At 42.6% G+C, this 72089-nt stretch overlaps 3 protein-coding genes across 5 annotated transcripts in view; 2 read left to right on the top strand and 1 right to left on the bottom strand.

Moving 5' to 3' along the window:
* The window catches only part of TACC3 (transforming acidic coiled-coil containing protein 3), a 25821-nt gene extending 5072 nt beyond the window's left edge, over window positions 1–20749 (bottom strand). The window contains exons 1-13 of one of the 2 annotated variants that reach the window (XM_075194160.1): window positions 20630–20749; window positions 14381–14540; window positions 14065–14210; window positions 10723–12093; window positions 10167–10236; window positions 8820–9009; window positions 7498–7553; window positions 7204–7328; window positions 7014–7122; window positions 6505–6651; window positions 3849–3925; window positions 3116–3159; window positions 532–692 (exon numbers count right to left, since the gene is read on the bottom strand). In XM_075194160.1, the coding sequence (XP_075050261.1) occupies window positions 532–692; window positions 3116–3159; window positions 3849–3925; window positions 6505–6651; window positions 7014–7122; window positions 7204–7328; window positions 7498–7553; window positions 8820–9009; window positions 10167–10236; window positions 10723–12093; window positions 14065–14210; window positions 14381–14539 (2655 nt within the window). In that variant the 5' untranslated portion in view covers window position 14540; window positions 20630–20749. The other variant, XM_075194161.1, reaches the window with a different exon arrangement.
* A 6461-nt stretch (window positions 20750–27210) lies between these two features.
* TMEM129 (transmembrane protein 129, E3 ubiquitin ligase) lies at window positions 27211–34528 on the top strand. The gene is made up of 4 exons (XM_075194159.1): window positions 27211–27482; window positions 28888–29362; window positions 31403–31562; window positions 33325–34528. Exons 1-4 carry the CDS (start codon window positions 27218–27220, stop codon window positions 33571–33573), a joined length of 1149 nt encoding a protein of 382 aa, XP_075050260.1. The 5' UTR covers window positions 27211–27217; the 3' UTR covers window positions 33574–34528.
* A 10854-nt stretch (window positions 34529–45382) lies between these two features.
* On the top strand, window positions 45383–57816 carry SLBP (stem-loop histone mRNA binding protein). 2 transcript variants are annotated; one of them, XM_075194158.1, is made up of 9 exons: window positions 45383–45483; window positions 46716–46862; window positions 47221–47361; window positions 47681–47788; window positions 48656–48718; window positions 48927–49055; window positions 50125–50274; window positions 51396–51450; window positions 56554–57816. In XM_075194158.1, exons 1-9 carry the CDS (start codon window positions 45446–45448, stop codon window positions 56653–56655), a joined length of 933 nt encoding a protein of 310 aa, XP_075050259.1. In that variant the 5' UTR covers window positions 45383–45445; the 3' UTR covers window positions 56656–57816. The 2 variants fall into 2 exon arrangements, with proteins under 2 accessions (XP_075050259.1, XP_075050258.1); XM_075194157.1 differs by having other exon boundaries at window positions 47651–47788.
* The last annotated feature ends 14273 nt before the right edge of the window (window positions 57817–72089 follow it).

The raw sequence follows: 72089 nt of genomic DNA, 5'->3' as shown, positions 1-72089 counted from the left end.
TTAAGCCCAACAGGTAGAATGTACACCCTTTCTGAAATGGAAATACTAAAAACCAATGAAGCCTTCAGCCATTTCCAGCCCATCAAGTAGCACCATCCATCCAAAAGGTTTACAATGAGACCTTGCCCAAGTCTGGCTCAATCAGTTGAGCTACAATTGCAGTTTAAAAAAAAACAAAAACCACCAACATTTAAGTTGCACTTTTTTTTAAAGAAATATTTGCTTTTAAAGGCGTAGAACTTTAAACCCACTGTAGATATCAGCCTAAGATTTAGGGGTTTTCTTTACACCCATGGCAGTATTATACCACATTACATTACAATCTGAAACAGTCAGCTTGAAAGCCTGTGTTGATTTGATGTGTAATTACCCCATAACTAATCAGTCTACTGCTCTTATGCAGCATCTTCAGTCACAATTCTACAGTGCAACCCCATCACCTTATACACCACTACTGAATAATCTGCTTTGTGATCGGCCATACCATATGTTCACCACATAAACTGTTACCACTCGCACACACGTCTTTACCTTGCGATATCCCTCCAGCACATCTTTCTGCTTCTCAAACCTCTTGAAGAGCTCGGAGAAGGAGTTCTCCATGGAGTTTAGGTCCACCTGCACCTGCTGCTTCTCCTGTAAGACTTTCTGAATTTCTAGTTTGGTCGTTTCTTTGTGTCTTTGTGAGTCCTCTGAAAAGAGAGAACATTCAGGTGCAAAGAAACTGTAGAGTGTGTTACCACCACTATGGAAACAGGATATCATTATAGACAATTCATGTCAACGAAAAAGATTAGCCGAGGATCATGAGTTACACTGTAAACACCGTACTGTCACTTATCGTCACTCAGGGGGAGGCAGTTTATTTTTAGTGCAAACACCTGTATCTTGCATAAGAGACCATGATTTTTGGATCTGTAAACTAGCAGTGGCCCCAGGGAAACCTCCCCACCACCCAGCAGTCCTATGAGGCTCAGCATGTTAGTAAATACAGACTGTCAGTGTGGACTGTCCACAATCTTCATTTACTTAGTGTGTTTACACTAACGCTCCAGGATGAGCATCCTCATAGGACTAGAGCACCAATCAAGGGTCATTCTCTCCCCAAACAGGGGTGCGGGCACGCTTCTGGCTTACCATTATAATGGGAAAAAATGTTGTGTGTATGTTCCTTGCAGGATAACCCCACCCTTTCAAGCACCTGTTATGGCCTATAAATTGATTTGAGCAGCTTCCACTTTTGTATTTGTCTGAGAGGCATGTTGGTGTCAGTAGCTGAGAGGGGGTACTGGCACTGAATTGCTGTTTGGAGGCTTCTGGGGTACCTCTTTGGTAAGTTGGCTCTCAATTTAAAAACACATATGTATGGCCCAAATATATGGGACTCTCATTGTTTAGAGTAGGACCATCCTATTAGCCTTGGCGTAGCAGGATGGCTTAAACATACATTTGCAAATGTGTGCAACAAAGACTTTTGCATTTTTATCTACAGTAGAAATGGCAGATTTTCAAGCACCTCTTATGGCCTATAAATTGATTTAAACAGCTTCCACTTCTGTATTTACCATTATAATGTAAAGCTACCCTCATGTATGTGGTCTTTTGATTTGAATGAATCATAAATGTCCCTTAGGATGTCACCACACAACCCTTTATTTACAATGTATTAGCATAGTTTATTTTTTATTTTATAATTTAAACATTGGACAATTAATCCCCAGACATGTGGACAGAGTGGACAGATGTTAGGGGAACTTGTAAAATGTAATGTGGTGTCATCACTTAATCTATAACTTTTGTGATGCATTCTTCTATTATACAACACCTGGAAGTCTTCTTACTGTGCAATAAGACTTCTGTACTATTTTACATTTAATGAATAGATGAGAACATTTGTGGGTAGCCTAAATCTTATTTTGCACTTATATTGTGCAAACACCTACGTCTTCTACCTCCCATGAAGTGTTGCTGTTTGTGGCACTGTGAACGCCAAAACACCATGGTGCCAAGCCTCCATGTTCATAAATGTAACAAGAAATGTATCCTGCACATTGTGTCTATCCACATTACAGAACTTTACTCCTACATACGAGATGTTTGACCATTTGGTAACTCCAAGCAAAACACTTCTCATAAGTCTGTATCACATTTTACTTTATTGGTATTAATTGTGGACTCATTCTGAAAAGTTAGAGAACACGGATGGAGCATACAAGCCAAACACGTGATTAGCTTGCAGAAACCACACTATAGACCAGTGGTTCCCAAACTTTTGCAGTTCGCGGCACCCTTAGAGTCTCCATAATTTTTTTAAGGCACCCCTCCAAAATAATTACCGAGCAGTCCTGTTTCAATAGTTGGGTCAAAAAATTATAATAAGTATTTAGGTCAGGACAGAAATGCTTATTTAGTTGTATGCAAAAATGCCCCCTCTGCATCCAGACACTCTGCCCTCTCTCACGCTGTCCCCCCTCTGCCCTCTCTCACGCTGTTCCCCCTCCTCTGCCCTCTCTCACACTGGTCCAGCTCCTGTGCCCTCTGTCAAGCTGTTCCAGCTCATCTGCCCTCTCTCCCCCTCCTCTGCCCTCTGTCACGCTGTCCCAGCTCCTCTGCCCTCTCCCCCTCCTCTGCCCTCTGTCACGCTGTCACTCTCCGCTGTCCCCCTCCTGTCACTCCCCGCTGTCCCCCTCCTGTCACTCCCCGCTGTCCCCCTCCTGTCACTCCCCGCTGTCCCCCTCCTGTCACTCCCCGCTGTCCCCCTCCTGTCACTCCCCGCTGTCCCCCTCCTGTCACTCCCCGCTGTCCCCCTCCTGTCACGCTGTCACTCTCCTCTGCCCTCTCTGCCACGCGCCAGCCATAAAACAAATAAGCAAACAGAAACATATGACAGATATGACAGCTGCATGAGAGAGGAGGATGCTGGGTCCCGGCGCCCGGAAGATTGGCAAGTGTTTGTTTGGTTTTTTTATGGCTGGCCCGCGGTACCCCCGAGACAGTGCCGCGGCACCCCTGGGAGCCGCGGCGCACAGTTTGGGAACCACCGCTATAGACAGTTTTTCTTCCTATGAAAGGCCCTGCTAGGGTACATGGAAAAGAAACATAGAAAAATATTTACCCAGCAGTTGTGTGATCGTGCTTTCAAATTCAGCAATAATTTTCCTATATAAAGAGAGACAACCAATAATTTGCAGAAGGAAAAAAATCTGGTTAGAAACCATACAAAACAAACATGGAGTTATTGTGTAAATATTCTTCTAGCTAGCAGAAGATACAAGATTAGGACTGCTGTCCCCCTCCTTTCCTTGTAGGTTTGGTCTATAAATGTGCGGCATAATAAAGTTTGTATGGTCAAATGCTATAAAATAGGTTTGAATGTCACTGAGAACAAAGGCCTATGTTTGAGCATGTTCTCCTAAGCACTAACACTAGTAGTGCTGTGATTACAAGACCCAGCATCTCATATGTGATCATAGGGGGTTTGTCTGCAAAATGGAGAGAGAGTTTTATAAGGACAGTCTATGGCCTTTCACACAGCCCCCAGAAGAACCTCCTGCACTCAGGACTCTGCAATCTCATCCCTTGGTCTTCACCTTCAGAAGTGGTGAGGTGTGGGAGACAAACTCTCCTTATATGTAAGCTCTGTTGCTCCCTGACATCACCACCAATCACTGACTGGGATTAAAAGTGAAGGTGGAGGAACCCACTGTGTACATTCTACGGACCACGGATTTCAGTGTCTGGAATCCTCAAACTACCAGATAGCTTGAAAATAAGTGCGTTTCTGGGTAGATAACATACATGAACACGATCAACCCAGAAAACTTTCAACGAGGAGTATTTTAACTCACCCCATTTCAGCATATTCTAGATAAAGCTTTTCATGTTTTTTTCGCCATTCCAAAACTTCCAATTCTTTTCCTTGAACCTAAGGAGAGAAAAACAAACTATAAACATAAACCTAAAAACCAGTCCATTAGATCAATTCACCGGAGCATGAGGGAGGGGATAAATGTATGGGGTAGTTTGCATATCAGAGCAGCAATTGAGAATTTAATATTAGTTTACATTTCAATTTTTACCAAGGGCTGCTTCAACTTCATTTTCATACATCACATTATTAAAACACCCACCCATTTGTCAAGGTGTGCAAAGAACATGGCCTGGCAGATTTCCTTTCTGAAATCACCCACAAATCGTGAAGTTCCTTGCATCTAAAGTTGTGGCAAATTAAACAGTTTACCGACTGCTAGATCATACATTTAGACAATAAATTCTGAACTTCTTATAACATCCATCACGGCTCAACAAGACCTGGTCACTGTGGTGCCCAAGTTACGGAGAGCGGTGCCCTACATGAATTGGTACAACTGTACTATCCACCACCATTTGTGTATTCAGAGAACTGTAGTAAGATTAGTTCCACTCTGAACAAGTGGGGTGGTGAATGAGGGGGAGGAGTCAGTGATACAGGAGCTAAGGACTGGGTTCATTATAACAGCGATGAAGGTGAGATTATTGAGGCAGTGCAACGAGGGGGACCGGGTAGTCATAGTAATGCAAGGGATATGCTGATAGGGAGAATAAGCAAGTAAAAGGGGAATTGAGTCAGCAATTCGTATACAAAGGACGGGAGTTGAACGGATTTGAGGAGTGAAAAGAGAAGGATAGAGGTGGAGATAGAAGGGGAATGATGTGGATTGAAGGGGTGTAATGGTCAAAGCAGGGAAAGCTGTGTGTACAGAGGGTGAGGGCTTTGAGTATGGTCCACTAATTAGCAGCAGATACCATATAAAATTGCGGTAAACTTGCACCTTGATTGTTCCCCACTGCAAGCCCAAGAGGTCTGTGTGCTTCGGCTCTATCCGTTATTTGTTTTCTCTCATTGAGGCCGTCTTTGGTCAGGCTCTGTTTAACATGTGCAGTATAACAGGGAAGAGACCTCCTGCCTCCACCTGTCTCTCCATTGAGAGGGTAACAAAGCAGATGGCCGAGGGCTGTGTACTGGACCAGATGAGCAGCCTTGTTTCCCTCTAACACACAGAGAAGACCTCATGCTCCTGCACTTTGACAACTGCAGTGTGAGTGACCAGACATATTAAAACTTGGTGGGCAGCTTGTCATACATTACTCTACATAAGGCCTGGACAACCTGTGGCTCCCCATGTTTTTAACTACAAGTCCCAGAATGCTTTGCCAGCAGATAGCTGGAGGGAAAGATGGGAATTGTAGTCTCAACACCTGGAGAGCCACAGGATGTCCAGGCCTGGTCTATAACTTCACCCCTAGGCTTCCACCTCTGTACCTTACATAACATTGCTATGTGTTCCACCCTGAAACACAAAGTAGGGGGCGACACTTATAGTACCAATAACTGACAATTGGTAAAGTTTGTTGCATTTGGTAATATATATAGTATTATATTTCTTCACCAACATATAAAACACAGTACCTTTATGGTTCCTACACTTTATTAAATATTGCACAGCTCCAAATATTTTAGTAGACAATAATTGGTATTATATTATCCAATATCTATGGCTGAAAAATTTGCTATATTTTATTACACAACCCTAAGTATTGTAGCAATTGGCAGGTAACACTATATTCTCCGATATCATCTATACCCTTATGTTAAAACCAAAACTTTCGTCAAGGAATTATATATTCTTAATGCATCAATTGAGGGATTAATTTTAAATCTGGATATATTATATGCTTTCCAACAAAAAAAGCTTGGCCATGTATGGCTACTAGATCTACCTACAGGGTCCCGTATTCACAAGGTGTTCTTGTTTTTAAATGATATATATATATATAACTTTCCTGACAAAAGTTTTATCTTTAATATAAGCGTATAGATGACATGTTGAAATGTATAAAGGATATCAGAGAACATAGTGTTATCGTGAAATATTTTTACACAACGTGACTGAAGTTCTTAAACCCTTATATGCTGATCCAAGGAAAATGAGAAGTGTTCATGTAGCATATGTAAGAGCACCTATATACTGGGTGCGACCTATATGCCTGCAGTATGTTCCACTTTTAGAGCAGTTAGAGATCAGTGATCACTAGAGCAGGGTAAACATATCAGCACATAGCGCTGTAATAGTAAGGCAATGCATTCTATTTATGGTCTGTGAAACTTGTCCGTGTCTACGGATGGTGCAACTTCTGTATTTACTACATAACTATGAATAATCCCAATTTTAACAGCTGTTCACGTCCTGGTGAATGCAGCTCAGGAATGTACACATATATCTTAATAGCCCATGTTTGCCTATCTGTACAATTATAGGTTGGACAACATAACAAGTAAACGATATATTGAGACATTGAGATGTCCTGTCCCAGAAAAACCACATATCCATGAAAGCCTCACTTACAGATTCATAGACATAATATGTATATTCCATTACAATGACTGGAGGATTAATACCATAATAAGCATCACATTGTAGCACCATTGACATAACAGATAAAATGAATCATGAAATCACTTACCTCTAGTCTGACGTTCTCTATAGCAGCATCCATATCCTTTTGGCTGTACTTAAGAACTTCCACAATGGCCCCCACATCAGACGGCAGGCGGAAAGGATCAGCAGTCTGTGCACTGGTGGTGATGTCCGGGATTAAGGGAGCATTGTCCTAAAGAATAAGGAAGTGGCTCTTTAGACAAGTCTGGTGTGTTAGTAACTGAACACTACTTTAGAGTACCTGCTGCTTAAACACACAGCTGCTATGGTAACAAAGACAGGCAACTACAGCCAGGCGCAAAAGAAAGTGTGACAGCAACTACCAGGAGGAAGGATAGGTCAGTGGAAGTTTGACCATTGGAATCTCTCCATACTGACTTACAAAAGCAGAAAAAAAAAAAAAAAAAGGGTTAAGAGACAATCAACAAGGAAACAAGGTGCTTGCAGTCTATTGTAAAACAGCAGCAACCCCGATGACAATAGACCGTGGCACCCCTGAGGGCAATGAGTTTTGTGAAAAGGTCACACACTTACAGAGACAGTAAACGTCCCCAGGAGATCAAGGCCATCAGGTTTCTCTTCATTTTCAAGACATTGACTCACAGGGAGAGTCGATTCACTTAAGGATCCGAAGAGCTCCGAACTGAAAAGGTAGTAAAAAGTAAAATTAATTGAGCGTCGTCTCACGTTTCAGGTAAGAAGCAGAGTACGACACGACACCTACCAGCTCCGCATCGGTACATTGTTCAGCAAGTCAGTGATGGCAGCGGCCGTCTTCTTCGGAGACTCTCTCAGCAGAGGATCGAATTTCAGATACAGGGACTGCTTCCTGAGCGCAGACTCTTTGAACTGAGACAAAAGAAGGAGCTGTATAAATTCCAAGGTCCAGATGGCACAGCAGACAGACATTACATGGGGCAGGATTTAAATAATAAGAATAATGCAAGGATGAAAATAACGGCGACAGAAGAATCAAATTACAATGAAAGCCAAAAGGCAAGAAAGATATATTACTTACTAAAGAAGTACCAAAATTCTCAAGATAGTCAATTTCTATTGGCTGGCCAAATCCAACTAAAAAGGAAGAACAAATAAAATCAGTAACTGTAAACATTAGTATAATTTGTGCTGCACAACAGTGATCTCAAAGAAATAGGCTTTCCCCTTCAGCAGTCTGTCTGCAAACCACTAGAGGGCATGTGTCCTACAATATCATCATCATCTGGGAAAATACATGGCAGGGGTATTTAATACACAGATTGTACTACAGCAATACCAGTTTATTTGCTCTTTGTGACACTGCTATGCTGTGATTTATTTGCTTTAGTAAAGTCACAGGTCATGTGACAAACAAAAGCTAAAAGGCAACAGTAGGACAGATAACATCTACCTGTATACAATTGTAAGCAGCTCTCCAGACAGATTAATGATTAACAAAAAAATGCTTTAGTAGATTTAAAGATTCACCTGTATTACTGAACTTAACCTCCATGAACCCATCGAAGAACTTTCCAGATTAAGGAATACAGATCAAGCTATAGCAGTGTGCTTATTAGTGAACTAGGCATGTTTAATACTGAACATGGAGGGTGGAGTTTCCTGATCTAAGAATAGTTTTCTCTAATAAATAGATTCTATACAGAACACTGGATAAAAACAGAGTAGCTATGACCAGCGATGTTACAGCAAGTCTGTAGGGACATGCAATATACGGATATATTACAGCTTGTAAGCCATGATTAAACGGCTGCAAAAATAGGTCAAGGGGCAGATGGAGGGCATTAAAGGGTTATCCTAGACAGCGCTCTATTGAGTTCCATGACACACAATTGTACTTTGTTAACCTGTTCATAAGATTTTCCCAAATATAGTTATATACGCACACTGAACTTTCCCAAAACACTTACAAATGATATACCAGTAAAAAAAAAAATAAAAAAAAAAAATTCACAATTCCCACACACTAAAATATTATATTTATTTAGACCCTCTAGTATTAAAGTTTTTCATAAAGTGCCCCAGTCATCATGGAGCCTGAACGAGAGACTGCAACCCAAAATGTTTAATATGGTGCCAACATATTCCACAGCACTCTAAGATCAAATGTTTACTGGGGTACATTAGTCTCTCCCCTAAACGTCATCTATCACAGGCACACAGACATTTGCCAGGGGCAATGAACCTGTAGACTTCTTTATCAGAGAAGGAAACCAGATCACCCACAAAAAGAAAACCCACAAATTTAAAATGTATACTAGATCCTATAGGCCAATGACAAGGACCACATTAGGTAAAGATATATATGGTATTTGTGTGGCTTATTTAGATAAACATCCTTACATTCTGTAGCCGGCTTGAACTCGCTCTCCTCTGCCGGTATGAACCCATTGAATTCCACATCCATATCCAATGCACCAAACTCATTACTGGACACACTTTTAGATGATGGGAATTCCAAATTATTTTCTAAGGATTTGTCACGGATTGTCAAAGTCATCTCCTCTGTGGAGTTTACAGCAACATCCTCAACCTGAGGACAGAACGTCACAACATTAAGGGACATGCGTGAAGACATTCTAGATACTATCAAGGAACACTTCGTACACCAATAGACATTTACCCCAGAACAGTGGCGGATCAAACTGATCCCAGTTTGAATGGACTGTAGAGATTAATTAACGCTCTAACACAGGAAGCACATGACCAGCAGACACGTCTGTTAAGCACTGGACGGACCTGTAGTAAGTTTGATCTGAACTGTTTAAGCTGTGATCGGCGTAAGGTAAATGAAGCGAAGTGTCGGTACAGTACAATGCGGCTGCCTGGACTAACCACAATGTAGACATGGGATGTTTTTACGGGTATAACATTTTGATCTAGCAACTTCCATGATTTTCCCTGGTTGTGCTCCTTTCCAAGTGCCAGCAGCCAGTGTTACTTGATCGCAGCTGCTAACAGGAGGAGTAGCTGAACCCAGATTAGACAGGAGCCGGGGGTACCCAATGCAGCGCATCAGTCACTACACTTTAAGTCTTTGCAGACAATTGCCAAGATGGGATAAATCTGCAATCAAAGCTCCCTGTACCTCCTTCTACATCAGTCTACTGCCATCAGTTCACAGACACGTATGTCAAGCTTGGCGTCTGCTGTTCACTGCCAGGCGATTGGCATAAAGACATATAGTAAATATTCTGCACCATCACCAGCATATAGCTAATCCAGCAATCAGATTAATGTCTGTTATTTCAATAGTGCTTCGCAAGAGCAACCTCTTTAAAGACATACAGTAATCTCTGCACTATATGCCGGCTTCTGCCCAAAACCCAAGGCTTTTTCTCTCCCCATCTAGTATAACAAATCACAATGTATTATAGTGATAATATAGTGTATTGTAGGGTTATATTTTCTAGCGTAAAACTGTACTCAGTGGTTACTATGTCGGCTACTTACTGCTATAGTCTGCATTTCATTACACTTTAGCCAGTGAAGACAAAGGTACAGATTAAATAAGGGGTCAAAGGCGATTTAGTGGTCCCGATTTATAGCATAGTTTGTTAGAATTAGAACTGCCCTATATTAAACCTCCTTTAATAAAAGGGACATTTATGATCAGATATTGCTGGCTATACATGACAAGGACTATCTCTCTACGTGTTACGTAGAGAGGAGGAGACGACAGATCCTCACCTTGTGGTCCTGTGCACCAGCCAACACACCCACACACTCCTCCTCAGCTGCACTGGCCTCTCGGACATTCCTATAACATGAAAGCACAAGATGTAGTCAGAACGCAAATGTATCACTAGCACAGCTTACAAGACCCTAAAATCAGTGTGAATTTCTGGGGGGGGGGGGGGAGAAATGAAATATAGCTTATTTATAAAAAGGTGCAGAGTACACAACTGTGCTGCAATAGGGATTGTTGTAGCTTAATCTCTCGCACGAACACACTACTGTGACACAAATTCGCGCGTCTCCGAACACTGCGATTGCATAAAATGTGACGTTTTATAGAACGTGATTTAAGGACAAGTCAAAACATTAAGGTGCTGCAAGAACGTGAGCCACGAATCATCCTGAAACACGCATGCATGATCGTCCAGCACTTGGCTCTGATCCACCACTGCCACTTGGAAACAGATTCAGTTTGCTGACAGTTCCTTCCATCTGGAATGCAGAGTTATCAAAATAGCCAACTAAATGAGCCTTAAAGTTGTGATACACAAGTGTAGATTGTACTTACTTGTCATTGAGTTCAGACAACGTTGGGTTATCGCCTTCTGTCTTGTCACCTACAGACAAGTATGTGGATGTGCCATCTAGTTTCGGAGGACTGTCCTCCTTTGTCACGCTTGGTGCATCATTGGCTGGCTCTGAGACTGTAGTAGAGCCAGCGATTTTTGATGTCCCACTCCCAAAGGGATTAAAGTTGGGATCGTCAAATTTATCCCAGTCAAAGCTGTAAGAAGCTTTAGGAACAATAATTTCATCTTCTGGAGGCTTCTGAGTGTCTTGGTCCTTCTCAAGTGTCTCCTGGGTCACAGCCTTTTTTTTTGGTGCTGTTTTGACACCAAGTTTCTTGCCCAGTTTTTTAGGTGGTGGCTTTCGAACAAGACCATCACCTCCACCAAAATCAAATTCCAATTTCACCGGTTCAGCATTAACCACATTTTTGTCTTCTGTAACAGGTTTTATGGGAGAGTTTTGCAGCTTGGACCCTCCAGTAGTGAATGGATCAACCGCATCAATTGGACCAAGATCGGTTTGTGACTTTACTGGTTCAGTTTCAACCACACTGTCAATTTCTGGAACAGGTTTCATTGGAGAATTTTGTAGCTTTGACCCTCCACTAGTAAATGGGTCGATCATATCAAGTTGGTCAGGATCAAATTCCAGATTCACTGGTTCAGCTTTGACAATATTCTCATCATCAGACACAGGTTTCTTTGGAGAGTTTTGTAGCTTTGATCCTCCGGTATTAAATGGATCAATCATATCAATTTGATCAAGATCAAACTTGTAAGACCCTTTCTGAATTGGGGGAGAAGCCGGAGCTTCTGATGGTAACACATCAGTCTCCCCAGAGGTAGGGTTCAGTACCACATCGCTCACATTGTCGTCTGTGGTACAAGCTTCCGTCTCAGCTGGAAGACTACTCTGCTCTAGGTCAATGCTTGCTGGCAAATTTGTTGCGCTCTCTTGTACAGTAACGGATTCCACTGTCAGAGGAATGGTGTCATCTAAAGCAGATTTATTAGAAATATTTGACGTATCGTTTCCTGGGCAAAGCTGTACAGTAACTGGAGAACCTAGAGTGGAAGGATTAGCCTTCAAAGCTGCCACATCCAGGACAGAAAGGGTAGCATCAACAGGCTCCTCAGACAAGCCTTTCACCTCCAAATCAGACAGGGACTCCGGGAGGATTGTTGGAAGAGACTCCCGTTTTACAGGTGAATTCTGCATTTTTGTAGCGCTTGTAAATGGATTAATCTCATTCATCTTGTCAAAGTCAAAAGTATATGCACCCATGCTCTGTACTGGGATATGATCATCAGGGAGGGCTGTGGGTTCTCTTGTAACACTGCTTAGGCTTTCTGGTTCTTCTGTGTTTAGACTGTTCAATAAAAGGAGAGAAAGAGGAGAATGTTTTGAACAGGTTACCTATTAATTGAATGAACAGTAAGAGACATTAATTTATATTTAATAGAAAAGATGAAACACATAGTACTGAATGACTGTACATCAAGCCACCAAAACTCTGCTCTTCACTTATGTACAAGGATCTGGCTACTACTGCTACCCAACCCCTTGTAATGGGGTCACATACACCCAGTGTCAATTGGTTACAAGAGTTTCAAATCACTTTTTACAAAACAGCGACTGATACAATATATAATGTTTCAGTCATTGAACACACAGTGATGTTCCTATAAGTTTACAGATGTGTACAATGCACATACATCTCCCACTTCCAGATAGAATGTTACTTTATTACTAAATTAGTACATTTTCAACTACCATTTACAATGCTAAATATACCATCAAAGCATTGTTGTATTATGCATTTCCTAAATATTTAAAGCTTGGAAAGTGTTGAATTCTTTCCCAAACAGAATGAATAAAACGACCAGGAATTGCATCTCCCACACTCTGATGCATGACACATGCTAAGGAAAAGTTTAAATGCTACACCCCAAGCTGTCACACAGACATACACAGACATGAGCACATGAAGTGACGGTTTGAGAGGAATATTCTTAACAGTGACATTTCAATTAGCAGCTCATGAGCTAAACAAAGGCAAATCTTGTTTTAATGAATTTTTCCATCTCTAGAACCAATAGATCAACTACTGGTTAAAAAAAAAAAAAAAAACCCACACGAAAATTAAATACACACTTGGGGCCAGATTTACTAAGCTGTGGGTTTGAAAAAGTGGGGATGTTGCCTATAGCAACCAATCAGATTCCAGCTATCATTTTGTAGAATGTACTAAATAAATGAAAGCTAGAATCTGATTGGTTGCTATAGGCAACATCCCCACATCTTAGTAAATCTAGCCCTTGGTGTCTTTAGGAAAAGGAGAATTAGGCAACATTTCAGGATGATGTCCTGGGATGGTTATGAACATTTAACCATAGTGAGGTACATAGAAGCTTATTTATCTACAGAGAATAATTTGCTTGGGTATAAAACAAATCACACACCAGGAGAAAATTACCAGATGCCAAAGTAGCAGAGAATCTCAGAACTGGTCATACAGGTCTAAACCTCCAGGGGGAATTTTCAGTTTGTGCAGGAAATATGGCTTCCTGGCCCATCCTTTTCCTATAAGGCTAGTCTAATATACAATCCTACATGACATTAAGGCATCATAGCAGAGGATTTCAGTAGCATATTTCATCAATAAAAGCATGCAGACTGATATGGGAATTCCAATGACAACCACCAGTATTTGCATTGCATAGTTTGCCTGCTCCATTTGCTTTGGTTCACTGCAGGGGACTACTTTTGGGGGAGAAGCGCCCGCTGACCGTTAAATATCAACCGACACCACGATTCACCTGAGTTTAGCGCAACACCAGAGGGCATGGGCCCTTAACCAAGCATTGGCACCTCCACTTCCGAAGAACAGAGCCACACACATAGCAGACAGGAGGGTTTCCACCCCTGTATGACCAGACTTTTCACTTTTTGGGTTGCATCAATTGAAATGGAAAATCTTAGCCAACCCAAAGGAATACACAGAAACATTACTCTAGTATTATTAAGCCCATCCCCACAATTTAATAGTCTGATTGTTTTTAGACCAGAGATTAACAAACACACTCTATTCAAGGTTTTTCCATTAACTTTTCCTTCTACTAAGAGTCCACAGAGTTGCAATATGGATTTTACCCCCAGCTTCTTAACTGCAAAGTCCATTCTAACCACTTTCCAGCTTAAAGCACTAACTGTGATCTAGATTTCTTCTGCCTTTCAGTGGTAATAGATCAGGTCAGTCCTAGCCCAATACGGCTTAGAGGAAGACCCAGTGAGGTCATTGCCATGTAATCCCAGGGACACCACAATCCCAGATTCTTACCACGAGGTGTCTGATAAAGACAGATGAAGCTGCTCCAGGGCCTGAGCACAGTCATCCAGTGTGAAGACACTTTCTGCTTTGTCACCTGTACTGGGAATCACAATCTTGCGAGTCTGAGGATCCCTCATTGGTGTTTGGAAAGTTACCTAGAAGGAAGAATTAGACATTCACTATCGGAAACCATATACACACCTAAAAATAGAATTTCCTGTGAGCCCAGAACATGCTTCAGTGCTCAGACACGTAACATACATATCACTACTAAAGGGCAACAATTAGACATTCCAGAATAGAACCAGCAGAACACAGAACGTACCTTTGTGCTTTTCACAACACTTTTGGGTGGCAGATTCTCTTTCTGTGAAGGACGTAGTATAGAAGGTCTGCCGGTGGGCTGAGGAGTAAACAGGAAGTCACACGACTCAGCCGCTATGTCATTGTGCAGATTCTCATCAATAAAGGCTTGTAGACTCATTCTAAAAAGCACAAAAAAGTGTAACTCAGTGTCATGAGCTGGCAGAAAAGTTAGATATCATGAAAAGGGAAACACATGGCAAGTGATATTACACTGATCAGCCACCCATTATTTTATCACATTGTTTCAGTAAACAACCGTCAGTATGTTTGTTAGAAGCTGCTCTGTTTAGGCTGAAAATGAAATAAATTACCGGTAATCAAACCTCAGTGGAAACATAAAAGTCCCACTATGCTGGCAAGAAAGCACAACATTGTTATAGGTGCACCCTCGATGTATTATCATCAAGAACTTTATTTTAAATAGTAATTTTCCACCACAACAGTTTTTTTTACTAAAAAAAAAAAAAGTAAAAAAGTAGGCTATATTTTTTTTCGTACAAATATACCAAGGCAGCCAACCCCTGAGTTGCTGCTTATTACCTGTTTTGTTGAGGGGAATGGAAAACCAGAGACCATTTATTCTCTTGGTGCATCGCAATGCTATTACTATACTGTATGATGATTGCTTTTAGTACGGATAGCTTTACTTGGGCTACTCAATGTTATTTAGATGGGAAGTGTGATTTTCTTTTGCGCCGCTGTGCAGCCCAACCACAAAACACCCTGAAACATAACCAACAGGTGGCATGTACAGTCGCTGGGGCAGGGTGAATGTCCATAAAAAGTCAGGATTAACACACTGAATAGTAAAGAGGTGGAGCTTTCAGGGGAGAAAAAACAAATCACATTATGGCTATTCCTTAAGGCAGTGATTCCCAAACTGTGAGCCTAGGCTCCATGGGGTGCCTCGGTGATCTCACAGGGGTACCTCGGCCAGGGTCGGTGGTAAGCAAGGCGGGGACTACTTGGTATTATTTTGGCTTAGGGGTGCCTTGAAAAAGTTATGTAAACCCTAAAGGTGCCTTGAACTGAAAAAGTTTGGGATCCACTGCCTTAAGGAATTAAATACACAATTAAAACATTGGCTGGGTCATTATTAAAAGGTATTTGATAACTACAGATTTACATATGTGATGTCAACCTTTACAAAACCTACCCAAGACACAATAAATCCAGGTAGATTGTCTCACTGCTCGAGGGAGCTAAACGTTATACTTCAGCCAGATATCTGATTGAACCTGTAGCCATACAGTATAAAGCAGTGGTTCCCAAACTTTTTCAGTTTGCGGCACCCTTAGAGTCTCCAAATTTTTTCAAGGCACCCCTCCAAAATAATTACTGAGCAGTCCTGTTTTAGAAGTAGTTGGGTCAAAAAATTGTAATAAGTATTTAGGTCGACAGAAATACTTATTTAGTTGTATGCAAAAATGCCCCTCTGCATCCAGACACTCTGCCCCCTCTGCATCCAGGCACACTGCCCTCTCTCACGTTGCCCCCTGTGCCCTCTCTCACGCTGTCCCCCTCCTCTGCCCTCTCTCACGCTGTCCCCCTCCTCTGCCCGCTGTCCCCCTCCTCTGCCGCCATTCTGTCCCCCTCCTCTGCCGCCATTCTGTCCCCCTCCTCTGCCGCCATTCTGTCCCCCTCCTCTGCCGCCATTCTGTCCCCCTCCTCTGCTACGATCCCTCTCACACTCTTCCCCGCGCCAGGCGCCAGCCACAGAAAGAAAAAAAACAGGAACTTACCAATCCGCCGGTCGCCGGGACCCAGCAGCCTCCTCTCTCCCGCAGCTGTCACTGACGTCGATATTCAGTGACAGCTGCGGGAGATAGGAGGCTGCTGGGTCCCGGCGCCCGGCGGATTGGTAAGTTCCTGTTTTTTTTCTTTTTTTCTAGGTCTGGCCCGCGGCACCCCAGTGACAGCGCCGCAGCACCCCTGGGAGCCGCGGCGCACAGTTTGGGAACCGCTGGTATAAAGAGTGACTGCGCATAGAACAGAAAACTTCCAAATTATACAGTGTCCAAAACAGACATCCAAATTACAAAACTGAAAACAAAAGCCACCCATCCATAAATGCAGCTGTGCTAAATGTATATTGCGACCTACAAAAGTTCTACAAGCTCAGTTTTTGCTGACTGGGAGCTGCCATGAGTGCCTGTAAAGACAACAGATGAAAGACATTGTATGGAAGGTACGTCGGACGGCTAGGTCTGATGGATGATCTTATTAGGGTGCAAAATGTCCACAGTAAGTATGGAATCTGCCGTGAAATGTTTATGTTAAAGCTCAAAAATGGAAATGGGTTCTCCACCTAAATGAATCTCCCCCCAACTTATTTATGACCCCTTCATTGTTTGTTTTTAATTCTACAATTTCAGAACTGATCTAGTGTTATATACACAATGCACATAGTTCAATTTGCCATTCAATTTCCATACAGCTCTCCTCCCTGATAGAAGGATTAATGAGCCATTTCTGCACTCAAGGCCCCACTAATATTTTATGAGAGGACTCATTTTAACCCAACTTTCTTTTGTGGGTTAATCCTTCATTTTTTGTCTTTGGCTAATCTGTATTTGTGTGTTAATGCAATTATCTCCGTCATCATCACCACCATTTATTTATATAGCGCCACAAATTCCGCAGCGATGTACAGAGAACTCACTCACATCAGTCCCTGCCCCATTGGAGCCTACAGTCTAAATTCCCCAATATTTACACAATGTGTAATGCGCTATGTGATATCACATAACGCATTATGGAAACGCATGTCACCAAACACATAAAACCAGCATATATGTGGGAACAAACGATGCATTCTTTTTGTTGAAGCAGGTGGTAAGAAAAGGGAGCAAACACATAGACAGTATTCGACCCCATCACGTTAGGAAACGCAGGTATAAAACACACAGCACTGTCTAAATGGAACATCATCTACTTAAAGCAAATGGCTAAAACAGGAGTTTCCATTGGTGATCATGCTCGTTATCACATCCCTATGAAAGGGGATAATGCTGATGGGGTTATCGCTGGCGGTAAGTCACAGCTAAAAGGATAAGCATGTGGGAGGCTATTTATAAAGTATCCTGGCGGTACTTGAACCACTGTGATGTCTGCTCTGGTAACACTATCTTAAGACGGTAATACCAGAGCAGCAACGACTCTGATCAGTTCCTCTAACACCAAGCAGTCTTGATGCTGGTAGATTATACTTAGGGAGTGGATGCATGACCAGTTCTCTTCTGAGTAAGTGTGCTGGAACATAGAGGCAGTGAAGGTGGGGGGGGGGGGGGGGGGAATAAATTAATATTGGAGGAGCCAACTACAAAGGGATGATGGGAATGAATAGGCAGTTGGTGAAGAATGGCGATGGCAATTTAATGAAGGCTGCTAATAATGGAGCGGATAATGATGGAGTGGTTTATGATGAAGGATTGGGGGTTTATGATGATGCAAGAAGGAGGGGATAATAAAGTGTAAAGTTAAGGAAGTGGGGATAATGACAACTATGCGGATGGTGGGGGTAATTATTATAACTAATAATGAAGGAAAAATCATGGATACAGGGTGAAAACAGTAGCAAGAGATGGAGAGAGTGATGAATAGGACATGTTGACAGGGAAGTCATGAGGATGATGAACAAGGTCACTGAAGAGGGAAGTGACTTGGCAAAGATGACGCTGCAGTGGGGAGGTGAATGGATTTGATGAGTAAGAGTGGAGAATGAACTTGAGTGGGGAAACAGGAGTGAGATGTAGAGGACTGAGGTGGAGATAAAAGGGGATAGAAAATGGTATGATGTATATTGAAGGGGGCTGATCTGTGTGTAAAGGGGGCTGATCTGTGTGTAAAGGGGACTATATGCATGGTCCACTTTAAGAGCTGGCGCTGTCTGTCTCCTAGATTCTAAAACATTTGTCAAGCTTTGTAATATAAAATACTCCAGGTAATTAAAGGCAGCCTTTTCAAGGTATGTTATGCTATTTAAAAATGCCTTACCCCCAATGTACAAAACAAGTGTTTAGTTTTTTTTTTCCTAACTTTACAACTCGCACCAAACACTTGGCCCTGTCTCCTAGATTTCTAAGAAATTGGTCCAGGCCTGACTAAGTGAGTCAGAAGCCGGCAGCGTAGTGGTCACACAGCCTCCCACCTCATCTAAAAATTGGAAAGGAACAAGGGCATTAGCTCCGCCTTCAGATTAGCTGGAGGAATCAGCATGTTCCTAGAATAGTTTCTCAGTGAAGAATAAAAACAAAAAAAGCATTCAATGAACACCTGTATGAAACAATAAGATTACAAGATTCTAGGAATACTGCATCCCCAATTTGCTCTTAAAGCTAAATGCACACCTATGATAATTCTACTAAAAGTATACAAAGATACAGACACAAAGGACATTTAGGTGAAACCCAACAGGTAGCAAATCCAGTGTTTGCCCCTGAACTCTTACTAGATGTAAGGAGGATGTGAGGCAGCATGGTCAGGTCAGTGAGCGGGACTACAGACACTGTCAATTTATCACTTATAGTCACTATACAAACAAATGTTATATAGACCATGTATAGGCAGCCTGGGGGCTTTCCAGCTATTGTGCAACTACAAAACCGAGCGCACCCTTCAGCCAGCAAGGGATGCCAGGACATGTAATCCCACAACAAATAGAGCCTAGACCCCTGGCGCTGCCCATCTCTGTCCTGGTCTGGATATAAGAACTATAGCAGCCACATAACCTCCAGCCTGGCTATAAGGAGGTATAGCTGCCGGACAGAGCACAGCCTGGATATAAGGAGGTATAGCTGCCGCACAGAGCCCAGCCTGGATATAAGGAGGTATAGCTGCCGCACAGAGCCCAGCCTGCATATAAGTAGGTACAGCTGACCCACAGAGCTCAGCCTGGGTATAAGGATGTATAGCTGCGGCACAGCGCCCAGCCTGGGTATAAGGATATATAGCTGCTGCACAGCGCCCAGCCTGGCTATAAGGAGGTATAGTTGCCGCACAGCGCCCAGCCTGGATATAAGGAGGTATAGCTGCCCGCACAGAGTCCAGCCTGGATATAAGGAGGTATAGCTACCCGCACAGAGCCCAGCCTGGATATAAGGAGGTATAGCTGCCCACAGAGCCCAGCCTGGGTATAAGGATGTATAGCTGCTGCACAGCGCCCAGCCTGGCTATAAGGAGGTATAGTTGCTGCACAGCGCCCAGCCTGGCTATAAGGAGGTATAGTTGCCGCACAGAGCCCAGCCTGGATATAAGGAGGTATAGCTGCCCGCACAGAGTCCAGCCTGGATATAAGGAGGTATAGCTACCCGCACAGAGCCCAGCCTGGATATAAGGAGGTATAGCTGCCCGCACAGAGTCCAGCCTGGATATAAGGAGGTATAGCTGCCCGCACAGAGTCCAGCCTGGATATAAGGAGGTACAGCTGACCCACAGAGCCCAGCCTGGGTATAAGGATGTACAGCTGCCACACAGAGCCCAGCCTGGGTATAAGGATGTACAGCTGCCACACAGAGCCCAGCCTGGGTATAAGGACGTACAGCTGCCGCACAGCGCCCAGCCTGGGTATAAGGACGTACAGCTGCCACACAGAGCCCAGCCTGGGTATAAGAACGTACAGCTGCCACACAGAGCCCAGCCTGGGTATAAGGACGTACAGTTGCCACACAGAGCCCAGCCTGGGTATAAGGACGTACAGCTGCCACACAGAGCCCAGCCTGGGTATAAGGACGTACAGCTGCCACACAGAGCCCAGCCTGGGTATAAGGATGTACAGCTGCCACACAGAGCCCAGCCTGGGTATAAGGATGTACAGCTGCCACACTGAGCCCAGCCTGGGTATAAGGATGTACAGCTGCCACACAGAGCCCAGCCTGGGTATAAGGATGTACAGCTGCCACACAGAGCCCAGCCTGGGTATAAGGATGTACAGCTGCCACACAGAGCCCAGCCTGGCTATAAGGATGTACAGCTGCCACACAGAGCCCAGCCTGGCTATAAGGATGTACAGCTGCCACACAGAGCCCAGCCTGGCTATAAGGATGTACAGCTGCCACACAGAGCCCAGCCTGGGTATAAGGATGTACAGCTGCCACACAGAGCCCAGCCTGGGTATAAGGATGTACAGCTGCCACGTACCACCCAACCAGGGCCCCAGCATCGGCTACTCACAGCACAGGGCCACACTCCCCTCCTGCCCCGCTCTCACCTGCCGCTCTCGGGCTCCAGCACACAGTTATATATATGACGCCGCCCGGTCCTCACTCTCCGCTGCTTCTGTTTGAATCCCGACAGATCGCGGCCGCCGGCCAACCACAGCCGAGAGACACTGACTACGTCACCACGCTGATACGAACCAACCAATAACAGTTTGGGGCTGGTCGGGGACGCGCACTTGTTGACGTCGCAGTAAATGCAGACTCGGGGACGCGCCCAGGGATGTAGCCCATGTGATACACATGGCAGTTGTGTCTATCCATGTGTCATGTTTAGTTGTGTCATGTTTTACTCCTGTTTGTAGAAGGTTAGACACACAATTGCGTCATATATTGTTCTTAACTTGGCAATTACATGTCTCCCTTTTTTCATTATTCATTCAAAATAAAAAAAAATGACATTATAAAAAAGGTTCAGTAACAGAGTCTGATTGTCCAAAAGGCTGAGTAGAGTTTTTGGGGTTGCAACAGTTTTGTGGGTGCAAACTTAATATGAAAAATAGGGTATATAAAATGTATTGTACTGACTGGTACATTGCAGAGAATGACCACTTGTGTAAAGAAAAGAAAATTGCATCCAAATAATGTAGTAGAGGTAGTGTAGTCATTTAGTAGATATGAGTGAAACACATGAAATGACACATTGGATAGCCCATGTTGTTAGATCAGATGATAATGAAAGTGGTGAATCTCAGTCATTCCCATTCTCAATTTGTAACAACAAGCTTTATTTATTTAGTCACACCTCTGCGGACATTGAGGACCACAGGTCAGGTCCTAGCAGTGGTGAATACAAAGTACATCTGAAATTACAATTAGAGGTTAGTGACTATTTGAGTGTGATAATGAGACAGTATCACTGCAATGTGGAAACCATCATCAGAGGGGTGAGGAGGAGGAGGAACAATTACCCCATGCTCAATGATTGTCAGATGAAGATGTATATGTGGTGCCCCAAAATCTGAGTACCCTGGGGTGTATCTATATGTTTTTAATTTGTTAATTTACCTTGTTAATTGTTAAAAGTGTTTATAAAGATTTTTAAAAAAATATATATATATATTTTCTTTAGGGAGGAGGAGTGTGTGGCATAGCAACAAGTCCACTAACTTTGGCGTCAAACCGAACAGGATCCGAGTGCATCAGGAGAGTAATACCTTCAGTGAAACAACAAGGCGGGGGAACAGCGCAACCGGCAGGGCCACAAAACCCAGAACAGGCCGCCCCAGCAGCAACACCTAATATGCCCATAACCCTACCATACTATTTCGGGGCCCCATGGCTCCCGAAGTACAGCGGAGACGACGACAAGATACAGAAGACTTCATTCACAGAATTCGAGAACAAACTGGAATCCATGTTCCGGCTATACCCGTTGAATGAACAGCAGAAAGTGGAGATCGTAATAGGGCAACTCACAGGGTCGGCGCTCAGAGAAGTAATCTCATGGCCGAGGGACGACAAGAAAGAAGCGGCACAAGTTTTAAAAAAAAATTCCACAACGTTTGAGACAAGAACTCTTCCGGAGCTGAAGATGAAACTATATGCTCGCAAGCAACAACCAAACGAGACACTGCGGGACTATGCCCTGAGCCTACAAGAGATGCTAAGAGCCATTCAGGCAGTGGACAAAGAGGAAGTACGAAACGCGGACGAAGCCCTGACCGTACAGTTCGTAGAAGGAGTCGCCCAAGAAAGTGTTAAGATTCAGCTACGACTGATGAAGGCACAGATGCCAGGCAAAACCTTCCGAGAGTTTAAAGAGACCGCCATCGCCATTGTCGGTAACCAACGGAGAAGGGAGGAACAATACCCAGAATTGGTGGGCTTCAGAGAAAGCGCAAGCTCGAGAAGAGCCATGGCAAGCAGCACAGAAAAATTAACACGGGCCCAAGAATCGGTAATACAAAGCGGTCAGTATCTCACCGAAGACCCAATACAAACGCTCAAGAAGCAAATGGAAGAGCTGGCCGTCGGAATGGCAGCAATCCAGCGAGAGATGCGCCAAATGGCGAGGCCACCGGCACCCACCTACGGGGAACCAAAGTGGAGGCCCGAAAGACAAAGACCAGTCTGAGGCAGGTAGGAACCACCTCGCGAGTATGTACGGCGATTGTCTAACCAATTCGATGGTCAAGGGCGCCCGATATGCCGCCGGTGCCATGGGATAGGACACATAGAACGAAACTGCGACCAAAACGAACATTTAAACTCCGACACCCCGAGATTCGAGGGCCGAATCTCGGGTCGAGCCACGGGAATAAATCCGGATCCAGAAAATTGGAGGCCCCAGTTCATCGGACAATGTCCCACGTTACCCGTTACAATTAATGGAGTGGAGACCCTTGCTATGCTTGACACGGGGTCGCAGATTACGACCATCCGGCTCCCTACATTCCACAAGTATTGGGGCAAAGAGCAGCTGTTATCACCACCCCCAACCTGGCTGCAGCTGACCGCCAGTAACGGCCTCGAGATTGCGTGTGAAGGGTATTGGGAAGCGGACATCCAGATCGGAGCGACCTTGTTGCCAAGACAAGGCTGTCTTGTCACCGCCCTCTGTAAAGGGAACATAGCCCCCATCATCCTGGGGATGAATGTGCTGCAAAGATGCCCGGATGAACTAGTGGCGACTTTGAAGGGTAAATTAACTCAAGCGGCTTCCCCCGGTCATCAGGCCTTTCAACATACTGTTCGGCTCCTACAAGGTTACCAAAAGTCCGCTGATTCCCATGTAAAGGTATCGGGCACTGTCAAGTGGTTTAATGTGCGGAATGGATATGGCTTTATCAACAGAAATGACACCAAAGAAGATGTCTTTGTCCACCAGACAGCAATAAAGCGAAATAACCCATGGAAGTTTCTGCACAGTGTTGGAGACGGGGAGACTGTGGAATTTGATGTTGTGGACGGAGAGAAGGGTGCCGAGGCAGCAAACGTGACTGGCCCTGGTGGTGTACCAGTAAAAGGAAGCAGATTTGCACCCTACCGACGAAGGTTCCACAGACGTTTCTACCGGCCAAGAGGAGAGCATGCTGCAGAATCTGGTGGGGAAGTAAGTACAGAGCAAGTGAGCGAGGGAGAGAGAGCAGAAGAAGTGTCCTCTCAGCAGAGACCTGTCCAGCGCAGACGCCCTCCTCTGTTCTTCTACAAACGGCAGCAGAAAGACTACGACTGGGATGCGCAGGCCTATCGGCTGTCAGAAGGAAGCATCGTCCTCAAGAAGAAGCATCAAGGGATGACTGGGACGAGTGTCTGGAGGACAAGGTAAGGGAAGGAAGGCCCATCAGTACTCGGCCACCACATATATTTTACTACCAAGCAGAAAGCTTAATCTAGCATGGGAAATATGAGGCACATGTGCTCAGCAGAGTCGTCACTTAAAATTCTAGCACCTGGGGCGAGAAAGACAAATGCCGCCGCCCTAGCCCTCAATTTTAACCAAATGAACCTAAAATATTCCTAAACTGTGCCCCCCTTCAGCATTGCACACTAGGTGGTCAGTGGCACACGTGGGGGGGGGGGGGTTTCTGGGTCTCCAGAAACCCCCCCCCCCTCCGCTAAAAAAGTGCCCTACTGTACTATACAGCAGCCACGGCGCTGTCAAAGAAGCGTCCACAGCGGTGCTGTATTGTATACAGCACCGCCGCGGACGCTTCTTTGACAGCGCCGCGGCTGCTGTATGGTACAGTGCAGCCGAAACGGAGCTGCCGCGCATGTGCGGCAGCTCTCTAGTGTTTTGTTTTTTTTTCGGGGGTGGAGGAAACCCCCCCTGAAAAATCCTCTGTGCGCCCCTGGTGGTGGCCCCTATTGCGCAGCCCTAGTTACAGCCCTGGTGCTCAGACTTGGCTATGTGATGAATCAACAGTTTGGTTCTCTCTTACTACCTTCCAAAATGACTGTAGCTGCTATATTTAAAAGATCACCTATACACTTATAATGTAAAAAAAAAAGATTGCCCCAGCTGATATGAGTTGGCCAGGTCTAGTCCGTTCCTTGCTAAATTACTTAACTGAACTATAAAAGTGCAGAAATTAGATTGCAGATTGAGTGACAGTATTAATTAAATAAGATAAAGGGGTTGAGAGGGAATATGCAAGAAGGCCTTCCCTTTTAAGGCTGTATAGCCTTGTGAACACCTTGGGCTAGATTTACTAAGCTGCGAGTTTGAAAAAGTGGGGATGTTGCCTATAGCAACCAATCAGATTCTAGCTGTCATTTTGTAGAAAGCACTAAATAAATGAAAGCTAGAATCTGATTGGTTGCTATAGGCAACATCCCCACTTTTTCAAACCCGCAGTTTAGTAAATCTAGCCCCTTAACTGTTTGATGCCCCCACCCCGGTGGTAACATCTTTATAATGACCCGCTGTTTCAAAACAGTATGCAGAAAATATCAGCTGGAATCTGACACACCAATTGCAGTATATAAGTTTAATATACGGCTAAGTTGTCATAAGAAAGCCCTATCTCTCCCCTGAAAAAAATAATAATTGACCATGGCAAACTTCAGGTACCTTAGATACAATAAATTATCTAGCAGATGGGTAGGGGGTTTAATTTTTTTTAAAAAAAGATAAAGACCCTGCAGTCCTTTTACATTAGAATATGTAAAAAAGGACATATTACATTGAAAAGTAGACAACACCCCAGGGGCCTGAGTCATTAAGGAAAGTAAGACATAAAAACTGAGTAATTTTTTTCCTGGAAAAATCATGTTACAATGCAATAGGTGCATATTAGTTTATTATTTTGCAATCCAGGGAAAATTCTGGTTGTTTTTTACGTAGCACACAAATTATTGTTTAATTTAACACAATTGTACTCCATTCCCTCCTCCAACCCACCAGATTGATTTTCGGGAGCTGTGGGAGATGTATGCTGTTATGTCCGGCGTGACAATGGAGAGACTCATTGTCACACTGGACGTAACTTCTCATTTGCTACTGGTGCTCTATGCCACATCACTTAAAGTGTGACACTGAATACTGCCAGACCCGCTGGTTCAATGTCACTGGCTGTCACCACTTATACTACTGGGCATCCTAATCAGGGGCAAACGCAGGATTTGTAGAGGGGGGTTTCCACACCACCCCACCAGTGGTCGTGACCAGCATGCCTGGGGGCGTGGCTATAATTTTAGACAGTGCTTGGCTGTTCTCCAACTCTTCCTATCCCCATAATATACATGGGCAATGCTGCTTGGACTACTGTTATATGCACGCAGCTCTCTCTTTTCAAGCAGAGCCGTGTAAAGCGGGGGCAGGGTCCAGCCACCTCAATTATACAATGCCCCAGGCTTGGAGGGGGGTTTCCAGGCATTATGTAACCCCCCTCGGTTTGCCTATGCTAATGGGTACTACTGACAACTAGGGGGCATCTTATTGGCTATACCTACTGATAATTAATATCTAACTGTACATTAGTTTTCCTAATGACATCTTACTTTGCATTACTGCTATTATTTGGCATTTTACTGGCCATTACTTTTATAAAGGTCATCTTATTGTGCATTACTAGTACTAATGGGAAACTTGCTTGGTATTACTGTTATCACCGATGAGCATCTTTTGGGACACTACTGCTATTAATGGGCATCTTACCGCACATTACTGCTACTAAAGGGTATCATACAGTGCAATACTGCTCATAATGGGCATTACTACTCTTGGCATCTTACTTGTCAGTTTTGTTGCTGCTGGGCACCATGGGCAGTATAACTGGCATTTTTTAACTTGCTGGGCGTTATCGATAGCATATAAAATGTTACATATGTGATGTTATTGAGATTTGTATTGTTCTTATCCAAAGAGTTTCAATAGTAGCCCTTCCAGGCTATGCCATGCAACTGTGTTCTGTGCTCTAGTTAAGAGATTCAAGGGCATATTCAATTAGGTTTCCGGTCTGCGGTAACGCGCCGGTACTGCAATAACGTGAATATTCGTGTGCACCCCATAGGATTGCGTAGGAAAATTTGCATTATTGCGGTATTGTATTACTGTCAATACTGCGCATTTTCCGCAGTAACATGCGTTACCGCGGACCGGAAACCTAATTGAATATGCCCCGCAGATTTGTGGCTTTACTACTTGCCATGGCTCACGGATCAGTCAAATTCGTATTTTTACAGGTATTATTGCATAACCACTTCCCATAATTCAATATCAATATTGCTCTGACGGACTCCATCATTGAGGAGTATTTGGGAAAAAATGTTTCTATTGTTGGCAACTATTGCTAAAGTATCATGACAAATTTTGCTGCCCCAGAAAAACAGGGCATACTTGGAGTAGGTAGATCCACAACAGGTGGAGGGTTGTCCTTAATTATTGTGCACCTCTGTGTCTATTTTATGTGTTGGAAATCATTCACACATCAGATTCCCTATAACTTCTGGAGAATCTCAGTTGTCAGTCTCCATTAAGAAATAAAAGTGACAGCTCAGCTGGTTGTTCACTTGGTTTCACACACTTCCCAGGTGTAATATTCTAATCCTGTATAAAGACTGGCTGTGATGGGAGCCACAGAAACTTTAAGGCCAAGTTTAAAGATGTGTTTCCACTGCGGACTACAACTCCCGGCATGCCCCGCGGCCCAGCTGGGCGGAAGTGCGCGTCAGTCCCCGGGCTGCCCTCAGCTGCTATGGAGAGCCCCGCTGCTACCTTCACCTTAGCCTACGTGGTGTTCGCGGTGTGTTTCGTGTTCACCCCCAATGAGTTCCACTCAGCCGGCATCACGGTGCAGAACCTGCTGTCTGGCTGGCTGGGGAGTGAGGACGTGTCCTTCATTCACCACCATATCAGGAGGACCACGGCCACCATGCTGCTGCACTCCCTGCTGCCCCTGGGTGAGCTGTGCATGCCCCATGTCTGTGTGATCTGACCCCATGCTGTGCCCCTGGGTGATCTGACCCATACTGTGCCCCAGGGTGAGCTGTGCATGCCCCATGTCTGTCTGATCTGACCCAATGCTGTGCCCCTGGGTGAGCTGTGCATACCCCATGTCTGTCTGATCTGACCCATACTGTGCCCCTGGGTGAGCTGTGCATACCCCATGTCTGCAAGATCTGACCCCATGCTGTGCCCCTGGGTGAGCTGTGCATACCCCATGTCTGTCTGATCTGACCCATACTGTGCCCCTGGGTGAGCTGTGCATACCTCATGTCTGCCTGATCTGACCTATGCTGTGCCCCTGGGTGAGCTGTGCATACCCCATGTCTGTCTGATCTGACCCATGCTGTCTCCCTATGTGTGTGCTGTGTATAGGAACACATCCATCCACTGACACAACAGAGTTGCCAACTTCCACTGATTTGCAGGGACAGTATCAGGTTCTAAACATTAGTTCCTGGAAAATGTCAACCCTACTAACGCCCCCAATCCCCCTGCTAGATGCAGGGTTAGTACTACCAGCAGCGATATTAAAGAGTCTTCCTAGAATGCCAACATTTCGGCGGTGCCAAAAACACCATCCCCACCCCTTCCCCCTTGTGGCTCCCATGCACTGAGCGCTGCCCATCTTATGGTCTTTTTTTCCTTCTTGCCCCAAGTGCTACAATATCTAGTTAGGGCCTTGCTCCTGGGATTTAAGTTAAACAACCGCCACCACTGGCTGAAAATGGGGAAGAGGGGGTGTGCTTAATTTTTTAAACTAACCTGAATGTGCCCTGTGAACTTCCTGTCTTGTCCTGTGATGCTGCCGGCTGCTCCACAGTATCAATGACAGGCTGAGAGTTTGGCGCTGTGACATCACTACGTAGTGCCACACTCCCAGCCTGTCACTTACATGGCAGAGCAGCATTGCAACTCGCATGCCCTCTACTGCCTGTTGCCCCTAAGAAGTGAGGAAGGGGCATTTTCTGGGGTGGTGCCTAGTACACTTCCCGCAGGCTTGACTGGATGTATCACAGATAGTGAAATTGGGTCTGACATGTGAATTATATTTCAACTGAAATGCCTTGTTTTGTTTTTTTTAAATATATGTTCTTCCCCCCCCCCCCATTATTTAATAGTATTTATTACAGCATTTTAACACAAAAAGATCACCTGCCCGTACGATAGTGATGGTAAATTGAATGATTCACAAGCTGAGCTGCTATTTTATCAACCATTTATCCAATAATCCCAATATTCTCCATTCCTCTTATTTTTTTGGTTAATGTTTATGGAATTTGTAAAATAAAGCTAAAATGCTAAATAATTTGGTTGCTACGTTTTTGAAAAGCCATAATATTACTTTCCTGTTTTTCACAGGCTACTACATTGGAATGTGTTTTGCAGCCCCTGAGAAAAAGCTGTATTATATCTACACAGCTAGCGATGGCTGGAAAGTGTACACATTGACAGCGGTCATCCTTCCAACGATTACCAGCCTCCTAGCTCTCTACTGGTCACAGAAGCGGTGGAGTAAGCACCCTCTGGCCTGGATCCTGTCTTGTCACGCGCTTCCTCAGTCTGGCTGGTGGGTTGTGGCCTCTTCCATCAACACTGAGTTCAGGAGAATCGACAAGTTTGCAACAGGGGTCCCTGGAGCCAGAGTCATTGTCACGGACACGTGGGTTATGAAAGTGACCACTTATTGGGTTTACGTGGCACAGCAACAAGACATTCACCTTACAGTGACTGAATCCAGGCAACATGAATTGTCTCCTGATGCAAACACCCCTGTCCAGTTTATTACAATACGGGTGGCCAGTATTAACCCCAAAGTGCGTCCTTTCGATATCAGGTAATGTAGCGATTGTTGTAAACTGTCTGCAGATAATATTTTCATTGAAGGGTTATTTATCCCTGTACAGATGGGTATCTCTACAACTACATGTAAAAAAAAACTAATTTCAATATATAAACAGCCTACAGATGGTTTATAAAAATGGACATTATTGAAAGTATATTGTATTTTTTGTCTCAAAAAAAAGGTAATCCCCTATATTCGATATACACTACATGGACAAAAGTATTCAGATGCTTGACCATTACACCAACAGGGACTGCAATGATATTGTATTCAAGTACATATACTTTAATATGAAGTTTGTCCCCCTTTTTACAGTGATAACAGCTTCCACTCTTCTTGGAAGACTTTCCACAAAATGTTGGGAGTGTTTCTGTGGGATTTTGTGCCCATTCATTCTGTAGAGCATTTATGAGGTCAGGCACTGATGTTGGACGAGAAGGCCTGGCTCGTAATCTCCGTTCCAATGCATCCCAAAGGTGTTCGATGGGGTTGAGGCAGGCCCGGCGCTCCCATTAGGCAAGGTTAGGCACTTGCCTAGGGCGCCGGGCTCTGGAGGGCGCCACAAAATGAAAATTACTTTAAAACTGTGCGGCGACCGCTGACCTTCCACGGCCGCCGCACAGCATTCAGATACATCCACAGAGAGGGAGGGGAAGAGGCTATTGCTCACCACCGCCGCCTCTCTGCTCTGTCTCCTCCCCTCCACTCACTGACTGTCGGGCCGTGACATCATCATCACGGCCCGACAGTGTCGGGGAGCAGAGAGGCGGCGGTGTTGAGGCAAGGTAAGGAAAGACAGGGAGGAGGGAGGCAATTTTCAAAGTGTTCCTGCAAGGGGGGGGGGGGGGTTTGCCGATTGACAAAGTGCCTAGGGCGCCATGGACCCTAGCACCGGCCCTGGGTTGAGATCAGTGCTCTGTGCTGGCAAGTCACGTTATTCCACATTGAACTGAAACCATGTCTTTGTAGTCCTTGCTTAGTGCACTGGGGCACAGTCATGTTTGAATAGAAAAGGGCCTTCCCCAAACTGTTGCTACAAACTTGGAAGCATCGCATTGTCCAAAATGACTTTGTATGCTGAAGCATTAAGATTGCCCGTCACTGGAGATAAGGGGCCTAGCCCAAACCCTGAAAAACAGCCCCATACCATTATCCCTCCTCCACCAAACTTCACAGTTGGCATAATGCAGTCAGGCAGGTAACATTCTCCCAGGATCCACCAAATCCAGACTTGCCCATCTGACTGCCAAACAGAGAAGCGTGATTCGTCATTCCACAGAACACGTTTTCACTGCTCCACAGTCCAGTGTCCGTGTGCTTTGCACCACTCCATCCGACTCTTGGCATTGGTCTTGGTGATTTTGAGGCTTGTATGCAGCTGCTCGGCCATGAAAACCCATTCCATTAAGCTCCCGCCGCACAGCTTTTGTGGTTACATTAATGCCAGTGGAAGTTTGGAACTTTTGGAATCAGCAGAGCGTTGGCGACTTTTATGCACCATGCGCCTTAGCAGTTGTTGATCCCGCTCTGTGATTTTATGTGGTGTTCCGCTAAGTGGCTGAATTGCTGCTGTTCATAAACGCTTCCACTTTCTAATAATATAACTTACAGTTGACCATGGAATATCCAGCAGGGATTAAATTTCACCAACCATCTTATTACACAGGTGGCATCCTATCACAGTACCACGTTTGAACTCGCTGAGCTCTTTAGAATGACTAATTTTGTATCACAAATGTTTGCAAATGGAGACTGCATGGCTAGGTGCTTGATTTTATACACCTCTGGCAATGGGTCTGATTGAAACACCTTAATTCAATAATTAACAGGTGTGGCCAAATGCTTTTGTCCATATAGTGTATATCACATCAGTCACACATAACTGCATAGTAGAAGATGTAATTTTTTAGACACCTCATTCAGACTTAACTATTCACCAAGAGATCTGTAAATGTATATATTTCAAAAGAAGTAATGTTATCCTTCTGTGTTTTGTACTTTTATTCCTAGTAATCGTTGATACATTTGCAGGTTGAATTCAACAGAATATGGAGAGCTTAGAGAGAAGCTTCACGCCCCCATCCGAAATGCAGCCAATGTTGTAATTCATCAGACCTTGAGTGACATATTCCTGGAGACTTTCCGATCTCTTGTGGAAGCCAATCAGTACTACGAACTGCCTAGCAATCAGGTAAACCGTATATCCTCTCTCCAGCAGTACTGTAAAGACGCTTTCCAGCCAGATTCAGTAATTGAAAGTACACTCTATTTTCAGAGTACCCAAGTGCATGTTATTTTCAGTACGTATAGGGCTTTCTTTTAATAACTTACATGAAAAATATTGTTCTGCCCTGTTTTTCATATACTTGGTGACGCCACTGATTTTAATCTCTCTAGGGATCTTTATCTATCATATCTCCCCTTTTAAAGGTCCTTTCATTGACTTAGATTGAGTTGGGTTAAGGTGTATTCAGACATTTGGCCTTTGTATTAATGCTTTCGTTGTATGTTGACTACAAATGCCAGATAGCAGGAGGTTGCAGTAGTCGTGATGGGTGATGAGAGAATGGATAAGAGTTTTGGTATCGTGGTGGGTAAGAAAAGGGCATATTCTGGCAATGTTTCTAAGATCAGTTCATAGGACTGGAAGAGAGTTTGGATGTGAGGAATAAAGCAGAGAGTGGAGTCAAGTGTGACACCAAGGCAGAGGGCTTAGGAGAATGAGGAAATCGTGGTGTTATTGATGGTGAGGGATATTTGATGGAAGGTGGTGGCGGCTCTAGGAGGAGGGAAGATGAATTCTGTTTTTGAGCTTTAGGTAGCGTTGGGATATCCATGTGGAGATAGCAGAAAGACAGTTGGTTCCTTGAGATAGTACAGAGGGGAAGATATATAAATGTGGGTGTCGTCAGCGTAGAGGACAAATGAGCGAATTAGTGCCCCAAGAGAAGAAGTGTACAATAAAAAAAGTATAGGGCCAAGAACAGAGCCTTGTGGGACCCCAACAGATAGTGGAAGAGGAGGGAAGGATTTGACAGAGGTAGAAAAACCTAAAGGAGCAGTTCAATTGGTTGGAAGTGAACCAGGAACGAACTGTGTCACAAAGGCCAGTGGAGTGAAGGGTGTGTAGGAGAAGTGGGTGATCAACAGTATCAAATGCAGCAGAGAGGTCCAGGAGAATGAGTATGGAGAAATGACCCTTAGGGCTAGATTTACTAAGCTGCGGGTTTGAAAAAGTGGGGATGTTGCCTATAGCAACCAATCAGATTCTAGCTGTCATTTTGTAGAAAGTAATAAATAAATGAAAGCTAGAATCTGATTGGTTGCTATAGGCAACATCCCCACTTTTTCAAACCCGCAGCTTAGTAAATCTAGCGCTTAGACTTTGCAGTAAGTGGATCATTGATCACTTTTATGAGAGCAGTTTCAGTGGAATGTTGGGGGCGGAAGCCTGATTGTAGAGAATTGAGAATGGAAAGAGAGGACAGAAAGTGAGACAGGTGTTTATACACTAATCGCTCAAGTAGTTTGGCGGCAAAGGGGAGGAGAGAAATGGGGTGGTAGTTGGAGAAAGAGGCTGGATTGTGAGATGGTTTCTTTAGAATTGATGAGATGAGCGCATGTTTAATATAGATATATTGATTAAGCCAAGAAATAGCCGACTCCACTAGGTGTAGGTGTCAAGTGCACGTTAAAAACAAAAAAGGGAGATTTCTGTTTTTAATGTGCACTTGACATCTACACCTAGTGCAGTCGGCTATTTCTTGGGCTTAATCAATATATCTATATTAAACATGCCATTGTAGGCATGAAAGTTTAATGAGAAAAGTTCCTTTCTGCCTTTACAACAGTCTTAATTGATGATGCTTGATGTAGAAATTACATCCCCAGATAATTTTTCTGTATTCCAGTACCATCTGTATCTAATAGGCCTTAAATACATGTCTTCACAGGAAGTCGAGACCTGTATCGGCTGCATGCAGACCAACGCCAACATCAAGCTGGTGAAATATTGCCAGGAACCCAATGAAGGCGAGTGCCAGCAATGTTACTGCAGACCAATGTGGTGCCTTACCTGTATGGGGAAGTGGTTCGCAAGCCGCCAGGACCAGCAGCACCCAGAGACCTGGCTGTCGAGCCAAGTGCCTTGCCCTACCTGCCGAGCCAAGTTCTGTATTGTGGACGTATGCGTAATACGGTGACTCTTCCCTCGCGCTGGGAGAGATTTTATATTACGGACTTGTTCTATAAGCCAAAGTGTTCTAAACATGCAGCGTAGAACATGAGCCCTGATGGCCCTTTCAAACGTATAAGGATTCTGGCCTTCTTCAGCCAATGTATGTACACACACTGCTGGGTGAAGGCTGTATTCTATTTTCAGATTAATAATGGTCCTCCACGCGAATTCTGTGGCATAGGAGATGTTGCATCTTTTATAGAATCAGGTTTTTATATATGTTAATTACAAAAAGAGGGTAGATTTGTTTTCCAAGAGTTTCAGCAAACCTTTTCTTGCCATAGTCTGGTTACCACCGACTATCCTTGTAGAAATGAACCAGGAATAATATTGTACCGTTTTATGATGGTATCTACAGAGGACTTTGCGCCTTATAGATTTGTTCAGTATAATGATTCAGAATCTGTCACATTATTGTTTGTGATTACAGGTAGGTTATACTACTGTCTTATAGTATAAATAATCAACTTTTGTCATCGGCTTTATTTTTTTCCACACCAGTGCTTATGGATGATTGAAGATTTAATTGAACTATATGAAACATTTGCTGAAAGCTAGCAATATGTATTTATAGATCAGGTGGTGGAAGCCTAAGAATTGCAGTAAATTCTTTTTAAGTATTATTTTATTTGACACTTATGTTTTGCGTTTGATAATACATAATTCGTGTTTTCAACACTTCCAGTATATTCTTGTGGTCGTTACAAATGCACAATAAACCAAACACATATAACCTCAGACTCCAGAAACATACTAGTAGGTTAATTGGCTGCTATAAAATTGACCTTTTGTCTCTCTTTGTCTGTGTATTATAGGGAATTTAGACTGTAAGCTCCAATGGGGCAGGGACTGATGTGAGTGAGTTCTCTGTACAGCACTGCGGAATTAGTGCTGCTATATAAATAAATGATGATGATTATAGTGGAATACAGGATTTGACTGGGTGTACTAGTGTACACTTCAGTGGAGCATACTTACTGGGATGGGTCTCTTTTGGATCAATGCTAGAGAAAGTACTTAGCGCAGTGATAGAACTGGCTCCTGATTAGACGGCCGACGCCTTTGTTCTGGCAGGACCTGGCTCTGATTTGTGTCCCTGCCTCTGCTCTCCCCCTCTCAGAAGAGGTTCCCACTATCTGTAAGTGAGCTTGCGACTCTCTTTCTCCCCCCACATACTGCTGTGGGGTATATTTGGGGGGCGAATAATAATAATAATAATATTAAAAAAAAAAAAAACTCCTTTTAATTCTGATTCTTTTTGAGTAAAATGTGTTAATCCATTTAATGTATTAAACAAAATAAACATTTTACTATATTTAGTAAAGAAATCTCTACTTCATAATCTGCACAATTGATATCCATTTCACAACCAGTGAGTGTACAAAAAAATAATATATGCATTGCGGTTACTATGGAAACCCAATGATCACTGGGGATGTCCTTGTAATAGTGATCTAATGGTAGCTGTCATATAAATTTTTAATTGCTTTACTACAAAAACATACATTTTTTTTTTTTTTTAAATTACATAAAATTAGTAAAGTAACTGGAGTGGCAGCTACTGGAGTATAGGATGTAACTTTACAACGATGTTGCAGCAGTGAAAGGGTTAAAGTGGGTTTGGGAGGGGGAAACACGGATGGTTTTGTTTCAATCAAAGTATCCACAGTTTGCAGCTAAAGTTCTTGGAGGGGTGGGGCCTGAATTGGTGGGTGTGAGTAACCGCTTAGGTCCCCTTTTATATTATTATAGAATATACTGCATTTATAATTGTAGTTTGCAGCACTGGCACTTGGACATCTCTACTCATGCGGGCTAGACTTTGCCTCTTATGTGAGATATAGGGGCAGATTCAGTTATCAGCGAGGTGCTTCTGCACTGAATACCGACAATTATGGTACAGGCTTTAACAACACTATACCATGCCTTCATTTCATCCTCAGACCGGAGCACTGAAAGACCAGGGGGTAAATGTATCAAGATGAGTGTTCCGGTGGGTTTGAAAAACCAATCAGATTCTAGCTGTCATTTATTTAGTACATTCTACAAAATGACAGCTATAATCTGATTGGTTGCTATAGGCAACATCTCCACTTTTCAAACCCGCTGGAAAACTCTCAGCTTAATACATTTACCCCCAGATCTGTTCCACTCACCTGTGTGAATTAGAAATGGACCAAGCTGTGTGATAGAAGCACACAGTAATGTCAGGCAGCCCAGTAACGTGAGTCTATAATGAGGCAGCTGTCTGCAGCAGCAAGAGGAAAGGAATTTATTATAATAAAAAAAAAATGCAGATTACCTTGTTAGACTTGTTAGATCTAATGTTTAATATTCATAATATTTGACTTTAAAAGTACACACAACTCCAATGCATGTTTATTGTATTTTGTATTGGAGCCTAACAATGGTACATGGGCCAATAAGTGCTTTTTTTTGTGTAATGAGGGGGGGGCATTTGACAAATTATATTGGAACAAAAATACATCTATTCTCTGCTGTGTTCTCCACTCTTACCATCTGTTGTACACCTCCACTTTGTGTGTGTGATTCATGCAGATAATGTATAAACAACCTATGTTATTTTAGATTTATTTTTGTCTTGTTTTTTTAACTATATACATTTTTCACAATAGATGGAGGTAGTGTAGCAAATGGAAATCAATGAAGTGTAAATCCATGCATAATGTAAGACAGCACAAACCCTGTGTGCATGCATTTAGTCCTTGTTGTTCACATTACCATCTTTGGCATTTGCCAAAGGTAAGTTACTAGTGATTTCCTTGCACTCAGTGGGGGGTTAACTATCGGCAAGGTCTGCAAAAGCCCACAGCAACCAATCAGAGCTTTGCTTGCATTGTCTAACTAGATCCATAAAAGCTCATTGGCGATTGGTTGGAATGAGTTGTTCTGCATTTAGACTGTTCGTAAATAGCCCCAAGTGACATCACATATTGTATGTTAATATCTTTTGCCATGGGTGGAGGGGATCAAATGGTGATTAACACTGAGATGACACTCTTTGTGAATGGGACCAGTTGTAAATCAATAAAAACAAAGGAAGTTGAAATTGGACACCATGAAGCAAGATCAGAGGCTGATAACCGTAAATGAGACCCCCTGTGGCTGTGTGTTAAGGTTAGGCCATGCACCTCCTTCTGCAGCCCTGGCTAGCTCCTGGATGCAGATGACCACAGGGTCCCAAAACATTCAATGCTCTATGAAGGTGTTGGGACCCAGGTGTGGTAACCTAGGCTGCAGTGCAAACAGATGTCTTAGTAATTTGGCTACCAGACCATCTCTATAAAAATAAGCTATTTACACTCTGGATTATACTTTTACTATACTTGAGTTGCATAGCTTCTTTAATGCAGACCTTCTTTCTTAATGTAGCCACCCTTCTACCTGCAGTGATCCCCCTTCTAACTTTGGGTTCTCCCTAAATGGTGCTATCTCCCCTTATTCAATGCAACAACGCTGCTTTTGCGGTGACCCCCTTCTTTATTGGGGGCACCCCTTTTTATTTTAGGGGCTCTCCTTATGGGGACTTTTTTCCCTTTTTCTGGCTCTCTGAACTTGTGTAGTCCTTGCCCTCGTTATCTGCAGCCCCGTTGTGGGTAATTTGTCCCTCACATCTGTTCCATGTCACTCATATTCTCTGTTATGATGTACTTTGGCCCCTCGTGGTAGTAGGCCACAGACCACCTTCCAAATTTGGGGGGGATCCCAAAACCTCCTCCCGCCTGCCTCGGATCCCTGGCTGAAAACATTCTCATCTTATACCAAATCATTCAATAAAAAATGGCAGTAATGTCCTGATTTCTGCTTAAAGTATCCTTGGCTTCTGTAAATGGTGTGGGCAGCCATTTTGTGAGCTCTGACAATATTCAATGCATTCTGCATATTCGCTAGGAATTTGCATTGAATATTAGTCCTTGTGTCTGAGTAATGGCACTCGCTCTTGATGAATTGATAAGCTGCATGCTAATTAGTTTTAGCTAACAAAAGGACTGTCTCCATTGTGCTCTTTAGCCCATAAACTGACACCCACCCTCTATTATCAAAATACAATACAGCCTCCGCCCCCACCACATCCCCAAAACACAGTACAGCCCCCACACACACATTGTGAAATCCCCAATTCAGAGTGCACCCTCATTACCATGTCATCAAATCCCTAAAACATTATATAGCCCTCCCCACATCATCGTATACCCAAAATGAGCACAGTATACCCCTCTCATCCCCCCACCAAATCCACCAGAGCCGACATCTCCTCCCCCAAGATCCATTTCGAATCCATTTTGTTTGCTTAGACATCAGAGTAAGCAGGATCGTGATTGGCAGTTCAACTGCCCATTAATCACTAAGCGTGCCTCCATTTCAACTGTTATCTAGAGAGCAGGAGGCAGCATGTGGCTTCCTTAGTATGCATTTGCCTCCTGCCCTAAAAACAGTTTACTTGAGCATGCTTGGGGCTAGATTTACTAAACTGCGGGTTTGGAAAAGGGGAGATGTTGCCTACAGCAACCAATCAGATTCTAGCTTTCATTTATTTAGTGCATTCTGCAAAATGACAGCTAGAATCTGATTAGTTGCTATAGGCAACATCTCCACTTTTCCAAACCCGCAGTTTAGTAAATATACCCCTTGGTTGCTAAGCTTAGTGGTTAGCACTTCTGCCCCTCAGCGCTGGGGTCATGTGTTCGATTCACGACCATGGTCTTATCTGTGTGGATTTTGTATATTCTTCCTGTGTTTGCGTGGGTTTCCTTTGGGTGCTCCAGTTTCCTCCCACACTCCAAAAACATACAAGTAGGTTAATTGGCTGCTATTAAATTGACTTTGGTCTCTCTCGGTCTGTATTTCTGTATGTTAGGGAATTTAGACTGAAAAATTATCCCAAAAGGGATTAGGGCGCACACTGTAGATAACTGGGATAATACCTAGTGTGAGAGAAATAGGGAATGGAGAAACCTACTAATAAGTATACTACTTCGCTGCTCCAGACCCTCGATGGGTAGCTCACTCCCACAATAGTATTAGAAAACACAAAACAACAGGTGGGGGTCGCGCTGCTAGTAGTCAACAGTATGAAAAACAATTAACTCGGAGGTTCTCCTGTCAATTGAGAAAAAACAATCCACAATATATAGAATATAACTCTGTATTTAATAAAATTGACAATAGTCTGTATTCAGAGTGAGCTAAATTAGCAATCACTAATAATCCAATTGACCTGTATAAAAAACATGAATATAGACTGACAGTAAATTAAAAACAAAAGCAAAACAGACAAATAACAACCGCGGCTGCAAAAAACGATGGTGTACACATAAAAAAATAGTCCAGATTAATTGTTTTTCATACTGTTGACTACTAGCAGCGCGACCCCCACCTGTTGTTTAGGGAATTTAGACTGTAAGCTCCAATGAGGCAGGGACTGATGTGAGTTCTCTGTACAGCGCTGCGGCATTAGTCACACTAGATAAATAGATGGGAGGCAGAAGTGCTAACTACTAACCCACCTCCATTAATCTATATGCATTGACTATTAAAAGGAAATCAGTCAAGTGTAAATACAGGCACAGTCTCGCACCCCACCCTTGTGCAAGTCTTTAGTGGCTGGTTATTCGCATTATCTTCTTTGTCATTCGCAAAAGGTAAGTTACTGGTGATCTCCTTGTACACAGTGGGAGGGGTACACTATGGGCAAGATGCATATCTGCAAAAACCCATAGCAACCAATCGGAGCTTTACTCTCATTCTCTAACTAGATCCATACAAGCAAATTGATGATTGGTTGGGATGGGTTGTTTTGCATTTACACTTTCTTAGTAAACAGCCAAAGAGTAACTTTCAGACTCCACAAATTATATGCTAATATCTTTTGACATGGGTGGAGGGGACCAAATGTTGGTTTGTAAACACTCTTTGTGAATGGGGCCAGTTGAAAACCTGTAAAAACAACAGACATTGTAACTGGACACCATGAATTAAGCAATATCAGAGGCTGATAAATATATGTAGGGAATAACATAGTCTCACGTTCAGTTAAATATTGTTTATAATTTGACTTACCAATAAGCTTTATCATAAACCTTTAGTCTCTAGGAGTGCCATGATATCAGTGCTACATGCTCTTATATATTATAAAAGTAAGACTATGGGGTATATTTACTAAACTGTGGGTCTGAAAATGTGGAGATGTTGCCTATAGCAACCAATCAGATTCTAGTTATTTATTTACTACATTCTACAAAATTACAGCTAGAATCTGATTGGTTGCTATAGGCAACACCTTCACTTTTTGAAATCCACCGTTTAGTAAATATACCCATATAAGTGAATATTGTATGATCCCAGTTCTGACTGGCACTTTCTCTACTTTCTGGTACTCTTGTAGCCATATATCAGAAGTAAAATAATTTTTGTAAACAAAGGTGATTGAAACAAAATAATAGATTGACTTGTGAGCAAGCATACCGTTAAAGTGACGTCCTGGATTCTGCTTAAAGTATTCTTGACTCCTGCACACGGTGAAGGCAGCCATTTTGTGAGCTTGACCAATATTTAATGCATTCTGTTAATTTGGTAGGAACTAGTGACAGCATTGAAAATCCTACTTCCTAGGAGCCAGTAAAGTCGCTTTGTGCTGCACTGCAGTGATGTTGCTGGTTCTGTTTTTTCGGGAATTAACAGATTGTATTCTAATTACTTTTAGCCAACAATATGACTGCCTACATTGTGGTCTTTAACGCATTTATTCAGGGCCTGACCAAGGGTTCAGGCCACCCTAGGCTAATAGTCCACAGCAGCACCCAGACAAACTTATTAGCTTCTCTTCTCAGTAGCCCTTGTTCACTCGCCACATTAAAGACGCGACATTCAGCTCATGTGACGTCAGCGGCTTCATTCAAATGCCGGGGAGAGGATTTTATGGACAGCCAGAACCCCTCTCCCCCGAAGTGCGAGCAAGGGGCTCACGCCCCCATAAACCATGCTCCCTATGGTGCAGCCTAATCAGCCTATTGGTTAATCGATTGCTGCATTGATCCATTATGAGGTTTAGAAGCATAATATCGCACACAGGGCTCCCCCTGTCTGGACCACGACGGTCACCTTCTTTATAATACCACATTGGCTATAACAACACTTTTGGCCTGTGTTTAAAGTAGGTATTATCTGAAAACTGAATGATCAAAGTATTTCCTCTATCCATACTCGAGGAAATCCCACATGCAGCTATTCTATGAAAAATAGTCAAGAGATACACAGATCATCATCAGCTATTTATATAGCGCTGATAATTCAGCAGCGCTGTACAGAGAACTCACTCACATCAGTCCCTGCCCCAATGGAGCTTACAGTCTAAATTCCCTAATATACACACACAGAAAGAGAAAGAGACTAGGGTCAATTTTGATAGCAGCCAATTAACCTACTACTATGTTTTTGGAGTGTGGGAGGAAACCAGAGCACCCGGAACGCAAACACGGCGAGAACATACAAACTCCACACAGATAAGTCCATGGTCGGGAATTGAACTCATGACCCCAGTGCTGCAAGGCAGAAGTGCTAACCACTAAGCGACCGTGCTGCCCTACAGATAGTTCTACAATTGTTTATGAGTAGGGGGCGAGCAAAATGTTCAAACCTGGATGATAAAATTTCTAAATTCTTCTTTTGCAGGAATTAGGTCTTTATTTCCCTTTGTTAAATAGACCACTGTGCCTTATATCTATCCCACGCATACAGTATTAATGTCTGCCACCTTCCTTAGGAGCCTATTCCATCTATCCACTACCCTTTTTGTCTCCAGAACAGAACACAGTATTCTAGGTGTGGTCACACCGAATAATGGCTTCACCACCTCTTTCTCTGCCACTAATTTATCTCCCTATGCAAGCTAACGTCAGACTGCGTTATCCATTGCTTTTAAAGATACTCTACCACAAAGCACAAGATGGAAAATAACCTTTTAAGACATAGCAGAAGAGATAATTATGAAGAATTATTGTCATCCAATGACTAGCCATGATGCATAAAGAAATCCTGTACTTCAAGTCTTGCCCCCGGGCTAAAATTTGCCAGCCCTCCCCTGACCACATGTATAAAATAAAGCTCTTAACAAAGCAGGATATATTGTAAGTTTTATTGCATACACTAAAAAACACTAGCTAATAATTCAATAGTTTCATGAATAGAGTTTAAAAGTCCATTATTCAGTCCACCCATAAATAGTTCATACATCACAATAAACATTACTTTCAAAATAATATAGTCCATACAGCCCGATCAATAGATAATTTTCCGATGAAGACTTCGTTTGTACAGGTGCGCTGTAGTTCCAAAACAGTTCCAAAAGTTTTGTGCTCCTTCAACTTCTTCCAGGAAATCTTATTATTCAGTCGTTTATAGCTTATAAATGGGAACTGCTTTGTTACGTTTTCTGTCTACCATTAATTCTCCTGAAAGAGTGACTCCTGGATTGCTTTCATTCTCCGCAAATATTTTAGTGCCATTAAAACTATATTCAGCCTTTGGGTGCTTACGTAGATCATCAATCATTTCGTTTATTCTCCACTTCCTGGTGTGTCTACATTGTTGCATATCTGTGTGGTATTTGCAAGAAGGCAGACTTTACCTTCAATATGCTTAGTAATGTCACCATTAGAAATATTGAAGAGCACTGGTCCAAGTACAGATCACTGGAGTACTCCACCCATAATATTTCTGTCCACTGTTATGTCCGTATTGTCGCAACCAATAAATAATGTCCGATGCGATTAATGTGGTTCCAAAGCACAAAAGAGATATAATAGCAAAATTTAGCAGAACACAATAATAATACAAAGCACAACCGAAACATGCGCCTCGTTTTCTTGCAACTTTCCTGACATGGGAACTTAATAAATAGATAAATAGAATCTATTTATAGTATCTTAGATAAATAGTAGTGAAATTTACTCTCTTATCCTAGGGATAATAAGATATATTTAACACCTAAATCAGTCAAGAATTAAGAAGCAGACATCATTATATCATTGGATGTATACAGTGCTTTTTTTGTAAGAAAAAAGGTACCGGAACTCACATCACGTAGCCAATCACTGTACACACAACCACACACTTCAGTTGTGTAACAAAACATAATGGTCGGCGCCCCCGCAGTAAGCTCTCAGTGCGTGACCACATGACCAATCACAAGCTGAGCATCGCCACAAGCTGAGCAGCGCCATCACAACCAGCGCAGACGAAGTGCGCATGCATCAGACTCGACACACAAGCAGCCCACATGCACCGTTTTAATGATTTTGCCGACGACCTGCTACGCTCGACAGGGTGATTCAAGTCCACGTGAACCTAACATCAAATGTTCAAAAGTTACTTTTAAAACTTGGAAAATCCGTTGAGTAAAGGTGCCGGAACTCAGTTACGGTGAGTTCTATGACGAAATAAGCACTGGATGTATCCCATCTGGCCCCAATGTCCTTTTGTTTTGAGAGTTCTGTTAGATTTTTTTCTGAAAAATCTCTTGTGTCTACCTTGTATGTTCTTGCTATTTTCCGATGGTCCCTTCTCAGCAAAAATAAATATTAAAATGACTTGCATTGGCCTCTGTCTTGCTTTTATTTTACTTATTTCACTTTTATACCTAAAAATATTTTGACCTCTTTTCCTTCCATCTTCTCCTCAGTTTGAGCTTCTGCACATCTGATTGCTTTCTTATCCTCATTCTACGTAGCAATGTATACCTCTGGTACTTCATTCCTCTCAGTCCTCTAGTTCTCAAAAGCTATCCTTTTGCTTTTACAATGCTTGCTACCTCTTTTGCAAACCAGATTGCCTTCCTTTTCCTTGTGCATTTCCTAACCTGTTTGAAGCAAAAGTCTGTTGCTTTTAGTTGCTTTTTACCCACTACTGTTCCTGCATTCAAGTGTCTTCACCATGCCAAAGAATCACCAACCTATTTTCCATCTCTCCAAAGTCAGTCTACGCATTTAGCATAAACCACTCTCTTAAATAGTTTGCAATTTCAGTCAAAGCAGAATTCTGGCTACTACAAAAAATACATGTTGATATATTTGTCAGTATGAGACAAAAACTTACCCGCAAAGTTCAGAAGAACTTAATCATACTTGCCAGCTTTGGGCAAATTCTTTCCGGTAGAAGGGCGTTTTCGGGGACGGTGGGAGGGGGCGGGGCGCTGCCAAACGCGTCATTTTGGCCCCGCCCCTGAGACGGAAATGACGATTTGTCGCGTGGCCAAAATGACGCGATTCACCGCAAATCGCGTCATTTTGGGACTGCAGTAGCGGGATGTGCGAGATTTGCCTGCTCTCTCGGGAGTCCGTGAGACTGACCCGAATTTAGAGAGTCTCCTGGACATTCTGGGAGAGTTGGCAAGTATGAACTTAATATGTATAGTTTGGAGCAGAGAATGGAAAGAGGGAACATGATAGAAACTTTCAAATATATCAAGGGTTTGAACAAGGTACAGGAGGGAAATATTCTTCAAAGGAAGAGAAGTATTAGAACACGAGGACATGTACTGACACTGGAGGGAAACAGGTTCAGAGGAAATCTGTATGTTCTCCCCGTGTTTGCGTGGGTTTCCTCCGTTTGCTCTGTTTTCCTCCCACACTCCAAAAACATACTGGTAGGTTAATTGGCTGCTATCAAATTGACCCTAGTCTCTCTCTCTATCTGTGTATGTATATGTTAGGGAATTTAGACTGTAAGCCCCAATGGGGCAGGGACTGATGTGAGTGAGTTCTCTGTACAGCGCTGCGGAATTAGTGGCGCTATATAAATAAATGGTGATGATGATGATGGTAGAGGATAACATAGTAGAGCAATTTAAACATGCTTGGGATAGACATAAGGATATTCTTATAAAGAATAAGGGATCAAATAGGGTTTAAGGTTACCATAGGTTAATAAAACAATGGGAAGACTAGATGGGCCAAGTGGTTCTTATCTGCCATCATATTCTATGTTTCTATGAAAATCTGTGTGGTAATGTTCTGCTTTTCTCAATTAGTTTCCACTTGTAATAACCTGGATGAATGAAATTCATTATATTGCAGGTTCCTAGAGAGGAACAGAATTTGCTTATCCTCCATATTCCTTAACTTTTTATTATAGCTTTTTTTTATATCTAGTATTTCATTGCAAATGGAAAATAAGTGGAAGAGCATGGTCAGGATATCACAATGAGATCTAATAGGTTTACAATCCTTTAATTGTAACATTTGTTTTATGTAATGAATTAATTACCACTTGTTTATCTTCTCTTTCTTTTTCCTTCCCCATCTTTTGCGCCAAAAAGAAATACTATGTAAAAATTTGGCGGGGAATTTCTACTCAAAACCTACGTGAACCCTATAAACCAGCCAACCTATTAGGTCAATGAATGGACGCGTGAGATCCCGCCCACCCACATTGACCGACAACGGCATACAGCCAATCGCATGACAGCTCTTCACCCCGCTCACCTATCAAAAACCAACTCTGAGAACGTTCCAAAAGCAGTCGACAGTGGGGGGTGTTTACAACGAACAAAAATTACAATTTATTTCAACCAAGCCTTGTCCGCCGCTTACTCCTGCACCATATGGTAAAGGATGAATTTTATACACGGATGATTACAGTCGGGTTCGGTTAGCGGTCGGTGACATAACAGTAGAGACGCTTGACTGGTTTAGTCCACCCCCACAAGTTTGCCTTGGTCTCTTCCGGTGGCGGGAGGCGGTTTAAGGCTGTGTTTCTGGCGCGCTTGGGTCAGTAGGCGGAGAGTCGCTGTGTGAGCAGGTTGTGGTGACAGAGCAGACATGTATAAACCACTGAGGAGCCGGATGGATGAGCGCAGGTAAATACAGTGTTATGTGCTGGCAGTGTGGACCTCTGCTCCGGGCCTGGCTAACCTGTGGCTCTCCGGGTGTGTTGGGACTACAACTACCAGCATGCTTTGTCATTGGATTGCTGGCAGGGCATGCTGGGCTTTGTAGTTTCACAGCACCTGGAGTGCCACAGACCGGCTAGGCCTGCTTTGCTCTTTCCTGACTATGTTACATTGCTTTCTATGGTTATCTATGTCTGTGGCTTCCTGCAGCCAGGCCCTGGGGGGCTGTGCCTGGTCCTGCCTCAGTAATAGCCGGTGTGACTGACATGGTAACACTGGGTCTAGCTCTGTATGGATAGTCTGCTGGCTTGGGTTCAGCTCTTTGTGCTAGCTGCTTTCTGTTCAGAGCTGGGTCATCCCTCCCCTGGGCCATGCTGCCCCCACAGCATGGTGGCTTAGTGGTTAGCACTTCTGCCTCTCAGCACTGGGGTTATGAGTTTGATTCCTGACCATGGCCTTGTCTGTGGAGTTTGTATGTTCTCCCTGTGTTTGTGTGGGTTTCCTCTGGGTGCTCTGGTTTTCTCCCAACACTCTAAAAACATACTAGTAGATTAATTAGCTGCTATCAAATTGACCCTAGTCTGTTTCTGTCTATGTTAAGGAATTTAGACTGTAAGCTCCTGCAGGGACTGATGTGAGTGAGTTCTCTGTACAGTGCTGTGGAATTGGTGGAGTTATATAAATAGATGAGGATAGAAGGCTGGCCAGCACCCCCTCTGTCTGAGGGTCACAGGATGTCAGCCCCCCAAAAAATGCCCACAAAGCAAGTTATATAGCATGGCCATGCTGTATAACTTTTTTCTGTTTGCATATTTTGACTACCTGGTCATCTAGATATAATGTGGTGTGTAATCTGCTCTAGGGTTTGAATATGCCAAGCTCTATTATTTATAACATTGATTATCATTTATTTATATAGCGCCACTAATTCCGCAGTGCTGTACAGAGAGCTCATTCACATCAGTCCCTGCCCCATTGGAGCTTACAGTCTAAATCCCATTTGTTCTAATTTGATATTTTACTGCTTTCCTTGGGGGGCTATTGGTTAATTTCCTTACAAATCACATGTCTGAGTTCCATGGGTGTGTATTTTCTTCTCGATTTGATAGAAATAAAAAATCTCATTTGCTTTTTATTTGTGTGTATACTGTGCAGAGGCCAAACATGTTTTTTAATTGAATATTTTTTTTTTACTTCAGATCTCAGCCACCATCTCGTTGGTCTCAGGGGCGAAAGCGACAATCAGATGGTAACTTTAGAGAACGTGATGAAGGCTCCGCCGTATTTGCGGATGCTATATTTGATGACGAAGAGTGTGTTAGAGAGTCTACCAGATGTCCTGGCGGGTAATATATTGCACCTTTGTTTACATGATTATCTGTTTTGTCAGATATACAGTGCTGTATAGCACAAGATCTGTAATGGGCTCTAGTTATGGTTATAAATATACCAAGCTCTAATTTTCCTTTAATATATGCTTTATGCTTCCTAATGTAATTGTTTTGTCTTTCCACTTTTTACTACAACATTTTCCTTAAGTGACTCTTGGTTTAACTTCCTTACATGTCACATATGTGGCCTTCAGGGGAAGTTTATTTTACTCTCTGGCTAAGGACAAAATTAAGTAGATTATTTTCTGTCTTAATTATTTTGTATGTATGCCACGCAGGGCAATCATGTTTAATTCTCCTTTTGTGTTTTCAGGTTACAGCCACCACCTCGTTGGTCTCAGGGCCGCAAGCAGCACTCAGATGATTATTATAATTTTAGACGACGTGAAGATGAAGAATCCACCATCTTCGATGATGAAAAGCATGTTGAAGAGTCTAATGGACGTCCTGACAGGTGTGTATTATGTTCTGTCTGGTTTTTGTTATGTTTTTTTGTTTTTTAAAAAAATTGGGATTACATGAGCTGCGTCAAGTTTAGAATGGAACTCTGCAAGATCAAAACCTTCAGGATCCTAATGTCATGTAGTATTCATGTGACTCTAAAGATTTCCTTGTGACAGTGGCAGTCCTCTTGTTTGCTGGATATATTGATCAGTACATAGAATAGTTTGCTAGCTTTGTCTGTCTGCTTCAGACTGGCACAGATGAGGGCAGATTACTCCATGTTGTGCTTGCTCTACCAGGCTGACATCTCGGCATTGCTTTCCTACCAGCTTCACCACCCCAGAAAGCCACAAACCTGTATCTAGATGTAAAGATTGGGGTACTGCAGTGGAAGAGGATGAATCTTTGAAAGAAGCTGTGCAGAAAGATATGACCCGGTATGTCAAAGCTCAATATATATATCTTATGCTGGTCGCTTCTGAATATTGGCTTTCGTTGCAGCTCATTGTTCTTATGTCTTGTGTGTATTTCCAAGCAGTGGGTAATGCCTTTATCTTGGTTTTTCTTAAAATACATGACTGAAGTTTTCTCGGGGTTATTTTTTTGTGATTAAGTGATGAAAGCCTTATCCTACAACAAATACATTCTTCAAGCTTTTCAGACTTAGGGGCATATTCAATTCTCCCGATTCCCCTCTGCAGTAAAACTACTACCATTATTACGGTAATAGTAAGCTGGATTTCAGCTTTCGGCCAGGGAGCTGCGAGCTGAAATCCAGCGAGAAAACTACTGTAATGTTTTTTACACGCACTATTACCTTAATAATGGTAATAGTGCGCGCCGCGAGATTTTCGGCGTTTTCGCCGATAATTGAATGTGCCCCTTAATGTTTAATTTCCTTTAGTGGATAGTTTGTAAAATTGCCTCTTGAGGACGTAATGTTTATATAGCACCAATCCATATTATGCAGCACTGTGCAGAAACTATTAAAATCTGTCCCTGCCCCCTTTGGAGCTTACAATCTAAATTCCAAACTGCACACACTAGGGTTTGTTTTGCCTTAAGCCAGTTAACCTACCAGTGTTTGGAATGTGAGGAACTCAAACAAACTGTATATAGGTAGGGCCCTGCTCGTGAAGTAGTAGCCCGTGATCCGCAATGCTTGCCACTGTGCTGTCCAATCAAACAAATATCAATGTTTTCATCTGAATGTTGTATATCAACAATTGGCCTCATTACCTTCACACCGTGCTATACATCAGTTAAGCCTTACGTTCTTACAAACCTTATTTTCTGTGTTTCAGGTACAAGAGAAAGCTTCTTATTAATGACTTTGGTACAAGGGAAAGAAGAGTGTCCTCTGGAAGGTAAGTCTGTCAAGTTTGCAGCCAATAAAAAAACAAATCTAAAACACCAGTTTGAAGCTTTTCAGCTTGTCTTTAACATAATCCGTAACTTGCTTGTTAAAATGCTGCTTTGGCAGTGCAGGGACGTAGCGTGCTCTGCAAGATTTAAGTTTCGTAGAATGTGACTTCTCATTATCTGGCTGTGTAAACTTTCTACTTTATTTGCCAGCTCCGACTCAAAGTGCTCTTCTCATGGAGAAATGGAAACCGACAAAGATACACTTGCCAGAAGACAAAAGCAGATAAACTATGGGAAAAACACAAATGCGTATGACCTGTACATAAAGGCAGTACCAAGGTGTGTCTTGAGTTTTATATTAACATTTTGTCTTCTGTTGACCTAGTGAAACATAAAGAACTATAGTTTGTTTATATTCCTGGGAAACTTACCTCACCAGCAATCACTCATAATCCAGATGCATGTTTTGGGCACATGTAGAATACCGATTACCCATTTCCCACATGGTGAGCTGTGCCAGTCCAATCGCTTTGTGTAGAATGACTAGACCTCAGCTTAGTTCTCCCACAGGTAGAAGACTGATTTAAAATCAAATGGTTTATTTAGACTGACACCATTGGGCACTTGGTCAAATTTACATGCTGGAACAGAGTTAATTCTTGTATGAACCTTGTTGGCACATTGAGCAGATGGATCACACTGTGCTCATTTAACTTGTAGGCTGACCTCATTAGGTTGAATTGATTGTTGCAGCACTACCCAATTTCCCAAAAAGCTAACAAAATAAGCCAGTGTTTAATGTTCTCTGTGTAAAATAGTAAGATCGCAATACCTTAAGCAGGGCAGTATTAGGACAGGTCCCCTGGCAACTGTTGAATGTTAGGGTTGAACAGCAGGCTTTAAGTAACGTTACTAATAGGTCTTATATAATTATTTGTTAGACAGTGGGGGGTACTGGCTAATAGAGTATCTACATATAAGGAACCAGATTTCATCCTGTTTAGTAAAGCTTACAGTGCTTAAGCATGAGCTCTTTAACTGTTAACAAGCTATTAAAATTAGAGAATGTATTATGTTCCTCAATATGGTACTTGTACTGTAATATCCTACACATTTCAGGGGTTAGTCCTGGAGTATTTGTGACTGGTAAGGTTGTAATAGATGTGTGTAAACACTTGGGTGTGTATCTGCCTCTCCCAGTGTCTGCACAGGTACATAGGGAGTCACAAAACAGAGGACACATTTTGAAAACTGGTGTGGGTCTATATACTGTAGTGTGGCCATAGATCTAATTATTAAACCCCCTCATGGAATTGGGATGACTGAGATTTCGCTCATTTCAGAAGTTGAAGCGAAAAATGTTGTAATAACGCATCTTTTTATTTTATTTTTCCCACACCCTTAACAGACATACGAGGCAGCAAGGTGTTCATCCTCGAACCCCCAATAAGTTTAGGAAATACAGCCGCAGGTCTTGGGACCAACAGATTAAGCTTTGGCGTATCGCGTTGCATACATGGGATCCAGTTACCGAGGAAGGTGATGATCTGCAGCCATTGTAAGTCATTTTCATTATGGTTTTGTGTATTAAACTTCTGTAGCTATACCAGTAAACTATACGACAGCATACTTGCTAATAGGTCCAATTATCACAACCACTAAACTTTAAAATAGACATGTACAAAAACTGTAGTGTTTTGTGGGTTAACCAGAATTGATTTGAGAAACTTATGGTAGTCTAAAAACATAAGGGAACTATCTTAATTTGTAATTGACAATGGGGGTTCGTTGTGTTGCAAAATTTGTGCTCAAACAGAAATGTCTACATTTACTGTACATTAAAGTAGAAGCCTTAGCCACAGCAAACATACCAAGTCCTTATGTAGTGTAAAATGTTTGCACGAACTAAAGTGCTTGTACAGATATGCACAATACTATCAAAGTAGAAAATACTGTCTTCAGTGTAAACTTCCATAAAAGGAGAAATGCATTGAAATAACCTTAGGGAAGAGTTGCTCAACTATTTTTTGCTATTGGGTCTGAGGTTTTTACCTAGATTTGCAGCTGGCCATGAACTTCGCTCTGTAGAAGGCAGGTTATGTTGGTTAGATTAGATGTTACACCTGTTACTTGTAGTAACTAAATAATCTCAATAAAAATACTTTATTCAAAACAAGTTCTACAAACTATATGCATGGGACAAATATTGCTATTAAGTTTTTGATGAGAAAAATGGCATTCTAGATGGACCTGTGGGTTTCTGCACTGCCATCAAATTCTGTGTATGAGCAAGTACAGTATAGTGGCCATGTATTTGGAACCCACCTGCCTGAGACTGCCCTCCCCTCCCCTGTCAAAGTCCAGTTTACAAAAAAACTGGGGTATACTGTTAAATTTAACATTGCAGCAGTGAAACCTTCTGCTTGCAAAGCTGTTAAATAGAGCAGAGGTAAATGAACACTAGAAATTGGTAAAAGCTAGGTATGAGTTTCTATATATGAATATGTATGAATTGCAGTAGTATATATGGTTTAGGTATGAATTGCACAGTACCCCATGCACAACACTTGATTAAAACACTTGCAGAATGAGCTGGTCCATACAAATTGATTGAGCATTAAGTAACTTGAAGCATTTAATTCAGATGAGAGGTTTACAATCTTTATCTTCCATTTTCAGTAATGAAGAAGACATGGTCTGCACAACTTCAGAAACCACACCTGAGGATCTCCTTGTAAGTAAAATATATATAGTTTACACTCTTTATTGTATTAAGGAAATGCACTACAGCATGCAAAATACATTATCTAACTCATGTTATAATTCCCATATAGGAGTAATTTTTTTAATCCTCCTAAAAGGAAGTATAGGTGTTGCCCATAGCAACCAGATGCAAGATATTATGTTCTAGAATCTGGTTGCTAAGGGCAACAACTGCTTTTCCCTTTCTTGGTTTTAAATATCTACCCCGTATTCAGAGGATATTAATATGTATCTGTGTAGTGGCAGTTTCTCTGGATTGATCTGTGTACATGTATTGGTATGTTTGAAGTGTTTTCATATTTATATAGCGCCAGCAGATTCCGTAGCGCTTTACAATTGGGAACAAACATTAACAAAACAATACTGGGTAATACATACAGACAGAGGTAAGAGAACCCTGCTCGTAAGCTTACAATCTATGGCACAATGGGAGTCTGAAACACAAGGGCATATGCTACATTATATTGCATATTGGACCAGCTAGAATACAAAGGTAAAAAGTATTGAGTGGGGTGTGTGATCAGTCACACAGCAATGTTTTTTGAGGGTTGTCTTGTGTAGAGGGTGGTAATAGGGTAACCTAGAGAAATTAAGATGCTGGTTGAAGAATATCATAAGCTCGTCTGAAGAGGTGGGTTTTCAGAGAACTCTTGAAGGTTTGAAGACTAGAGGAAAGTCTTATTGTGTGAAGGAGGGAATTCCACAAAGTGGGTGCAGCCCGTAAAAAGTCCTGTAATCGAGAATGGGAGGATGTGATGACAGTGGAAGAAAGACGTTAGATCTTGTGCAGAACGGAGGTGTCGAGTAGGGAGATATTTTGAGACAAGTGAGGAGATGTATGTTGGTGCAAATTTTTTGACGGCAGCCAATGTAGTGACAGTAACTCAGCAGAGGAAGAACGGTTTGCAAGGAAAATCTATCTAGCCGCTGCGTGCAAAATAGATTGTAGGGGTTGAAGTCTGATTTTGGGAAGACCACTAAGGAGGGTATTGCAATAGTCACTGCAGGAGATGAGTGCATGAATTAAGGTTTTTGCGGTGTCTTGTGAGATATGTGCGTATTCTGGAAATGTTCGTTAGATGTATGTAACATGATTTAGATATAGAGTTGTGGGTCAAGGATTACACCTAGGCAGTGAGCTTACGGGGTGAGATTTATGGTCATGTTATCAACACAAATGGAAATGTCAGGCAGGAAACTTCTGTTTTTGGGTGGGAATATTATTCAGTTTTTGAAAGATTGAGTTGGCGAGAAGACATCCAAGATGAAATGGCAGAAAGACTGTCAGTAACACGAGACAACACAGATGGTGAGAGATCAGAAAAGGATGGATAAATTTGTTTCATCCGCATAGATTATACTGAAATCCAAAGGAGCTTAGTTTTTCAAGAGAAACGGTGTAGATAAAGAATAGCTGAGGATCTAGGACTGAGCCTTGTGGTACTCCACTGATAAAGGAAGTGGAGCAGAGGTAGATCCTGAGAAATTAACACTGAAAGAGCAATTGGGTAGGATGAGAACCAGGATAGGACAATGTCTTGAAGACCTAGGGATTGTAGCGTCTGTATGAGGGGAGTGGTCAACAATGTCAAATGCAGCAGAGATCCAGGAGAATTAGGAGAGTAATTGCCTTCAATTTTTGCTGTGATCAAATCATTGACAACCTTGGTCAGTGCAGTCTCTCTGGAGTGTTGAGAGCGAAAGCCTGACTGAAGAGAATCCAGTGGGTTGTTTGCTGTTAGAAATTGTGTGAGGCGGGTGTAGGCTATTCTCTCGAAGCTTTGAGGTGCATGGTAGCTGAGATGGGACGGTAATTTGAGTTTGGGTCAGAATTTAGTTTTTTTTCAAATAGTACTACAAAGGATTGCTTGTTGAAGGAGATATTTCAAGTCTGATCTTATCTATTTTGTCCTTTGAAATAAGAAGCAAGATCCTGGGCACAGTACATAGTCGGAGGATTCAGAAGAGATTTAAATGTGTTTAAAAAGGCATTTGACGTTCTGCTATACGAGAGTTTTTGTAGAGTTCGTGTTACTTTATTGTACCACGGTTGGTAACAGTCTATGCGGAGTATGTAGAGTCGTTGGAGCCACTTGATCCAAGGCAGTTGTTGGGGCAGTACCCCATTTTCACCAAACCCTATCAGGGGAGGAGAATGTAGAAATTGGGGAGCGAAGGTTTTGAATTGAGGTGGAAAACTGTTGAAGATCAATAGTTGATATTCCTGCGGTTGTGAGGAGACTTGGGAGAGTTTGATACTGGGGAGGGTAAAGAACTGTGGGTGAGCAAGTAGCAAATAAGGTGGTGATCTAAGAGGGGGAAAGGAGTGTTAAGGAATTCAGAAACTGAGCATAGTCTAGAGAAAACAAGATCAAGGCAGTGGCCATCCTCATGACTAGCGGATTCGATCCCTGGGAAAGGTGAAGTGAGGCGGTTAGAGAGTAGTTTGGAAGCAGCATTTGAACGTGGATTAGCAATAGGGATGTTTAAGTCACCCATGATGGGGAGGTCAGAGGATAAAAAGTGAGGGAGCCATGCAGAGAAGTGTTCAAGAAATTGATGGTGTGGTCCAGGGGGGCGATAGATGACTGCAACACGCATAGAGAATGGGTTAAAAACAGCATGTACTTCAAAAGTTGTGAACGTCAGTGATGGGACATTTGGTGGAACTGAACGTGCACTGTGGGGAGAGAAGTCCAACTCAACCTCCCGGCCTGGGGGTGTGGGTGAAATGGAGACCACCTTGTGAAAGGGCTGCAGGTGAGGCAGTGTCTGATTGCGTGAGCCATGTTTCTGTTGTTGCTAGAAGGTTGAGGTTGTTTGAGAGGAAGAGGTTGTTTACGGAGGTAAGTTTGTTACAAACAGCGTGCATTCCAAAGGGCGCATTTAAAGGACTTTGGAAGAGAGGGGAAGCAGGTGATGCGTTTGAGGTTTGCTGGATTTCTGTAGCGTTCAGATGTGTGTGGGAGAAGTAAAGGGGTCCTGGATTACGGTAAGTGATGCATCACCAGCTAATAGAAGCAGGGAGGAAGAAAGATTAGAAGATGTGTCCTTTTAGTTTCTGGCGACAGGGTGAGGCTGTTAAAGTTATTGAATTTAAATAGGAAGAGTTCATGAGTGTTAAGTAGAGGTGACTGAAGTAATGAAGGGGGCCTTGTGGACAGAGGTGTTGCAGGATGGGTTATGGCTGATATAATATCTTACCTCTCTCCCCCGACCCCCCACGTCCACTCTCGTTCTCCTCCCCCCTGGGGGTCTCCCTGTCTTCCGCGCCCTCCTTCTTGGGCCCTGTTTGCGGATCCTCCCTCCCCTGCCCTCTCTAGCTGTGCATTGAGCTTACTGAGTTGCTGTGTTTACTGTACTGTGCTGTCTTCCATTGTATTGTAATTTGTTTGTCTCTGTACGGCCCTGCGGACGCATTGTGGCGCCTTATAAATAAAAATTAATATAGTCCTAAAGATATAAAAGGAGAGATTATTTGGCAAGCATCATTGGTATTTGAGTAAAAAATGAGGGAATTAAAAGAATTACCTAGTTACAATATCCTGTGTGATTGGAGTAGTGCAGAGTGAGGCTGCAGTAGATGTAGTTTATTCCAGAAAGTCTGGATAACATGGGCTAATGATGTGTGGAAGTGTTGAATGGAGAGTAATAAAGAACAGGTGGTGGGAGTAGCTGAGTTATTGCAGAGTCATGAGTGGTTCAAACCCAGTTTCATTTCTTCCTACTTGTGATGGCAGACAAAGCCCTGAGTAGAATTGAAAGTACAATGATAAGATAGGGGACTGAAATAGCTGTAGCATGGGGAGGGAGTGGCTGAGCAAGTAGTACAGCAAGCTGATTAAACAGAGGGGATTTTGCATGGGGAAAAAACTGACAGATAAAACAAACTTGAGCCGAGTAGAAAATAAGAGCAGAGTCCAAAACCATCTTGTGGTGTGAAGCTTGTAGTCAGGGAGAGATGGAAACATCAGGAGTAGAATATGGAGTGTCGGGTGAATACTAACTGTGTTGCTGTGCTAATTAGATAAAGTCCTCCTGTTTAACTCCGGTATAACTTCAAATTATGCTATTTAAATTTTATTACACTTGTAACTATATACACTAGCTATGCAGCCATTCTACAATTAATATATATATAGTTAACAAACACATGTGATCAGTGTTCTTCAATCAGGCCATCAATAAACTCCCAACAAACACTAGCAATAAAAGGTTTAAACAAACATTGAAAGGACAGGGCAGCACTGTGGCTAAGTGGTTGGCACTTCTGCTTCACAGCACTGGGGTCATGAGTTCGATTCCCAACCATGGGCTTATCTGTGTGGAGTTTGTATGTTCTCCCCGGGTTTGCGTGGGTTTCCTCCTACACTCCAAAAACATACTAGTAGGTTAATTGGCTGCTATCAAAATTGACCCTAGTCTGTGTGTGTGTGTTAGGGAATTTAGGGCCTGATTCATTAAGGATCTTAACTTGAGAAACTTCTTATTTCAGTCTCCTGGACAAAACCATGTTACATTGCATGGTTTTGTTTTGCATTGCATGGTTTAATTCTGTTTTGCACATAAGTTAAATACTGCCTGTTTTTTTTTTTTTTTTCATGTAGCACACAAATATCAACTTTACATTTCAGTATACAAATAAGCTATCAAGTATTTGTGTGCTACATGAAAAAAACAGGCAGTATTTAACTTATGTGCAAAACAGAATATTAATATCCTTAATGAATCATGCCCTTAGACTGTAAGCTCCAATGGGGCAGAGACTGATGTGAGTGAGTTCTCTGTACAGCGCTGTGGAATTAGTGGCGCCATATAAATAAATGGTGATGATGATGCAAGTGTCTGTGTGTTTAAGATTTTATTTGACACTACTTGTTCCGTGGAATAGAGTACAAGGTATTCAGATATTTTAGACAATACTTTTTGCTCCATAGAAAGGTAATTGTTTAGGTATAGTGGTTTGTTAAGAAGATACGTCAAGTAGAAATATAATATAATTCTTGCCACTAAATGAAAATTGCAAAACAAATGTAAATTCCCTCAATCATCATGGCATTATCTTTCTGTTCAGTTTACAGGCACTCCGACCAAGGTCAGAAAAGTGGAGATGGAGGGAGAGTTTGATCTGGACGCATGTTTAAATGATGTGGGCGGGGCCCAATGGCTGAATTGAGCGTTGGTTGATTTGCTTACACTCCCTCTGAAACTCACATGCAACTGTACATTATCTCTTTCTGTAAGCTCCCTGAGGGTGGACGTCTTACCTGCTCATATTCTGCAGCCTCACAGGACTCAAAGGCCAATTACAATTTATTCAAGATATTGGTGCTGGCAGCTATATCTTAAAGCACTTGATACTGGAACAGCTGAGTTGTGTCTGGCCATTGTCATTGAACGATCATGTTTGATTAGCTGAAGGACAACATTTGAGAAAAATCTTACTTGGAACAAGCTAGAGCCTAATCCTTCTATTACTTCTGGATTCTGGTTCTGCTTTATCATTAAACAAGTTTGTTTTTTTTGTCTCCAGGTAATCTTAACGCTTTGGATGTGTTTGTTGTGTTCTATTCTCAGTCTTCTAACATTCTGTTATCCTTGCAACGCTTTAAAGGACCTAAAGACCACTTCCTGCTCATCGTTGAATTTTTTTTTTTTTGTGTAAATAGTTTGGCTCTTTTTTTGTTTTTAAGAGATGCCCTTAATTTAAAACTATCAAACTTCTTTTCAGCTGCCCATTGGGTAACCCGTTCATACACCAGATCACCGGCAGTGACTGGATAATATCTGAAAGCAATTAAAATGTTTTGTTTTTAAACCCCAAAGACTGATGCTAAATTTGGCACGTTAAGTTTTTATTGCATGTTGAGCAGAAACTTGTACTAAATACCATTATTTGGTGACATTAAGCTTTATAAATCAGGACTCGTAGAAGTTTAAACAGTTAAAAAAAAAGAAATAAAAAAATGATATACTTGTAAGAACTGCTGATGATAACAAACAGCAGGTTTCTGCGAATGAGTAGCTGCTCAGATTAAATCATAAGATTGGAGGTGTAAGGGAAATATATAGCACTGTATGCACATAATGGCTTACATTTGCTTTGTCTGCAAATTGACAAACTTAAATTAATGCTGCCTTGCTCCAGAAAAAGTTGCTTCCTGCAGTCCCTCACTTGCCTTTGTGCATAAAACCCAATTTCTGTGACCAGTAATGTGGGATACGTGTGGCTAAATTTCTACTATGGCTGCTATCTTACCATATTAATACCTGAGTGCATCTATTGCTGATCCTGGTTACATAGTAGAACAGGGGTAGGCAACCTGCAGCTCCCCAGGTGTTGTGAAACTACAAGTCCCAGCATGCTTTGCCAGTAGATAACCAGCAGATAGGTGGCAAGGCATGCTGGGATTTGTAGTTTCACAAACACCTGGAGAGCCGCAGGTTGCCTACCCCTGTAGTAGAACAAGGTTTGGGTAACTATGCAATATTATATAAATGATTGCAGAATGTGGAGGCTTTCTAGTTACCTTTTCTGATGCACACATTACGCTTCTGTTTATGCAGTTCTGGTACCGTGCTCCACTTCCAGTAAAAGTGGTTGGGTTTCATGCACAGATGTGCTATATACTTTGCCTCATTGCAGTGTTTAAGTACAAGAGACAGGTCACTGCTTTACGAAGTAGACTTTAGTAGAAATGATTGGGCATTGGTGGAACGATTAGTATGTGTTATATTTGTAGAATCTAAAGTAGCTTAAAAGGCAGCTTAATTTGAGTAGGTAAGGCTCGCCGTACCCTTAAGGCCCAATCTACACAGCCTTTGTTTTACAAGTTGACGTACGTGGTCAAATCAGTCCGCTCCATGCTGTACCACCAATGCAACGCACGGTGACTGGGCTCCAACTGAAGTTCCAGGTCTGTCGGTGGGGTTGGATGATTTTCCCCACACTGGGGCTGATTCAGTTAGCTGCAAGTACCAGTAGGAACCTTGTGTGCTGTTACTGCATAAAACTGGGTAATAGTGTACCAAAAAGCTTGGCTTATTTTTGCTGGCCGCTCCTGTGGTGTAACCATAAACATCGGTGGAGATATCGTGCGAGGTTCCAACGAGACCTTTTGACTTATTGAATCCGCTGCACTATTTGATGCAGTGATTGTCCTACCACATTTACCACCTGTTATATTGTACGTATCATGCCTCCCATCACACAGACTTGACGTAGCCTATTTTTATTTTCAACCTGCCATTAAAACATTTTGGAGGGGAATTGTTGGAAGCAGTGGGGCTGCGTTGTCTGGTTGTGCACTTAACTGCCTGTTGTTGTGCAGAATCTTACTCCTGTGCCCCTCTGGGGTGTGAGGGGGAATGAGTGGAGATGCATCGCCCCAGAATGCCTTCGCACACAGTACCAGAGGCACTCATGGGACCATCGCTTTCAAACCTTCCCCCACATTAGGTCAGTGCTGTACAACAGCCTGGGATTATGCAAACAATAGCAGTAAACCATTATAAATCATTAATATGGAAAGTAGAGTTGTGAGGTAGTCATACTGAAACCTGTCTCCAATTCGAGTTTTTGGTCCCAAAAACAGAAGCTGGAAGTTCAGCCTTGTATCTGACCTTGAGGTACTCTTAATAGGGTTTTTTTTCCCCCCTCATTTTTCGCTTGAGCTGGCCGCACTGATATTCCAATAATTGCAAACTTGCACAATGCAGTCCATGGCCACACAAATAAGCCTTCCCTAGCAGAGCCATAAACCTACACGGGATGAGTGACAGAATTGGCCCATATGGCTGCCTTTTAGAGCTTGGCTGGTTCCAGCACTCAGTAACTTGTTGTAAGACATGCAGTAAGGTGTAAGCTATGACTTAATCTGTTAATATCTCTGTGATTTAATAATGCAATATATAAATGTAGGGGAGGGGGGGTTTAAAAAAACAAAAACAAACTTGTATCAGGAAACCTCAATTCAAAATGTCTTAACACACTAGACTAGTCCATATAACATTTGCTTGTGTACGCTGGCTGCATTGTCGGACTTTAAATGTGAGTAGTTACTGACTCTGTGTATATATTGTCTGCATCAGTGTATATAACCTTGCTGTGATTTTATACTGCATATATTTAACTTGAATTTTAAAACTGTTTATGCTTGATGTACAATTATAAATGTTCCTGGTGTACATGCAGTTGTATACTTTCCTGTTAATTACCAGTTCATCTGTAACACAATGTTCCTAAATAAATCAATTGCATTTTTGTTTGCATCTTATGCAGAAATAAATGTATAGAAATACCTCTTACCTCAAACCTAATGCCTCTTGCTTTGTAACAGATTAACTGAGATTAAGCAAATAATGGGGTCTAAAACCTATGATGGCAGAATAAAAATGTATGCTAATGAACATTTTAAATGATAAAATTAATGTTTACTTCAAGTACCTGCCCGAGTACTCCAAAGGGTTAAGTGCTGAATGTACTTCAAAGGCATGTGGAATGTTTATTTGAAGAAGTTGTCATTTTCTATATTGTCACATAGCTGGGTGGTTTTATATTTTAGTGAGGCCTAGGACCCAAGCTACAGGAACTAGTGGTAAGATAAGGTGTTATGGCACCCTGCAGGTGCTTTGCCCATGGAAGACAAAGTTTTTTTATGATCATACCAAATACATCAATGCACTACCTTTTTTATAAATCAATTTTCAGTTACTATGTATTAATCTGAGGAATGAGCTTCTTTAAATGTCAATGATTATTGCATAAATACAGTAAAAGTGGCAAGTAGCACAGGGTCAGAATAAAAACCATCTTTTTTATTTAATACTTTTTAAATGAGTAGAACTACAAAAATGGAAAATGGAAATAATCCAATTAAGAATACAGCAGAAGTCTTAATAAAACAGCCTCCCAATATATCCTTAAAAATATATTAAATATTATCGGCACCTAAAATCTTATTGATCTGAGACCAAGATATGGAAGCTTAAGAAGTGATATTGTCTGGAAAAACCCAAAAAAAACACATCACACTATTAATCAGAGGTGCAGTTAATTGCCTATGAATGTCATGTGTCTCGCAAAGCAGTGTTCTCCTGGTTTAGGGAACTAGCGCTGACGTCCCTCTTTTTCCGGTTCCAGGGCGGCCTCATCTTGCAGTTCGGCCCTTTTTTATTTCCTTTATCTGGTTTGACGCTGAGGCGCCGTACGCCCAACATTTACGGCCTGAGAGTCCTTACAGGTAAATGGTTGCTATCTCAAATACAGCTGTAGAGCTGCTTCTTCAGCTGTTTCTTTGGGCTTGAAACCATATTCGGTTGGTGTAGATTTCTTGAGTTTTACACGTCCCACTCAGGAATCTTTAAAGGGTTTTCTTTTATAGCTGGCTCAGATTCAGGTCTCCGCCTTACTCCCTTCAGCGGCAGTTCCCGTGGCTCTCCGTTTAGCTCAACGGAAGGTTGTCTTGCTTAAGGGGTTTCTTCAGGCTTAGCCCAACTTTGGTTGGTCGCATATTTCCAGAGAGTCTAATTCTCGTCATCAGGGGGCTTGCTTCGGCCTCCGGTGACTCTCTGAATTTTTATTTTTTAAAACTGTTAACTCATGGTATGAGTGCTCTCTTGTATAAATGACGGCCTTACGTTGTCAGTTCTCTATATGAGTACTTCCTCAAATATCGCCGAGTTTGTTAAGCCGTTTAGCTCATTGTATGAGTACTCCCTGGTATATCTCTGAATGGTTTAAGCACTGTATCAGTGTTTCCTTAGATATCTAAAACAATCAAGGTATGCGGTGGTATGCCCGAGTCTGCCACAAAAACACTCATGCACAAAGTATATAATTAAAAAAGTTTATTCTAACATGTAAAAAACCATAATAGGTACAACCAATGGGGACTGTTATCGGTGCCAAAACAGTTGGTAGCGAGGTAGGTGCACCTACACGCTGACCAGATATTATATGTACCAGTCCAGCAACTGTATAAAAACCGTTCCACTCTATTAATATAGAGATTGTAATAAGATTTTCACGGAATTACTAAACCCTGTCAGGGATAGTAATATGGAGAATAAAGTGGTGTGTTTGGGAGGTCCAACTCCGGAATAACTGATGAAATCCAATACGGAATGTCAAAAGGTAACAAAGGTCTCTTACCAATTTCTGGCGATGTATTATAGGACCGGTACCTTGATATGTACTATGTACTGTGTAACCGACATGGATCCTCCTCTTCTAGATGTAGATATTCTATGGAGCTCTGTGTGTAGCTCTTGTTCTCACCACAAACTCCAAACACTAGCGCGTGGTCCCGCTAGTGACTGACGTCATAGAAGTGTGTCCCCGTCTCCTCCGGGACTCTTCAGAAGTATAAAAGTGAACGGTTGGTAGAAAGATGCACTGGTATGGGCACTAGACTGTAGTCCACAAGAATGGTTAAAATAATTGCTGTTCAGCTGACGCGTTTCATCCCCATATAGGCGATTTCCTCAGATAAGTTTCACACTGACTTCGGTCGTCTTTTAAGACCACAGCAGATTGCAAACAATTAACACCTGTGAAAGTATCACGGTCTATAACACATAAAGCTTCAGCAGGAACCTGTGACCACTTTCCTCAGCGTCATCTGAGGCTTACATCAGATGACGCTGAGGAAAGTGGTCACAGGTTCCTGCTGAAGCTTTGTGTTATAGACCGTGATACTTTCACAGGTGTTAATTGTTTGCAATCTGCTGTGGTCTTAAAAGTAAAAGCTCATCAATGATGGCCATAGCGCAGATGGAACCGGAGGGGCCAGTCCAGACTGGAGCGGATGCTCAGACAGGCCGAGGTCAGGGGTCCGTAGCAGACAGGCAAATCAGTATCCAAGCAGAGGTCAGGGTCAAAGCGTCTGCAGTTCTGTGCTGTTGCTGACCTGCTGATGGACTCTTGTTTGTCTGATCTACTGTTGTGACCCTAGCCTGGACCTTGCCTGTTTGCCTATTGCCCTGACCTTTTGGCTTGAATACTGGACTCCGCTGTTTCACTTGTGACCCTGACCTCTGCTTGGATACTGATTGCCTGTCTGCTACGGACCCCTGACCTCGGCCTGTCTCTGAGCATCCGCTCCAGTCTGGACTGGCCCCTCCGGTTCCATCTGCGCTACGGCCATCATTGATGAGCTTTTACTACACTGAGCTTAAGACCTGGGGGCATCCAAGTACCTGTGACCACATAAAGCTCTACGGGAAAGGCGGCTGCTAAAGGTGAAGACCTCAACGCTATCCGTTCTAAAAGCTCATCTTGGTGGTCGCGGGTCCCAACACAGACGCTTGATAAATAGTGCCCCTTGGGTGTTTAGCCTCTGACACTGAAAAAAGTAAAATAATGGCTCGCTCACTTGCTGAATGTCTAGCCAAGCTATTGGGATGAATAGAGCATGAGTTATTACTGAGACCTACCATGCCAGAGTCTAAGAGACAAAGGAAAGCTGCACCCAGAGCCATCTCAAACCAGTAAAACTGGTATAGAGTATAGTATAGAATAAAGAATCTGTGTATATTTTAATGGAGGTCTAGGTTCCGTGTGGTAATGATCACATACAGTGTAGCAGTAAGATCTTCTTAAGCATTGTGGACTTTCCAATTTAAACACTAGCATCTTACCAGTGGGTGACTTTCATAAATCACATTGAATTAGCTTAACAAGGTAGCAGATTGCTTACTCATCACATTGTAATGTTACTATCATACATATGTTTATTTCTACCTTGTTCCATAGACCGCTGGTCAGTTTCACCAGGCCATCGAGTGGGAGCTAGGACCCAGTGGCAGCTTTGTGTACCCTCTCTCCCACTCATCATCATCAGTTATTTATATAGCGCCACTAATACCGCCGCGCTGTACAGAAAACTCATTCACATCAGTCCCTGCCCCATTGGAGCTTACAGTCTAAATCCCTAACATACACAGACAGAGAGAGAGAGATACTAGGGTCAATTTAGATAGCAGACAATTAACCTACCAGTATGTTTTTGGAGTGTGGGAGGAAACCGGAGCACCCGGAGGAAACCCACGCAAACACGGGGAGAACATACAAACTCCACACAGACTCAGGAACATGAAAAGTGCTGTCAGCCTACAAGGTGACCATGCAGACCAATAGAACGTTCTGTTATTGGAGCGCGCACTCTCCTGTCCTGTTTTGTTTAATTCTGCTCAGCGCAGGGTGGATGGGGGCCAGAGCTATTGCCTAATGTGCGTGCAGTCCGCATCCAGTTTGCTTAACCAATTGTAATGATGGTGACTTGTGGCCAGGATGTATCCGTTCACATCTACTGGTTTAATGAAAGTTTTGGTCTTTAACAAATTTCCCTCTACATATATCTCTAGATCTAGATACTCTACTCCACTCTGGCTACAGGTATGTGTAAAAACTAGATTACTCTGATTTTGATTTATATATAACAAGAATTCAGCGCTTACCATCGGGCGGTTGAATTTCTATTCAGGAATACAGCTCTTCCAAATGGATGATACATCTTTACGGACCTTGGAGGACTGATTTATTGTGTGGAACAACATTACCCTCTAGACTTTAGTCTATAACGGTACATTTTATTTTTATTTTCTGGACCACGCTACATTCAACTTTTAGTCCATATATAACAAAAACAATACACTGGATCACCCCAAAGGGGTATTTGCTGTATGCTAGCAAATGCATGGGTGTAACCAAGGTCCACCCAGTGCACGTTTTCATTGACATCTGTTAATTGATATGCAGTTTGTAAATGTAGAGTTATATGTTCTATCACTGAGCGCTATAGGATTTTAATACAAGATTAACATTGGGCTCTTGGGAGAGAGTCTCTCTATGTGCTGCTTGTGATAGGGTGTGTGTGCTTGTTCCCATTATATATATATATAAAGCATTTAATTAAGTAGAGTTACCCAGCATGAAGCCCTAGAGAGCTGAGAGTCAATCATCACCTCACAATTATGACTCAGTATGAGCAGTATCTTTATCCATAGCTATGTTTAAATTGAATCTTAATATGCACATTTAAGGACTCAGCAAGTGAGCATCCACTGCAGGGTCCCACACATATTCTTCCATTGCTTCCCAGAAGTTTTGAACCATGGAGCACTCCTACAGCAAGTGACAGACTGCCTTCCCCTGTGCCGTACTTTGGACAACCATGATTTCTTCCATAAGACCTCTTGGCTAATCTCATAGGAGTGAGGTATGAGCTGTGAAGGATATAGCATTTTATTGTCTGAAAACTGACATGTGTGGATATTATAGGAGATTGAAGAATGAACGGCCGGTCACCATCTCTAAGCCGGCCCAGATCTACCTCCCGTTTGGATCTTAGCTCTTGCAGACAATCTGCTATTTCTAAATTATTCAGATACTTATACAAAAAAAAGATTTCAACCTATGGCCACTGATGCTTTGAAGAAGGTGCTTAATGGAGCATTTGAAAGTCTTGGTTTAAGGACGATATATTTATTGCTGTATTTCTTGCATGAATTCCCAGGTATATAGATGGGGCCGGTTGGAGAACATTTTGGGATGAAACACCATCTTAATTAAATTGACTCTGCCAAATAAAGAAAGGGGTAACTTACACCAGGTATTAACTTTTATTCTGAGGCAAAGAAAAAAGCCTGGCATTAAACTGAGATTAGCATAATTTACGACACCCAGGGGACTCAGAGACCCAAATACGTAAGCCCATCAATTCATGCCAACAGCACTTGTGTCAATATTTTAGATGGACAGGCACCAGATCTAGATGAAGAATATTACATTTCTTCCAGTTAATTTTCAGGCCCAATAAATTACCGAACTCATCTACTACCTCAAGCAAGGCCCTAAGGGAACTGTTAGTATGATCAAGAAAAAAATGAGTATATAATCAGAATATAGAGCTTATAGTATCAACCTTATCTCCTAATGTACTTTTATATGACTATCCTTCCACAAGCTAGGGGCTCAGACGCCAAGACTAAATGCCAGGGATACTGGGCAGCCATTGTCATGTAGGATTTGTAGATTAATGAATATAACTTTCGTAAAGTTGTAGTAGTAGATTTGCCTGTCATCCGAAATGAATTGGGACTTATATGAGTCTATATACATTGAGCCATTGTCAGGTTTATGCAGAACAATCATTATGCTTCAGACATTAAATATTAAAGTGGGACTGCGTATAGTTGGCTGCAAAAGCGTATAGGGACTGATCCTTCGAAAAATTCCAGCAATATCCCCACCCTATACTGCACTTCTTCTGCTATCAGAAGTACAGGAATGGAGGTTGAAGATGTCTCACTATAAATTAAGAATGACATAAACCTCCGCTGTGCTCTTAGACAGGAGCAAGAATTTGCGGGTCTGTTGGCGCCACCTTATCTCTGTGCCCTCAGCGTAATTCTCAGGCCTGGCTTACGAACTTTATGGTTAGCGGACTTCTGAGACCTTTACCAATGACAACGTTTATTTATATCACCACAATATAGACCCTTTCAGGATTGTGCCAGATTGTGGTGCCACATCAGTAACTGTCGTCTGTGATAAAAATCCTCCAATGCGATCGCTGTGGTTCCAAAGCACAAAGGATTTATTAGCAAACAAGGAAGAGTCTGGTATACATACGCGTGCGCTCGTTGGCACCAACTCAAGCTTCAGTCACGACTCTGTGGTCTCTGAGGCCAGAGGGGTACAATTTATACACTACACAGTTGAAATAAACTGTGACATCACAAAGTACACAGTTACAGAATAAAGGTCTTCATTCATAGGTTGAAGGGTCTTGACCTCCCAAGAGCTTAGTACAGCTTTGGTGGATTCTTCTGGTCATTGTTCCTTGGAATGGTCAGGTGTTCTCCAGATTCCCGCCTCTAGACCTGTTTAAACTGTTTTTATGATCCCTGTGAGCTGGACATTTAGTGTATGAAAAAATTATATTGTTTATAAGGGTTGGGTATCTGTCCCCGAATACGAGTAGACCGACAAGGACTTACCAGACGTCAGAAGGCAGAAGGTGGTAATGACGAAAAGATGTTAACAGCGAAGCTTTGAAATCACTACTTGCCAGCATTGCGATGAATGCACAAGCCGGCACACAGAAATTCATGTGACTTTCTGGGACTGTACTATTATTAGGGGTGTCCTTGTCGGTGTAGTGGTAGTCAAGTGACTACCCCCGGTTTATAATTAGCGTTCACAAGGTGCGAACACTGAATAAATAACACTGGAAACGTTCTCATGCAATTGCGAGCGGATTGATATCAAACGCGATATAATTTGTAAGTAGTAAACATTAATTACCTTCTTTATCACTTTATTTTATATGAAACAATAGACAAACATTACATTTATTTACACATTATTGCGATTATAATTGCGTTGTATATTCATCGCATCGCAACTGATTGTAGTGTACAGAAGCAGAGCCGGATTTAGACCTCATAGGGCCCTAGGCAGGATACTGTTTTTGGGCCCCCTCCCTGAAACAATCCATAGCACTATATTTTTGCAGCCTACCATATACCCCTATAGTTACGTAGATATGAAAGCACGCCGCCAAAGGAGGTGAGGGCGTGGCTTGCATCTTTGGGGGCGTACCTAACATGTGAAAAGAGCAAGGCCACCCTGCTGCAGAAAAAGGCACCCCTAAATAATTACCAAGCAGTCCCGTTTTTTTAAGTAGTTGGGTCAAAACAACATAATAAATATTGAAGTCAGGGCAGAAATACTTACTTAAGTTGTTTGCAAAAATAATATGCATAAATCCAAGTATGTGCTCTTGTCACTTTTGTCCCTCTATCATCACACTGTGCCCCTTCATTGTCACTTTTGCCCCTTCACAATATCACATGTGCCCTTTCCCCCTCACCTCTGCCCATCACCATCCCCACCTCTGTGCCAATCACCACCACCACCAATGTGCCAATCACCATCACCACCTCTGTGCCCATTACCACCTCTGTGCCCTTCACCATCACCACTTCTGTGCCAATCACCATCACCACTTCTGTGCCCCTTCACCACCTCTGTGCCTCTTCACCATCACCACCTCTGTGCCCTTCACCATCACCACTTCTGTGCCAATCACCATCACCACCTCTGTGCCCATCACCATCACCACCTCTGTGCCCATCACCACCTCTGTGCCTCTTCACCATCACCACTTCTGTGCCAATCACCATCACCACTTCTGTGCCAATCACCATCACCACTTCTGTGCCAATCTCCATCACCACTTCTGTGCCAATCACCATCTCTGTGCCCTTCACCATCACCACTTCTGTGCCAATCACCATCACCACTTCTGTGCCAATCACCATCTCTGTGCCCTTCACCATCACCACTTCTGTGCCAATCACCATCACCACTTCTGTGCCCCTTCACTACCTCTGTGCCCCTTCACCATCACCACTTCTGTGCCCCTTCACCATCACCACTTCTGTGTTTTACTTACCTTTCTATTGCGCGCTGCTCCTCCTCCGTCAGTCCAGATGTAAAGAAAAAAAAAAAAACAGAAAGAAAGAGTCACGTGATCGCTCGTCGGGTCCCGGCAGCCTCTCCTCCTCTCTCTATCACTGAGACACTGAGAGGAGAAGAGGCTGCCGGGACTCGATTCTCGGCACCCCCCCCCCTCCCCCGACTCGCGGCACCCCCCCCCCCCCCCGCACGAGTCGCGGGGAGGGGGGGGTGCCGCGAGTCGGGGGAGGGGCCGAATTTTTTTTTTCCCATTTTTTTAAAAATTACACCTGTCCCCCCCAGCTGTGCCCCCGAGAGCCGCTAGGCCCTAGGCAGGTGCCTAGGTTGCCTAGCGGTAAACCCGGCCCTGTACAGAAGTGATTACTTACAATCCTAATCCGATTATTTTACTTTAACAGAACTCTCAGGGGTATATTTACTAAACTGCGGGTTTGAAAAAGTGGAGATGTTGCCTATAGCAACCAATCAGATTCTAGCTGTCATTTTGCAGAGTTCACTAAATAAATGACAGCTAGAATCTGATTGGTTGCTATAGGCAACATCTCCACTTTTTCAAACCCGCAATTTAGTAAATCTAGCCCTCAGTGTTTGCACCTGGTAACGCACTTAACCAGGCTACACCTCCCCACTATTATTAACACTAGTAGAATGATTATAAATGGGTCTGACACTACAAAACAATTAGTGATTGTTAGCGTCAGGGTTTCTGGAATGCATTTTGTCATGTTTTTGGCATAAGCCAAGAGCTAGTAAAACCGCTAATAAAAAAAACGCACGTCAAATGCTTCAATCTTCATTGATTTTAAGAGTTATATTCAATTATAACTCTTATTATATCTTGAAATGTAGAAACAAAACAAAACAATACTAATATAATATTTAAAATGGACCCATAAGCTACAAACCATGGAGGCAGCCATTTTCTGAGCTGAGATATTATAATCAACCTATCAATTCAGTAGGAACTAGGGGCATCGCTGAGACACTAGACCTACATTCTTATAAATATTGGTTTATATCACTGTAAGTAGGTGATAGATACACTTCAAATCACCATTAAATTTTAATGTACATTCCAGCATTTAGACATTTTATTTGAAATGCAATAACCTCCAGCGCTTTATTGGTTTTGAAGGAAACTACAACTACTTGTATATCACCGGTGAGTTACACCTCAGTAGAAGAAGAAAAAGATAAATGGTGATATCACAACGCATAAAGCCAACAAAAAGAAATGTCTTTAAAAACAAAAAAGGTATAAACCATTTATAGTCTGACGGCTTACACATGCAAATACCAAATATGAACTGCAGGGGGCAGTAAGAGATCTTCACAAGTGAAACTCAATGGAGAGTCCCCCCACATGGCCTTAGTATAGAACATTCCACCTTTTGTGTCCTTCAAAACAACCTTTATATGAACAAGACAGCTTTGACGCCAGTATAGACCAGAACTTGCAAATATTTTGAATTTCATTTAAAAGTTATATGGGTACGGCTTTAAACTTAACAAGTGATTGTGATATGTCTTAGTTGTGTTTAAATATCAGATTAGTCCAGGTTCAGTGATGTAAAATATTACCTAGTTCATCCATTGCTTGTATTAATGATAAATCTTCTTATTTTTTTATATATTTTTTTCTGTACCGCAGATATATTCGAGGGTGATAAAAATAAACTATGTATTGTATATATACATATATATGTATTGTATCAATAATGACTTTTTTACTTTCAGTGTCATATATCCTTTTATAGTAACTTATGCAAAAAAAAACAATGTATGTATTTTGGGGAAGGAGTTACTCTTCAGACCCTAAAACTCCCAGCATGCATTGCCTACCAGTTTTGGAGGTCAACAGGTCACCCGCCTACACCTGCTATAAAGAATTTTTCATTAGGTAGTTGCAAAATATAGCAAGATAAACTGATTGTAAGATGACGTTTCTCCATTTTGATCCCCACCACAGCCCACCCACTCCCACAAAGATAACTAAACTACAGTTTCACTTACCTGGTTGCCCAGGCGGCTGTGCGTTCTGCATGGGGTCAGCTCGGCTTGGCTCATGTGAATATAGCAAAGAAAAATGGTTTCAGCGCACTAATGATGTTGTCTTGTTTTGTATGTGTGTAAAACAAGGGTGGTAATTGAATCACAATTCTGTCAAACAGGTAAACCAGATGGTAGTGATTTAAAGCAAAATAGGTTATGATAAAGCATATAAAGAATGTACAATACACAACACACAATAATTGCATACAAAATAAAAATAAAAAGTATTTGTGTAAATGCCGATTCTCTGGCCCTCCTCCTGCTGTTGCGTGGTGGTGAGAGTCTCTGCTTGATATTTGTTGTATGTTAGCCGGGTAGGTGACTGGCCAGGTCATGCTACCTATAGAGGGCCGGCTGCTGGATCCGATTAGCTGCCAGCTGCTGGATCTGCTGGTGCCTCTTTGCTGTGAGACAATGGCTGCCGCTCTTGCGATGCTGAAGGTTTCTGATGTGGGCACTATTTGAGATTCTGTGGAGTCAGTGCATATTTGGTACCCTACGCGTTTCGCCTTGTGTGGCTTCGTCAGGGATAATGGTGTGAATGGTTCCATATTGCAGGCGGGTCTCTTTTGAAACCATTGGGCTGTATATGTAAACTGTGTGTCCCTGATTGGATCACTGTAGTTGCCATAGTAGCTAATAAAGTAGCTTGGCTCATCGCCTGTGACATCATCATGCCTACTTTTACCTGGAACATCCCAAATTTTGGGAAGTTCAACCAGACTCCCAGAAGAGCAGGGAACCCTCCCGGATCCCTGCCCACTTCAATAGGCGGGTCTGGATGACACGATTTGCTGCAATTTGCACCAGGCCCCCCCCTGAAACTTTGTCACCTGGGGGTAAAGGTATCAAGCTGAGAGTTTTCTGGCGGGTTTGAAAAGCCAATCAGATTCTAGCTATCATTTATTTAGTACATTCTACAAAATGACAGCTAGAATCTGATTGGTTGCTATAGGCAACATCTCCACTTTTCAAACCCACCGGAAAACTCTCAGCTTGATACATTTACCCCCTGGACTTCCCCTCCGGGATCTCCCAAAAGGGAGCTGCAAAATGTAGGCAAATATGTGTTATGGCACTATCTGTCTGTCTTGTGAGGCCACGGCGTGACTTACATGTGGGCGGCAGCATATCTCCAGCGACAGCTGCTCAGCTTCCCATGAGTCCACCGATGGGCCGGTCTGTGCATCTGCTTCCCATGGATCTGTACAAACAACACAGACAGGCCCATATTGTACCCAGGTACTTGGGATTTTTTCAGGCACACATACTTTCTAGCATTAAAAAAAGAAAAGACATTGCTGTAAAAATCTAGGGGCCCCAAGCAACTGCCCAGTGTGCTTGTGGTCTTAAATCAATTCATGAAATTAAACATAAAAAACATGCTCATACATATCCTTAATGAACATAGGACATTCTACTGACATCACTATTTTCAAGGGTTGCAAACCTGATCGCAGCTTCTTTTTGCAATGCACGGGGGAAGTGTGATTAATGTGCACTGATCACTTGATCGTGGCGGACTTATTACAAGGGCAGATGCAGTTGTGGGACCCAGGGATCCAGCCCTATCCAGCAAACATGGGGCTCTCATAAACTAATTGGCCCGTTAGTTGGGCGCAGAATGGGGGTGGGTCACTGCGCGGACCTATAGTGGAGAGCTTACGGCTTCCTATTGGTCTGCGCTGTCACATCCTCCTAGGCGTCCCACACTGCACTGGGGGCCTGAACTGCCCCTCGCCAGGGGCTGTCTGGCCAGCAATCCATTTGCTTGATGGGCCAGTGCCACAGTGGGATTCTTTGGGCTGGGCTACTGGGCTACATGCATTTATTTCCCTTTAAAATGTTCCTAATAGGCTGTTGAGCTGAGTCTCTCCCCTGGGCTAACATTTTCCAGCCAGCCCCAGCCCCTCGCCCACTCTGCATACAGGTAAAAGGCAGATCACAAGCTCTTATGTGACAGATGCTTTGTAATGTAATTTCATTTATAGTTACTCTGCACTACTCAAACACTTACTATAGTCAGGAAACTTGACATTTGGGCTTAGTGACAGTATGCTAGATGTGTTGTA

This window comes from Mixophyes fleayi, chromosome 1 (assembly GCF_038048845.1).
Source record: "Mixophyes fleayi isolate aMixFle1 chromosome 1, aMixFle1.hap1, whole genome shotgun sequence".
Classification (NCBI taxonomy): domain Eukaryota; kingdom Metazoa; phylum Chordata; class Amphibia; order Anura; family Limnodynastidae; genus Mixophyes; species Mixophyes fleayi.
Note: the sequence above shows the minus strand (reverse complement) of the source record. Positions and strands in the feature narration are given on the sequence as shown.

Bases quoted from the DNA above. Each gene is read 5' to 3' on its own strand.
- TMEM129 (XM_075194159.1), top strand. From the start codon at position 27,218: ATGCCCCGCGGCCCAGCTGGGCGGAAGTGCGCGTCAGTCCCCGGGCTG. The intron at 27,483-28,887 runs GTGAGCTGTGCA...TGTTTTTCACAG, and splicing joins GCACTCCCTGCTGCCCCTGG to GCTACTACATTGGAATGTGT. The intron at 29,363-31,402 runs GTAATGTAGCGA...ATACATTTGCAG, and splicing joins GTGCGTCCTTTCGATATCAG to GTTGAATTCAACAGAATATG.
- SLBP (XM_075194157.1), top strand. From the start codon at position 45,446: ATGTATAAACCACTGAGGAGCCGGATGGATGAGCGCAG. The intron at 49,056-50,124 runs GTGTGTCTTGAG...CACCCTTAACAG, and splicing joins TACATAAAGGCAGTACCAAG to ACATACGAGGCAGCAAGGTG. The intron at 50,275-51,395 runs GTAAGTCATTTT...TTCCATTTTCAG, and splicing joins GGTGATGATCTGCAGCCATT to TAATGAAGAAGACATGGTCT.